A 72,089-nucleotide genomic window follows, 5' to 3' on the forward strand; every position below is an offset into this window, starting at 1 on the left:
TGTAAAATCAACTATGGCAAATGAATTCTCAGAACCTAGTAGACCAGCTGTTCAATTGACTGAAAGTAAGAACAAAGGCAAATGGTATGGTATTGGATATAGCTCAGAGAGTTCAACTGATACAAGAAATTGGTCACCTAAACGATTCAGTTACAGAAATCAGTACTCAAGGAATGGCTACTACAACTGTAAGTCAGTTCAGAAACGATATCAAAATAATAGTCAGTTGAAAAAGGATACAAATCATACTGTTTCATCCTCACATCACACACATACTGCCAAAAATTCGAGAAAAACCATTTGGAACACAGTAACTGGGAAATCAGTTAGACTGATTCAAGTCTGGGTTTCTAAAGGACTAATCAGTTTAGGACCCAAATGAATATGGGTACCAAAATTATATATAATGTGTGATTGCAGGTAACAGGTTCAAGCAAAGAATCAACCTGGTATCTAAACAGTGGCTGTTCACGACATATGACAGGAGATGCAAATTTGCTATCTCAACTGAGCAAATATACTGGACCAAACATCAGATTTGGAGACAACTCCAAAGATAAAACTGTGGGTAAGGGTAAGCTTATCCGTGGTAACTTTAGAATTAAAGCTGTTTTGCTAGTGGAGAATTTGAAGTATAACTTGATAATCATCAGTCAGTTATGAGACAAAAATTTATCAGTTCATTTTGACTAACACACGTGTTCAGTTAGAGACTCAACTAAAGAGGTCATCCTAACTGGAAATCGTTGTGGTAATACTTACAAAGTCAGTTAGACTGAACAACCTTATGTACTAGTTTGTTTTATTGCTTCCAAATCTTCTAAAAACTGGTTATGACATAAGAGATTGAACCAGTTAAACTTTAAATCTATTGCCTATCTGAGTAACCATGATCTTGTAACTGGTTTGCCCACAATAGATTTTTCAAAAGACAAAATTTGATCAGCATGTCAGTTTGGAAAACAAGTAAGATCTTCATTCAAGAACAGAGGTTGTTAATCATCTTCCCGATGATTAGAACTGTTGCACATGGATCTTTTTAGTCCAATACCAGTCATGAGTTTAGGAGGAATGAAATACACCCTAGTAGTTGTGGATGAATTTTCAAGATTTACTTGGGTAATTTTTCTCAAATCAAAAGACCAAACTGCTGCACAACTGATTAAGCTCTTCAAAAGACTTATAAATGAAAAATCAGTTGGGATTGATCGAATAAGGTCTGAGAGATAGACGGAATTCATCAATCAAAATCTTTTAACTTTTTTATAAAATACTGGAATCAAGCATGAGCTCTCAGCAGCTAGAACACCTCAGAAAAATGGTGTAACTGAGAGAAGAAATCAGACCCTTAAAGAAGCTGTTAGAACAATGCTTGCTGATTCTGGTATTTCTCAAAGGTTTTGGGCTGAAGCAGTAAACACTGCGTGTTATACTCAGAACAGATCAATGATTAACAAGAATCATGTGAAAACACCATGTGAGATCTGGCAAGGACGAAAATATGTGGTTTCTTATTTCAAGATATTTGGCTGCAGATGTTTTATTCTTGATAATGGTAAAAAGAATTTAAAATCATTTGATGCTAAATCTGCAGAGGAAATATTTCTTGGATGTTCTTCAGTTAGCAAAGCATATTGAGTATTTAATAAAAATTCTTTAAATGTTGAAGAATCTATCCATGTTTTTTTCGATAAAACTGTACTAACTGATAAGCCAACTAATCCAGTTGAGCTAGTTGATCGATTTACGAAGATCAGTTTGGAAGATGAAAATGAAGAAGAAAATCATATCATCAGGAATATCCTTCAAACACATGAACCAGAAATTTTTGATCAATCAGTTCAACAGGAACCTGCTCCTGATAATCAGTTGGTGGAGCAAACAGATGATATTCAGTTACAAACTGATACAGCTCCAACTGAACTGAAAACATTCAGTTGCCAACAGAAACAGTTGCTGATATGGAAGCAACACATAAATAGCTCAGATGGAAGAAATAACATCCACTAGAATTGGTGATAGGTAATACATCTGACCCGGTAAGAACAAGAAACCAAATGCTTAATTTGTTTATACATTCTGCTTTTGTCTCACAACTGGAACCAAAGAAAACTGACGAAGCTCATGCTGATCCTAACTGGATAAATGCTATGCAAGAGGAGCTAAATCAGTTTACCAAAACAATGTCTGGGAGGATGTGGTACTTTCTCAATACATGTTTGGACTTCTGATGAGACCTTGGCTCCTTTGCTTGAGCTATAGCTCCCGTGTTGTCACACAACCCCGGGACACGAGCAACTCCATTAGGAATGACGTCCAACTCTTGGACGAAATTCCTTATCCAAACAGCCTCCTTTGCTGCATCTGATGCAGCAATGTATTCGGCCTTAGTGGTGGAATCCGCATTACTGTCTTGCTTGGAACTCTTCCAAGAGACAGCAGCACCATTGAGCACGAATACGAACCCAGAGGTTGACTTCAAGTCACCGATATCACTTTGGAAGCTAGAGTCGGTATAGCCTTCCAATTTCAGTTCTCCACCCCATAGACCAAGAACAACTTATTGGTCCTTCTCAAATACTTGAGGATGTCTTTCACAGCTTTCCAGTGTGAAAGACTAGGGTTCGATTGATATCTACTCACTACACTTAGTGCAAAAGCCACGTCAGGACGTGTAGATATTATCCCATACATGATGCTACCAATCACAGATGCATAAGGAATGCTTGTCATCGCCGCTATCTCTGCATCATTCTTGGGAGACATAGACTTGGATAGGGACACGCCATGACACATTGGTAGATGTCCTCTCTTGGACTCATCCATCGAGAACCGCTTCACGATGGTATCAATGTATGTGGACTAGGTGAGACCAAGCAATCTTTTTGATCTATCTCTATAGATCTGTATTCCCAATACAAAAGATGCTTCACCCAAGTCCTGCATCGAGAACTTACTCGCTAACCATATATTAGTTGATTACAACATTCCTACATCATTCCCAATGAGTAGAATGTCATCAACATACAGCACCAGGAATGTCACATCACTCCCACTGAACTTCTTATACACACAAGGTTCTTCAGGATTCTTAGTAAAACCAAACTCTTTGATTGTACTATCGAATCTAAAGTTCCAACTCCTAGATGCCTGTTTTAGACCATAAAAAGATCTCTGAAGTTTGCATACCATATGCTCACTTCCGACAGATGTAAACCTTTCGGGTTGAGACATGTAAATCTCTTCCTTAATATCCCATTAAGAAAGGCTGTCTTAACATCCATCTGCCATATCTCATAATCATACCATGCAGCTATGGCTAGCAATATTCTAATGGACTTGAACATTGCAACTGGAGAAAAGGTTCCCTCAAAGTCAACTCCTTGTCTTTGAGTATATCCTTTTGCTACCAATTCCGCCTTGAAGGTCAATACCTTCCCATCCGCCCCAATTTTCCTCTTGTAAATCCATTTACACCCTATGGGAACAATTCCCTCAGGTGGATCCACGAGATTCCACACTTGGTTTGAATGCATGGAATTCATCTCAGATTCCATTGCTTCAAGCCACTTGGATGAATCGGCATCAGTTAATGCTTCCTTGAAGGTCCTTGGATCACATCCATGGATAGGCTCATCATGGCCTTCTTCAAGAAGCAGAACATACCTCATAGGTGGTCTTGAGACTCTCTCGGATCTTCTAGGAGCTTGTATCTCCTCTCTTGGCTCTTCGGGTGTGGGTTCTATAATTGTGGGTGTCTCTCGAGCCTCTTCGAGTTCTATCATCTCCCCTTTTCTATCCAATAGAAATTCCCTTTCCAAAAAGGTTGCATTCCTAGAAACAAACACTTTTATTTCTTTGGGATGATAGAAGTAGTATCCAACCGAATTCTTTGGATATCTCACAAAGTAACATAAAATGGATCGACTATCCAATTTATCTCCCACTACCTGCTTTACATAAGCAAGGCACCCCCATATTCTAAGATAAGAATATTTGGGAGGCTTACCCATCCATATCTCATATGGTGTCTGACTTTTAATGGACATTTAGTGGAATATCTTTCAATTTTAAGTTATAGAGATCGTTTTCAAGTTCACCAGTACCAATCAAACATTCATTCTTGTAAATGTTGCAAACACCTTTGCTAAATAAACAAGAATATCCATCTTTATCAACATAGAAATGGAAACAATGTTTTTTTTTTTTATCAAATCAGGTACAAACAAAATATCTCTTAAAAATTAACTTAAAATCCTTGTTCAACAATAAGTAAACATCTTCAACAGCCTTGGCAGCAACTCTTGTTCCATTGCCCATCCTCAAGAAGGTCACACCTTCCCTAATCTTCCCACTTCTTCCCATCACCTGTAAATCATTACAGAGATGTGAGCCACAACCGGTATCTAATACCCAAGAAGTAGAGTTAATTGAAATGTTTAGTTCAATTTAGAAATACCGTTTCCAAAACTCTTCTGGGCAAGATATTCCCTGCAGTTACGCCTCCAATGTCCAGGCTTCTTGTAGTGATGACATACATCAGCAGTCTTGTCAGCCTTAACTGGTGTGGCTGCCTCAACGGGATTCGGAGATTGCCTCAACAAGGGCACGTTATTCTTGGGTCGTTGGAAATAACGCTTCTTTCCCTTCCCATGTGGATCAATCTTCGTACCAGATGAAGAACCCACATAAAGAACCAGCTTCTCCTTCTTGATAGTGGACTCAAAGGTCACAAGCATGTTCACCAACTCCTCAAGGGTCGGCTCTAGCTTGTTCATGTTGAAATTCACCACAAAAGGATCAAATGAGCTAGGCAACGATAAGAGCAACACGTTGGTGGTCAACTCCGAAGGCAACATCAGATCCATGCCAACGAGCTTGTCCACGAGCCCAATCAACTTCAGGCCATGCTCATGGACCGAGGCCCCATCTCGCATGCGCAAAGTGATCAGCTCTTTGATGGTAGCATGCCTAAGAGGCCGTGTTTGCTCACCAAAGAGCTCCTTGAGATGCAAATGAATGTCAGCAGCACTCTTTGCATCCTCAAAACGCCTCTGCATGTCATCATTCATAGAAGCCTGCATATAACACCTGGCTTTCAAGTCATGGTCACACCATTCTTTGTAAGTCTGCAATTTCTCAGGAGTGCAGTCAGTCGGAGCCTCAACAGGGGGCGACTCAGTCAGTGTATATGCTATCCTTTTCGAATTCAAGACAATTTTTAGATTTCTTAGCCAAGTGAGGTAATTAGGTCCCGTTAATACGTGTTTGTCGAGTATTGTAGATAGCAGATTGTGAATCGAAGGCATTGTCAAAAATTGTACTGAAAAGTATAACAGATAAATGTTAATGACTATTTTAAAATATTTAGTAAGATATAAAGTATGGACTTTTACTTTATAAATGTTTACTCCCACTGTTTTGACATCTTTCACTACCCTATAGTGAAAACGGGAAACTCCTTTCCTCAGTAGGTACGTAAGGTCCAATTAGCGAATTATGATCCCGAATAATATCAGCCAATCATAATCCCTAAAAGGTAGTTTCCAATTGCATCACAATGCAACCCTCTACGTAAATTTTTGTCTCACGTTTGATTAGGACCCAATAATATGACGTCGTTCATCTTCACGTGTCAAGCCTTACCCACCGATGTTGAACCTTAATGGACGGTCGCCATGAGTTCCCCCAATAATATGAGCCGAAATCATGGGAGTTCCACGTAGTTCACATCACCATGTCAATGGATGTCACAGCTTTCTGGCACCCAGGGCCCCCCCAATAATATAAGCCGAGCCCCGAGTACGGGTAGCGTTCATCATGCACCCATTGTCGATGAAATACATGGAAATTATAAACAAATTTATAATTCCCTTTTTCGGGCTTGATATTAATTTTGAATCTTATTCAAAATGAGGGTTTTTTAATTTTGAAAGGTCTCATCATTAATTTTATTTAAAAGCTCGCCATGTTTGATCGTATGTTTGCCGGATTCATGCAACTTTGTTATTATCATAATAATAACGCACATACTCATTATTTATAACATATCATGCATATATTATAAACAGTAAAAAAAACAAGGATTATCAATAGCCCCAATACTAATGGCCCGTGTGAGCTAAACACGGGCCTAGGTCCAATCCTAGGGAAATGCATGGGATGCAAATGCAACTATTGCATTAGCTTCCAATATTTACATGTCTTCGATCTTCATAATCATCATGGCCACCATCTTCCAATCTTGATCATCCACGATACTAATATTTACAAATAAATATCCATGGCAAATAGGGAAACATCTCATGGGGGTGGGAACGGGCCATAAACCAAGCCCACTTTAAATTTGATAATTATTACAATCAATTCAACACAAAATATCCTAGCATACACCTAGCAAATTAGGCTTTGGCTTTTGATCATCCTTCATGCATAATATCACATATCATACACCATCAATTAATTATTACAATAATTAATTGATCCAATATTATATATCTTGATCAAATCACTAACCGCCACGATTATAAACTAAATTTACAAAGTATACAAACACCTTTGTCTACTTTTTAATTAATTTATTTATAACCGAATTTCTTGTAAATCACAATTTACTATAAATAATTAAAGTCTAACTTCAATTATTTATTTCATGAGAAAATATTCGCAACTTTTGTAAATTTAAACTTAAGGGCCCAAAAAATCATTTTTCACCAAAAACATTTTGGCCATTTAAATTTCACAAATATGTTAGCCATCTCATGGCCCAACAACTTCAAGGTCCATGACACTTTGATAATCCAAAACACTTTTGGAAACCCTAGTCGTCATCGCCGTCGCCAGAGCTCCGTCGGCGGATTCTGGCCAACAAATTTTTTTTTTAATTTGAAAATAGGGGCTGTTCGGGCAGCCCCTCGGGCAGCCCTTGCTGCCCGAAATGGGCAGCAACTTGCTGGCCAAAGTCGTCCCCAAAACCGGCCACGATTTGATGCAAAAATTTTTTCTCATGCGGTTAGAAATATATCTCAATATAATATTATGTATATGCTACACAAAATAGTATCCATAGCTCTGATACCACTTGAAAGGGATCGATTTTAGGTGTTCAAATACGCAACGGAAGTTCAAAATTTTATTTTCAAGAAGAGAAAACCGAACACCTCTACTAAGATGTGTAGCAAATACAAAAACACAAAATATGACATTCATAGTGTGTTTAGAAGATATTACCTATCAATCTTAAAAGATTGATGTTGGCTCTAACTTAGTTGTCAAACAACTAAGCTCTTGAAGGGATGAGTTGATCTACAAGCTTCCTCCTTTCCTTCAAAATTAATCCTACCATTAACTAGCTAGAACCCTTCTTATTTTGCACTAGAAAAATAATAAGATTTTTGAAGGAAAAGTATATTGTCTCCTCAACAATTGAAGAACTTGAATTTGGGAGAATATTGAAGGAGAATTTCGGCCATGGTGAGGTTGAGAGGAGAGAAGGGGTTTCTTTCTTGGTCCTTGAAAAAGTAGAGTCTACCTTTAGCATGCCATGCAATTTTTTAATAAAAATTATTCCCCAACTCTTCACCTCCCAAGCATGCAATGTGACTTGGGCTTGTAACTATTACAAGTCCATGGGCCTTGTAATAGTTACAAGGCCCATGGACTTTATTTAAATATCTCAAACACATTTGAGTCCATTTAAACTTTACTTGATTTTACTCAAGTCCACTAGTTTAATAATTATTTCTAATTGGGCTCTACAAGGCCCAATGTTATTTAATTAATTCAACACTTGAATTAATTTAATTATTTGGACTCTACTAGGCCCACCAGTGTTAAATTAATTCAACACTTGAATTAATTTAATTTAGTCCATAATAATGTTTATGAAAATCACAATTTTCAAATACATTATTTGTTTGGCCAACTTTTAATTTAGGAACACATTCATAAATTAAAATTATATTTCCCTCATAGAAGTCATACTTCTATTTTTCCTTACGCTTATAAACTCCTTTATAAGCCGTTCAACACATTGAACTATTTTTACTTCTCAACGGGATCTAGAAAGCTAGTACTTGTGTGACCCTCAATGGTTCATTGATACAACTAGCAGTGGGTTCACATCTCCATGTGATTCGGACTAAACATGTCCTTATTCGAGCATACCCCAATTGATCCATTCTTACTTATCAACTCCTTGATAACAAGAATGTCAGAACTCAAGTCTGATAGTACCCAACCAATCATGTTAAACGCCTAGCAGCATCGCTTACATGATTCCCTAGGTATCAAATGATAGTGCCTGCAAGAACCATTCAATTATGGTTAGCGTACAGTACGGTCCCTTCAACTCATATATCCCGACCGATTCGACAACCATTGGTTTATCGAGAGTTGTCAATGAATCGATACTATGTGTCATGTCGTAGTTGCATCGATGATGTAATCTATGAAACCCCTTTCATAATTACCACCATATTCTGATCAGAGATTTAAAACTACATACACATGAGAACACATAGGATATCCATACCCGAAGGTAAGGGGTGAATCCCCGACTACAATGCATCGACTCCTATATGTTTCGACAGAACACCCAACCTTGCCATCTGATGACCCCATGAGAGTCGGTAAACAAGTCAAAGTGTAATTCTAGCACATAGAGTCTCAATGTTGTCCCGGGTCATAAGGACTAATGGTGTACAACCATAAACTAGGACGTTTCCACTCGATAAGTGAGAACCTCTTGGAAAGTCCTTTATGGAGGGTTGTTCAGTGCACTCTACCAGGAGAACCTAACTGCATGCTCGGACATCACAATGTCCCCTACCAATGAAACATGGTACTCAAATCGCAGATACTAGTCTCGAACTCGAGCGGCCTATATCCTTCTTAGCGGCGGCTGAATCGACTAGGAACTGTTTAGAATATACAGTATTCTAAATATGAGTTTCATGATACTCATCATATGAGCATCTCATATTCTTTCTACCATTTGTCTATTCAAGGGCTTTATCTATGCAACTAGCATGGGTATTCAGATAAAGATGTGCCAATAATAATTTCAAATATTATTAAAATAAAGATTGTTTATACATAGAGTTTCATTGTGAACATTCGGCCAACACTTGGCTCGACGGGCACCTACTTAACACAAATAAATAATACAATGGTTTGTGCTAGTAAGCTCAAAAGGTATCCTCAAATGCTACAAATAAATCGGATAAGACTGAGATTTTGATTCTCGAGTGAGAGCTATAATTTCAGCATGGTAACAGAAAGCTTGAGAATAGATAGATCAATTGGTTGTTCAAGAGTTGTTTCTCAACTGCTCTTCTCACCTATTTATAGGCTTCTTTTCAACTGGTAACATTAAATAATATTTGAATCTTTATATCCGTTGATTGCCACATCAATATTCTTCTGACAGTCGTACACTGTAAACTCTGAAATGCGGCGTTCCACTACGAGCTGCAGTCTGCTTTGTGCTATTGTCGGTTGAATGTCCTTTTCAACTGATGACGTGTACAGCTGAATGATCAGCTGATATGAAGACGCTGGTAAGCTCTCAACTGAATATATCAACTGATCAGTTGGAAACTGATCAGTCAGTTGACTCTGTAAATTCAGTTCGGCTTATTTCAGTTGCCTTTAATAACTTGCGCATTAATCAGTTCGTGATCAGTTAGTCCAATAAATTTAATCTCTTATTTTGTCAAACCACCGAAACTAAGTTTCCAACAATATATATTTGTAAACACAAAGTCAAGGTTCCCACTTTAAATGGTTGGTAATACCAAACTAACATTTAAATGGTTCCAAGAAATTAATATTATGATATATATATAAAATAAATCAAGGCATCCACTTTAAATGGTTTGTAATACCAAACTAACATTTAAATGGTTCCAAGAATTTAGTGTAAGATATAGCAACAATAAATCAAAACTCCCACTTATAAGTAGGGTATAAAAATGCTTAAAGAAATAAATATAACATAACAATAAATAATGATTAAATAATATAAACATAGATTATTACCTTTTAATAATCTTATTATCATACCAAGAGCTTCATCTTTTCATCTCAACCTTGGGAAGTTAGCTACTCATTATTCAAAGTATAAAACTTTGAATAAGAAATTAACATGCTAATTATATTTAAATGAAGAAATAAAGGAAAAATAAAGAGAGAAATATTATGAACTCAAAGATTTGTTCATAGAATGAGGGATATCTCAATACATTACAATGCACCCCTATTTATAGCCAAATTTGGGGAGACAACCACAAATAAAATATTAATTTATTACACATAAGTCTTAATTGGTGTTTCAAGAAATTATATTTTAATGCACATCACTTTTGAAAATCTTCCCATCCGAATTTTCTTTTCCACATAAAACAAAACATGTTGATAATTGAGTTGTTTGAATTGTGGTATTTGTTTTAACCATTTGACCTAGTAATTTGAGAGATATGGTCAAAATGCTAGAGCATGGTAAAACTGCCACTTCTTTGGTAACTTTATTTGTTGCTTAATTTGATCCCACTTGTGAGAAGATTTTTATCTCATGCTTGCCACCAATATTGTAGATATTAACATCAACTTTCTACAGGTCCAAGAATCATCTTAATCTCATTTGCAATACCAAAGTTATTCTTGTTTTATCGAACCTGTAAAAATAGTAAAAACTTATAATTACACAACAACTTATATTTTATACAATTTATTATAAAATATATAATATTTAAAAATTTAGTAAAACAAAAACTATAAATTTATATTATAAAACATTTAATTAATATACAATTTTTTATCTTTATCACACTCCCCAACCAGCTTATTGCTAGTCCCTAGCAATTTAAGCGTTAATAGCAACACAAAACATATTGATTAATTTAAATAGAAATGTAATCGGAACTGTCCAAGTGTTTAAATTAAATTTGAAAACTATCAAAGTTATATCAAGATCATTATAATTATAATTTATTAAATAAAATCCGAACTGATCAATTCAAAGATTATTTTCAGGTAATTTAATGTGCATGGCCTTCAGAAATTTCTAGTAAGAGTCTCAACTCCATATCCTCACAGGTTAATAAATGTTTCAATTTATGGGAACGATTTCTCTCATGGAGTTGGAATACAGATAAATTCTCAGGAAAATGGTGTAAAGAATGCAGATAGAAAAACGAGCCAAACTAATCGAAAGATAGGAAATCCATTGATTCAAAATCTAGTTGTTCTTATGATATATTTTTCCTGATCTTTTTTTCCATAACATCATGGAATCAGACTAAGTTTATGCTTCTTGACCACATATTTATTTAATTTGTACAATATATTTCTCTCTTTTTTTTATGAGAGATAAATGGGTCGTAGCATATAATTTAAAAATCATATAAATCTTCACCATCCTTTCTTTTTTTTTTCCTCTTTTTTTTCAGGAAATATCATATTTTTTCAAAATAAGAACTCAAGATCTAAACAATAGATAGCTTCTCTCATGATCAATAAAGGCTCGCAAGCTGTTCCCTCAATCCTATCCACTCACTCACAAAATATGTGTGAGTTTAAAAATTTTAGGCACTCTTAACATGTATATCTTGGGCCATATACTTTAATAACTGATTTTTATCACAATGGTTAATAATTCAAAAAGATTTAATAAATCTTATTTTTATAATGATCAGAATATTAAAATTGAATTTTTTTCAAATAAAAATTTAAACATCCTTAGATAGATTAATACATTTTTCAATTTAAACATTTCAAACATGTAATGTAATCGTATTTTTGCAAAATTACTAAGATACAAACAATAAACATGTTTTATTTTAAAATAATATTTCTTAAATTTTTTTTAAAAGATTTATTTTTAAATAAAATTTGTTCTCCCCCCAATCAGAATTTGACATTGTCCCTAATGTCAAAATAACTATTAATAAAGAGTACATAATGAAAGAGATATCACCTGGAATTTTATTGAAGATAACAAATTGAAACAAACGCAAACCAATCCACGACTTTTGAATCACTGATCCAACTTTGTTTTCTTACTGCTTGATTGTGACCAATTGATCTTTATTATCATCGGATCAGGCTTATGAACAAAAGCTTCCAAACTATCAATTAATTGGTCGGCACTCGAAGCACATATGAGCATCCGTCGTGAATTTTCTGAAATGAAATTCTGTTCCACAGCTTTATCAAGAAATGTCAACAAACTGTCATAATAATTATTGATATTCAACAAGCCCACAGGTTTATTATGGATATTAAGTTGTGCCCAAGAAACAGGTGTGAAAGATTTCTTCTAATATACCAAAACCACCTGATAGTGCGACAAAAGCATCAGAATTTTCAATCATTTTGGTGATTCTTTCATACATAGAAGAAACTTTTAATTCCTCCCCAATCATAATAACTATAATATTTCCTTCAGCTAAAGCTATAGGAATAATACCCAAAACCTGACTACCTCCAAGATGAGCAGATGTTGAAACAGATACCATTAACCCAATATTACCTCCCCCATATACCAAGTGATAATCTAAGAAACCCCTTTATTAATTATCACCAACACTCTGATCAAAGATTTAAAACTACATACACAGGATATCACATAGGATATCCATACCCGAAGTTCAGCGGTGAATCCCCGACTACAATGCATCGACTCCTATATGTTTTGATAAAACGCCCAACCTTACCACCTGATGGCCACATATGAGTCAGTAAATAAGTCAAAGTGCAATGCCAGCATATAGAGTCTCAATGTTGTCCCTGATCATAAGGACTAATGGTGTACAACCATAAAGTATGACAGTTTCAACTCGGTAAGTAAGAACCACTTGAAAAGTCTTTTATGGAGGGTTGTTCAGTGCACTCTACAAGAAGCACATATCTGCATGCTTGGACATCACAATGTCCCCTAACAATGAAACATAGTACTCACATCGCAGATACTTGTCTCAAACTTGAGCGGCCTTTATCCATCTTAGCGGCGGCTGAATCGACTAGGAACTGTTTAGAATATACATTATTCTAAATATTAGTTTCATGATACTCATCATATGAGCATCTCATATTCTTTCTACTATTTGTATATTCAAGGACTTTATCTATGCAACAAGCATGAGTATACAGATAAAGATGTGCCAAAAAAATAATTTTAAATATTATTAAAATAAAAATTGTTTATACATTGAGTTTCAATGTGAACTCTCGGCCAACACTTGGCTTCACGGAACACTTCCAACACTTCCACAAAATTTACAAGGGCACGTTCTTCTTGGGACGTTGGAAAGAACGCTTTTTTCCCTTCCCATGTGGACCAATCTACGTACTAGATGAAGAACCCCCATAAAGAACCGACTTCTCTTTCTTGATTGTGTACTCAAACGTAACAAGCATATTCACCAACTCCTCAAGAGTAGGTTCTAGCTTGTTCATGTTGAAATTCACCACAAAAAGATCAAATGAGCTAGGCGGTGACAAGAGCAACACGTCAGTGGTCAACTCCGATCGCAACACAAAATCCATGCCAATGAGCTTGTCCACAAGGCCAATCATCTTTAGGCCATGCTCATGAACCGAAGCCCCATCTCGCATGCGTAAAGTGATTAGCTCATTGACGGTAGCATGCCTAAGAGGCTGTGTTTGCTCACCAAAGAGCTCTTTGAGATGCATATGAATGTCAGCAGCATTCTTTGCATCCTAAAAACGCCTTTGCAACTCATCATTCATAAAAGCCTGCATATAACACTTGGCTCGCAAGTCATGGTCACACCAATCTTTGAAAGTCTGCAATTCCTCAAGAGTGCAGCTAGTCGGAGCCTCAACAGGAGGCGAATAAGTAAGTGTAATGCTATCCTTTCTGGATTTAAGACGATTTTTAGGTTTCTTAACCAATTGAGGTAATTAGGTCCGATCAAAATAGGTTTGTCGAGTATAGCAGATAATGGGTTGCGTATAGAAGACATTGTCAAATTTGTACTGAAAAGTAAGAATAGATAAATGTTAATGACTATTTTAAAATATTTAGTAAGATATAAAGTATGGACATTTACTTCATAAATTTTCACTCCCACTGTTTTGACATCTTTCACTACCTTATAGTGAAAACAGGAAACTCATTTCTCAATAGGTACGTAAGGTCCAATTAGCAAATTCTGATCCCGAATAATATCAGCCAATTATAATTCCTAAAAGGTAGTTGCCAATATCATCTTCATACTACCCTTTACGTAAAATTTTGTCTCACGTTTGATTAGGACCCAATAATATCACATCGTTCATTTTTACATGTAAAGCCTTACCCATCGATATTGAACCTTAATGGACGGTCGCCTTGAGTTCCCTCAATAATGTGAGCCGAAATCATGGGAGTTTCACATAGTTCACATCACCATGTCAATGGATGTCACAGCTTTTCGGCATCCAGGGCTCTCCAATAATATGAGCCGAGCACTGAGCACGTGTAGCGTTCATCATGCATCCATTGTCGATGGAAGACATGAAAATTATAAACATCTTTATAATTCCCCTTTTCGGGCTTGATATTAATTTTTAATCTTATTCAAAATGAGGGTTTTCTATTTTGAAAGGTCTCATCATTAATTTTATTTAAAAGCTTGCCATGTTTGATTGTAAGTTTGCCGGATTCATGCAACTTTGTTATTATCACAATAATAACGCACATACTCATTATTTATAATATATCATGCATATATTATAAAGAGTAAACTTAACAATGATGATCAATCGCTCCCACACTAATGGCCCATATGAGTCAAACACGGGCCTAGGTCCAATCCTAGGGAATGCATGGGATGAAAATGCATAATTACATAAATTTCCAATATTTACATGTCTTCAATCTGAATAATCATCAAGGCCCACCATCTTCCAATCTTTATCTTCCACTATAATAATATTTACAAATAAATATCCATGGAAAATAGGGATACATCTCATGGGATGGGAACGGGCCATAAACTAAGCCCACTTATAAATTGATAATTATTACAATCATTCAGCACAAAATATCCTAGGCATACACATAGAAAATTGGGCTTGGGCTTTTGATCATCCTTCATGCATAATATCACATGTCATACACTATCAATTAATTATCACAATAATCAATTAATCCAATATTATATATCTTGATCCAATCACTAACCGCCACGATTATAAATTAAACTAAAAAAGTAAACAAACTCTTTTGTTTACTTTATAATTAATTTATTTATAACCGAATTTTTTGTAAATCAAAATTTACTATAAATAATTAAATTCCAACTTCAATTATTTATTTTATGAGAAAATATACACATATTTTGTAGATTTAAACTTAAGGACCCAAAAAAACAATTTTCACAAAAAAATATTTGGCCCATTTAAATTTCACAAAATATGTCAACCACCTTATGGTCCAACAACTTAAGGCCCATGACACTTTGATATTCCAAAACACTTTTGAAAACCCTAGCCGTCATCGTCGTTGCTGGAGCTCCGTCGATGTATTCCGGCCAACACAAATTTTTTTTATTTTGTTGGGGTTTTTCGGGCAGCCCATGCTTGCTGCCCGAAATGGGCAACAACCATGCGCCGAAACACCCCCAAAAATCAGCCCTCGATTCGTTGTATCGATTTCAAAAAGGCATGCTAGCCTTTAATTTGAAAAAGTTGACTCCCAACCTTTCATCTCTCAAGCATGCAATTTATTTGGGATTGTAACAATTACAAAGCTCATGGACTTTTATTTAAATATCTCAAACACATTTGAGACCAATTAAACTTTTTTTGAATTTTCTTAAGCACACTAGTTGAACAATTATTTTCAATTGGGCTCTACAAACAATACTTGAATTAATTTAATTATTTGGACTCCACTGGGTCCACTAGTTTTTAATTAATTCAACACTTGAATTATTTTAATTTAGTCCATAATAATGTTTATGAAAATCACAATTTCCAAATACATTATTTATTTGGCCAACATTTAATTTGGGAACACTTTCACAAATTAAAAGTTAAATTCCCCATATAGAAGTCATACTTCTAATTTTTCCATTTGCTTATAAACTCATTTATAAGCCCTTTAACACATTGAACTAATTTTCTTCTCAACGGGATCTAGAAAGCTAGCACTTGTATGGCCCTCAATGGTTCATTGATACAACTAGCAGTGGGTTCACATCTCAATGTGATTCAGGACTAAACATGTCCTTATATGAGCATACCCCAATTGCTCCATTCTTACTTATCAACTCCTTGATAATAAGAACGTCAGAACTCAAGTCTGATAGTACCTAACCAATCATGTTAAATGCCTAGCAGCATCGCTTACATGATTCCCTAGGTATCAAATGATAGTGCCTGCATGAACCATTTCATCATGATTAGCGTACAGTACGGTCCCTTCATCTCATATTTCTCGACCGATTCGACAACTATTGGTATATCGAGAATTGTCAAAGAATCAATTCTATGTGTCATGTCATAATTGCATCGTTGGTGTTATCTAAGAAACCCCTTTCTTAATTACCACCAACACTCTGGTCAAAGATTTCACACTACATACACATGAGATCACATAGGATATACTTACCCTAAGGAAAGCAGTGAATCTCCGACTACAATGCATAGACTTCTATATATTTCAGCAAAACACCCAACCATGCCATCTGATGACCCCGTATGAGTCGGTAAACAAGTCAAAGTGCAATGCTAGCATATAAAGTCACAATATTGTCCCAAGTCTTAAGGACTAATGGTGTACAACTATAAAATAGGACGTTTCTACTCGATAAGTGAGAACCACTTGAAAAGTCCTTTACGGAGGGTTGTTCAGTGCACTCTACAAGGAGCACCTATCTGTATGCTCAGACATCACAATGTACCCTACCAATGAAACATGGTACTCACATCGCAGATACTAGTCTCAAACTCGAGCAGCCTTTATCCTTCTTAGCGGCAGCTGAATCGACTAGGAACTGTTTAGAATATACAATATTCCAAATATGAATTTCATGATACTCATAATATGAGCATCTCATATTCTTCCTACTATTTGTATATTGAAAGACTTTATCTATGCAACAAGTGTTGCGTGTTTTCTTGATTGCTCGCAAGCGCACGACGTCAAGCTATAGTAAAATGTATTTTTGAGTACGAATGTCGAATCCCACGAGAAGTGTATATATCAACGTATATCAGTGCTTGTAATTAAAATAGTCTCAACTTTATTTAGAAAAATCAAAAGAAGGTTGATTTGTTTAACAACTATTTAATTGCAAATGAATAATAAACTAACACCGAATGGAGAAATATCACTGAGAGAAAGTATCTAGATAAATGATTTCACTAAGTTTCCACGATAATCATTCTCGATTGAATTTATATTCACTAATTCCAATTATTTAATGACAAAGAACACTTAATATTTTATTCCTTCTTTCCCAAGTGACGAATAAACTGTATCATTCAAACCTCGATTCAAACATTCCAAATAAGAATCTAGATTTATATGATAAATGCACATAAAGTTCTTGCTCAAGTCTCGCTAAATTTATATGCCTTCCGAACAATATAAATATTCAACGATGTGTCTCTAATGATCTGTAATCCTATTCCCTCTCCCGAGCTGTAGGATTAATCAAATAACACACAATTTATGGCCAGTAAATTGCAGTCAAAACAATTCAAAGAAACCCAATTAAATAAGAAGGAATTCAATCATATAAAAACCGAGTCAAATTATCGTATCAACAAAGCTACGTCATTATCTAGACTAGAGAATTAGTTCATGATGAAATCTGAATAAAAACAATGCATGTTTAGAGATTTATACATCGAAATAAACAAAAATACAAAAACGAAAGAATAGATGACAAATCCGAAGTGTCGTCTCCGTTCCCAGATCCATCGTTCTTCGTATTTGTGATTGTTCTTTCGCACTCTGGATCTTCGTCTCGTGTTCGTGTTGGTCTCCTATGTGTTTTTCTCTCAAAAAACAGCCCCTTTGCTCTGAACCCTCGATTTCTTCTTATATCCCCGTCTGGGCTGCGAGTCGAAGCCCATTTAATCTTGTTTCACCGCCATTAGCGCCGCGGTGCTGAGTAAGTAGCGCCTAGGCGCCCATCAATTGTGAAGGTTAGCACCGCGACGCTTGTTCCTTAGCGCCTAAGCGCTTTCATTTCGGCCTTGTGGCAACGTAGCGCTGTGTGGGCAGCGTCTCGGTGCTTATACTTCGGCAATGATGCGCCGCGGCGCTTCTTGGGCAGCGCCTAGGCGCTCGTTTTTCGCACAATTGAGCGCTATGGCGCTGCGGCTCTCGTCTATCGCAGTTTCACGCTAAAAAACATCTATAATTGCTCTAAACCATCAACTAGTTGTTTATCCCCTGCACGACACAAAAAAAACAAAAACCACGCGTAATTATGTTCGAAACCAGCATAGATCAAAAAGATTAACATATAAATTAAGTGCAATTTTTGCATTTATCAAACCCCCCAAACTTGAGCTTTTGCTAGTCCCAAGCAAAATTTAGAGGAAAAAAAATAGAAATGCAGACTCAAGTAAGAAATTAACGCTGACAACTATAGTCATGGATATGCAAAAAGTAACAGTGGCCTCAGATTGATCCATTTTTTTGTAATTCATAATCACTCAAGAGTCACGTGCGTGTGTGATATGTCAATGTTCATTTACCCGATCAAGTGCTCAAATAAATTTACAACACCCACTAGCTTTATAAACTCAAAGGATTTTCAGATCAGTTCAAATCACACTTCATAAATATACAAATTCACTTACACAGATCCCACAGGACTTCATTGATGATTGTTTGGTTCAATAGATATTCAATACAAGTATACCAAACGATGATGTTACACAATGAGATGCTGACATGCAAATGATTGAAATTCATACTTACTAACCATATTTATCAGGTATCCATAGGCTTGACTTGAACAGCTTTTCTTTACTAGTATATTGGATAAATGTGACAAGGTTAATAGGTCTTGTAGGCTTGTAACGTTAAGTTATGGCTCATGGCTACAATAAAAGGCATGGAAATCAAAATTTGAGAGAAATAATCGAATTTTCATCATCTTCACTCTTATTTCATTCCTAATCAGTTCGTTGTTTTCTTCCCACTCATATCCTCGATTTCCCATACTTTTTTTTCCCTCCACTTTTTGATTCATTCCTTTGATTATTTTTCTTTTCTTGTCACTTTTTCAACTCCTTTTTTCACATTTACTTACTTTTTTTTTCTTTTCAAGGAGTACTTGAATCGTTACAATACCAATGAACTTATTTCTCTCAAGATTAGGTAGGACAATAAGTGTATAAACTTCATTAGGTAGTTGTTGTGGGATGTAGAATAGATACAAGTGGGGGCTAATTGTATGTCACTGACACATAACACTTGATTTTTTAAATAGACTCAAAAATGTGACACTAGGGATATTTCATGTTTATTTGGTTGGCTCAACGGCTTAAACGGTTCCAAAGATTGCCTAAATCATTCCTATGTCACATATTATCCGCATTTCGCCTCAAAAAGTGTTCAAGCAAGTTCTAGATCACCGTCAATCCAGTGGTCAACTCATACAAACCAATCACATGCAATTTTCAATCAAATGATATATGAGAGGTGCACAAAGAAAGGTCAAGAATCTCAATCTACTCGAGGCTCAATGGGCTAACGAACGATAATAGCAATGAAAACAACACAAAGACATTGAAAAAGATTGCTTAGATCATTTCTGTGTTTGCAAAAGTGTTAATTAATGTCATGTGAAAATTACTAAAATTCAAATCCCTATTATCCATTTAGCATCACAAGCATGTAAATTGTATCTAAGCATTGATAGTATCAACAAACATGACCGTGCAACGATATTTGTGACTCCAAAGTTATCATGAATACATATATATATTAAAACCACGATTTCATTTTCATCATTGGCCACACAATGACGTATCCATGACTCTTCCTAACAATTCTAGCATGCAATAAATAAACGATTTTTTTAAACAAAAGACCAGACTCTACTGTGCAGGGAATAACTAATCATGCAATTCCTAAAACTGAAAATAAAAACTGAAGCTCAAAAGTAAACGACCCCACCAAACTTAAGTACGTGCATTGTCTCCAATGTACAGTAATAAAACAAGAAAAACAAGGGATTACGTACCTCATACAGCGAGCATCAGGACTCGCTATCCTCGCCTGACAGCTCAGGCTCCTCCTCCTCATCATCAAATCCGTGTCCAAATGTTGGTGGTGGTGGGAATGACTCGCCAGATGGACTAGTAGCAGGGTAGTGTTGTGCAAGCACTCGATGATAATCGTGCACGTACTCCTGGTGCTCGCGTGTCATCCTCAATAATCTGCCCATCTTGCGCTCGAATTCATTAAGACGGGGGTTGTCGGTCTGCGCCTGTCGTGTGTGTGAATGTCGTGGGGCGGGCTGTGAATGTGCTCCGCTGCATGAAGCCTCTCCCTGGCCACTGGTAATCTGTCTCCGTCTTTTATCTCTCGGGAGTGGCCTATCCAGTGATATATCTCCTTTCGTATGCAGTACGGCCTCACTATCATCCCAAGTGACCCCCGCTACATGACAGAGGTTGGTGATTGTCGACGAATGGGGCATGCTAACAGTGGATGTGCCCCTAGTAGCCTGCAAAATAGACGTCATAATCACCCGGCCAGCGTCCACTGTCCGGCCGGTGAGGATACAGAAAACCAATGCTGCATTCGCTTTAGTCACATCAGACACATGCCTAGATGGCATCAGCCGCGAGGCAACAAAGTGATACCATTTATATGCATGCCTCTTCATCGACGTCGCAGGGAATGTGACCGGGGCTCGTTGATATTTAAGTTTCCAAACCGTGCCCGGCTCACATAGTGTGGTAATGATCGTCTCATAAGGGTAGGCCTCTCGCATGAACAGTGTGTACCCATCTGTTTCGTAGTCTGCCATCAAATACGGCGAATTAATTGTTGTGCTATCGAAGGCAACCATCCGCCCCCGAACCTTCACGTGATAATTCTCATGTTTGACTTTCAGATTGGCATAAAATTCCTTGACAAGGGACATCACTACATCAGCTGGGGGCTTCACAAATTCGTGCCAATTTATTGCTCGAGCGTGAGTCAATGTATCACAATGTGGGTGGCTCTGATCCATGCATCGTTCTCGCTGCATATTCTTTTCTAACAATTTAGTAAAATTCTCAGCAGCAACTGCATCCCAGAAACGTCGTCTATCAAAATTGACAGTAGACAACTCACCATCCCCAGACGGAACCTGTTTGCTCTTCTTCTTTGGCGGCATATTTCAATTCAAGATCAACTCGCTCAACAACAATATTCAACGTCTCACACAAAATATGACAATATTTCAACACCCACAATATCAGCACAAACAATCAGTTAATGATTCCTTATAACATCCAATTCTCTGAATCCAACAATTCCCAACAACAAACTCACTGAGGCAATTGATCGAACACTTTACGTGCGTAGTTAATAACCTAAATCCTTCGGAATTCAAGCATTAAAATCAGAACTCACTGCACCAAATATTGTTACCTTATGATCGGTTGACCCAAATGTGCTTGTAGTTCCTCCGGTGTTGGTCCGTTGAAGAATTGTTTTTCAAAAATTTTCGATCCAAAAGATGGTTTAGGAGTAGAAAATTTAGGTAGATTTGCTTTGAGGACGATTTGACTGGTGTATTGTGGTGTTTGAAGAATTTGGTTTGAGGACGATTTGAGTGGTGTATTGTTTTCTGAAGAATGACTTCTCTCGGATCCCCTTTTTTTTATTCATATAATACGAACAAGCACCACGGCGCTGAGTAAGTGGCGTCGCGGCACTTAACCTTCGCCTTTCAGCGCCTAGGTGCTGAATATCTAGCGCTGCGGCGCTTAACCTTCGGCTTTCAGCGCTGCGGCGCTTCTTGTATAGCACCTAAGCACTTTTCAGGCGTAAATTTTTGTCAAAGTGAGTTCTTTCCTTGCCCAGTTTCAACTTGTACCTACATAAAAACACATAAATAAGTATCTAATTTTCACATGCCAAATTAAATAAAAAGAAAACGCAAAAGCAATTATACTACTGAAAATAAAAGAAAAGCAAATAAAGAAAACAAAAGCAATAAAAGATACTGGTTGGGTTGCCTCCCAACAAGCGCTTGGTTTAACGTCGTCAGCCCGACTGTCACTATCTGTTCAGTTTGGTTTGCTCAATTTTACAATGTCGATATTCCTTACTTCGGTCCCATAGTAAGGCTTAACCCGATGTCCATTCACCTTGAAGGTTCTTCCATCACTGCACTTTAGCTCGATAGCTCCATGAGGATGCACCGTCCCCACAACAAATGGCTCTGACCAATGCGATTTCAGTTTACCAGGAAACAACTTCAGACGAGAATTAAATAACAATACTTGTTGTCCGGGTTTGAGCTCTCTTCGCACAATAATTCTATCATGCCATTTCTTGGTTTGTTCTTTGTAGATCTGGGCATTCTCATAAGCTTCATTTCGAAACTCATCAATCTCACTCAACTGCAGTTTTCTAATATCTCTTGAAGCTTTCAAATCAAAATTTAATTTCTTCACAGCCCAAAATGCTCTATGCTCCAACTCCAACGGCAAATGACATGCTTTACCAAAAACCAGCCTATAGGGAGACATCCCAATAGGTGTCTTGAATGCAGTCCGATAGGCCCACAATGCATCATCTAACTTAATGGCCCAATCCTTCCGGTTTGTGTTGACAGTCTTCTCCTGTATTTGTTTAATCTCCCGGTTGGATATTTCAGATTGTCCATTTGATTGAGGATGATATGCTAGTGCCACCTTGTGCTTCACACTGTATTTTGCTAAAAGTGAGTTGAAAATTTTATTGCAAAAGTGTGTACCTTTGTCACTTATGATGGCCCTCGGTGTTCCAAATCTGGTGAAGATATTCTTATGCACGAATTTAGCCACAACACGAGCGTCATTAGTATTGGTGGCGATTGCTTCCTCCCATTTCGAAACAAAATCCACAGCTAATAAAATATAAGAATTACCAAAAGAAGGGGGAAAGGGTCCCATGAAATCTATGCCCCAAAAGTCAAAAAGTTCCACCTCCAAAATATTCGTCAGTGGTAGTTCGTGAAGCCTAGAGATGTTTCCTAACCTTTGGCATCTATCACATGATTTCACTAAGGTATAACTGTCTTTAAATAAATTAGGACAATAGAAACCAGATTGCAATACCTTAGCTGCTGTTCGTGTTGCTCCAAAATGTCCACCATAAGGTGACGAATGGCATTGCTCCAGAATTTGGTGTGCTTCCACGCCATCCACGCATCTCCTTATAACTTGGTCAATACATCTCTTATACACAAATGGATCATCCCACAAGAAGAACTTGACATCATGGAAAAACCTCTTTTTCTGATGATGGCTCAAATCTGGAAGAAGTGTACCACAAGACAAAAAATTTGCAATATCAGCAAACCAAGGTAGTACAGAGTTTACCTCGAAGAGCTGCTCATCCGGATAGGTTTCCTGTATAGCTCCCTTGTAGAACCCAAAATCAGTACACGTAAAACACGTGCATTTATTTAAATTTTTTTTAAAAAATATTTATTTAAGTTTAAAAGGAATTTTTTAAATTATGGAGTATTTTATTCTATGAAAATTAATATTTTATTTTCCCTTAATTGTGGTGCAACTTTTGTAAATTTAGGAATATTTTATGTATTTGTTTTCAAGCCTCGAGTAGTCTAAATTTTATTTGGACTATACCATATATTGATTAATTAGTTTAAACCTAATCAATATATTTAAATTATTCCTAAATTTCCCTCAATCCATTCCACTTGCCTCCAATTGCAAGACTTTGTCCAAGTCTTCTCCGGAAGAAAATTCATTCCCATCAATTCTCCTCCATTTCCCCTCATTTATTTCCCTTCTCTCCTCAAGTGTTCTAGAGCTCCATTTCCATCTATTCTAGCATTAGAGAATAGCAAGAAGCTCCAAATTTCTTACTCGTGTCCGAATCGTCGAGATTTGCGAGATTTCCTACGTTTCAAGACCAAAGGCATGTATAATCTTTCGTTTTATGCATCGATCTCGTTATAGTAGATATTTTGATGTATGTTATGTGTAAAAGTTTAATTATTATGAGCAAAGTTTGAGCGATTATGCATTGAATCGATTTCTGAAGTATTTTAGATCTCAAAAAGACGTTTTGCTGTCATTTCGGTTCCTGTGTAATTTCGGTTCGTTTTCTAAAAATATTGCAACATATAGAACGTAGAACTTTTTGATACCTTCGATTTGATATAAAATTCGTAATTTTCGGACAAGAAACGAGTGAGTTATGGTTATTTTCGTGTGACTGCTCAAACCTTTGATCTTATGAAAATGATGTTCATCATGTTCTTGAAGTTATTTGTTGCAGGCTTCGTTGGGTACCACCGGGCTTGTGCTACTATATTTAGATATGTTGTGAGATGTGTTTAGGTGTTATTTGGTGGTTCGTTTGGGTCGAGATTGGCTTGGGATGTAATAGAAGTCGTAGGAAGCGAAACGATGTTGAATTACGGGTTATTGTGTATTGAAGTTGTTTGACGATGCATGGGGATGTTTGGGGTGTTTGTACGGGTTCGAATCAATGTAATAGTATCATAGGATGAGTTTTGAGGTGTTGGTTCATGGTCCTTAGGCTTGGGTTGGAAGAATGAATCATTAAGTTAGTGAATTTCCACGTCAAGAGGCTACACGGACCCCTTCGCGGACCCCGACACGGAGTTCGTGTCCGTTTTTCTTCAAAAACATGAAATTTTCGTGCCTACCCGGACCCCTACAAGGGGTCCGTGTACCCCTGTCTTTAAAATTTTTTTTTTCTTTTAGAATTTGCTTCGGGGTTCTATATCATGGTTTAGTACGATGATTAAAATTTATTTATGTAAAAATATAGGATTGTTTTGAGGTTCTATATAATGGCTTAGTACGATTATTAAAGGAGGTCAAGTTCCGAGAGATTTAGAATGTCATAAACCATTTATTTACTTCGGTGGTGAGAACGAGTACCTACGTCTAAGCTATGAAAGATAAGTGTTTGAACTCATGTTAGTATGTTGCAGCAGCGGCCCCAAGCGAGATTCAACGAATCCCTCAATGCCAAGTAAGTATGTTCGACGTGCAAAAGAAAATATTTTAAGTTATTGAGGTATGCTAAATGTCTCGTGACCAAATTATGAATGGGTTTGGAAGTCGGTGAACGTGGCCGAGTACCTCTCCCCCCCGTTAAAGCATGAACGGGTTTAGATCAAGATTGAGAAGCGTTAAAGCATGAACAGGGACCAATCCACCCGTTAAATCATGAACATGGATCTCATGTATGTGACAGTGGATCTTCCCTGTCAGCCCAGTATTGTGGTTTAGTCTGATCAGGCGTATTTATGTATGAGTCACTTGCTTTGAAACATGCCTCTACGCAAAATGATGAAGTTTATGAATGTTCAAGTATGTACAAGTATGCAAGCATGTTTAAGAAAAGTCTTATGATGATGGCACTTCTATGTTTATGTATGTATGCACAAGTTTCAAGTATGTTACGTTCAGGCTTTTAAGTATGCAAGTTCAAGTTTCAAGTACGTACGCTCTATTTTAAAGTTGCATGTGATTTTATTACGTATTACTCGTTACTCCCAGTTTATACATGTTGAGTCTTTAGACTCACTAGACTTGGTCGATGCAGGTCAGGATGCATTTGAGGAGACGAGGGGTGAGGATCAGTGAGCTGGCTTGGACTGAGCGGGAGGCTAAATCCGAGGACCGCCCATAGTTTTAAGATTTTATGCATGTTCAATTATTATAATTTTAAGGAGTGGTGTTTTCAATGTTTTAAACGTTTACTTATCGCAACTTGTTGGTAGTTGTTTTATTATAAATATTTTAGACGAGAAATTATTTATTAACGAAGTTTGATAATTTCTACTTATTTAAGAAAATTTTTATTTTTCCGCAAATTTAAAGTAGTTAAATAGTACGGTTCGTTACAGTTGGTATCAGAGCGGTGTTCTTGTAAAGGGTTATGCCTTCTGCCAGTTGCGAGAAGCTCACGAAGTCACACCTCAAGTCTGTAAATTTTAAAATTTTAAATTTTTTCATGTAGTAAGCATCAAGTCACGATTTCAGCATGTACATGTTTTAAGTTTAAATTTTGTGCATCCTACGATACTGATATTAGGTTATTGTATGCTGGGTTATGTGTTGGGTAAATTTTAGAACGCTGTGCCTCCTAGACGTTTGGTTGCCCGTGGAGCAAGGGATGAGGACAGAGAGGCTTGTGATGGGGAGAGGGCCACTCCTCCTCGCCCACCGCCAGATATGCAGGCACAGATGCTTGCAGGTATGACTCAGTTCTTCGCACAGTTTGCGGGGAACAATGCTGCAGTGGACACAGAGACGAGGCCCAAACCAGAGGCAATGTATGAAAGGTTTAGGAGGATGGATCCTAAAGAGTTCTCGGGGACTACTGACCCGATGGTGGCTGAGGGATGGATTAAATCCATCGAGGTGATTTTTGATTTCATGGAGCTGCAGGATGCAGACAGAGTCAGGTGTGCCACATTTCTTCTGTCAGGAGACGCCATGCTTTGGTGAGAAAGTGCATCAGTGTCAGTGAACTTGCAAACACTGACGTGGAATGGGTTTAAAGAAGTTTTCTACTCCAAGTACTTCACTGATGAAGTACGATCCACACTGACCAGGGAGTTCATGACGCTGCGACAGGGAGACAGCAGCATAGCAGAGTTTGTGAGGAAGTTCAAGAGGTGGTGTCACTTCGTGCCATTAATTGCAAATGATGCCCGGGAGAAGCTGAGGCATTTTATTGATGGGTTACGACCGATCTTGCGCCGTGATGTGAGGGTTGCTGGTCCGCCTTCCTATAATATTGCCGTATCTAGAGCCTTGGCGGCAGAGCAGGACCAAAGAGACATCGAGAATGATAGATAGGGCAAGAGGCCCTATCAGGCACCTCAACAGCAGCGACCCCAGTTTAAGAGACCTTTCCAGGGATAGCAGGGGAAGAGGCCATTTCAGGGACCTCCGAAGGGCAAGGGTCCTATCCCTCAGCAGAAGGCTCCTCAAAGGCCTGGTAATTTCCCGGTGTGCCCGAAGTGTAATCGCCAACATCCGGGACAGTGTTTGTGGGGATCGGGCAAATGCTTTAAATGTGGAGCCAGTGACCACATGTTGAAGGACTGCCCATAGTGGATGCAGCCGACCCAGGGATTGGTGACTCAGGGAAGGGTGTTCGCCATGCATGCTCAGGAGGCGAACCCAGACACGACCTTGTTGACTGGTATCTTATTTAATTCAACACAGTATTAGTTTTGCCATTCATGTTTTGAATTTGATTTTTTGGATTATTAGTGTGCTAGTAGTATTTTGGTTGACTTGGGTAGAGATTTTTCTACTGTGCTTGAGGTTAAGATTAGAATTTTTGGATATAAGTTTTTGTGTTGTACCAACGTCTCTCAGGAAATATTTTCATAAAGAGAGTAGCCACAAAGGCCTTGATAGATTCAGGGGCCACCCACTCTTTTATTTCGGAGATGTTCGATGATCATCTAGACGTCAAGTCTATTGGACTCGATGTGAGCTATACAGTGATAGTCCCATCAGGGGAAGAATTAACAGCTACTAGCGTGGTCAGAGACATCGATCTGGAACTGCAGAGGCCACCTAGTGTATGCCGATTTGATTGTGCTGCCAATGCTAGAGTTTGATATTATTTTGGGAATGGACTGGCTGACGAAGAACAGAGTTATTATTGATTTCCAGAAGAGGTCAGTGTTGGTAAGACCGTTGGGCATGGAGCAGTTTCTATTTGAGCCAGCTAGATGGAGGAGTTTCCCTCGCATGATCTCTTGCATGCCGGTGCGGAGACTTATGCACAAGGGTTGTCAGGCTTTCTTGGCCAGCATTGTTTCTGCACCTGACATAACCACTCCGTCATTATCTGATGTATCAGTAGTCAGAGAATTTCCTGACGTCTTTCCAGATGACATCACAGGCCTTCCACCAGAGAGAGAGGTGGAGTTCGCCATTGATCTTTTGCCAGGAACCGTGCCAATCTCTAAGGCACCGTATCTTTTAGCTCCAGCAGAGATGTTAGAGCTCAAGCAGCAGATTCAAGAGCTCCTAGACAAAAAATTCATCCGCCCTAGTTTCTCACCATGGGGCGCACCAGTACTCTTCGTAAAGAAGAAGGATAGGAGCATGAGGCTGTGTATCGATTACCGAGAACTGAACAAGGTAAAAATCAAGAATAAATACCCACTTCCAAGGATCGAGGACTTGTTCGATCAGTTGGATGGAGCTACAGTGTTCTCTAAGATAGATCTTCGATCGGGGTATCACCAGCTGAAGGTGAAAGATGCAGATGTTCATAAGACAGCCTTCAGAACCAGATATGGGCATTACGAGTTCTTAATGATGCCGTTCGGACTGACGAATGCTCCAGCAATTTTTATGGACCTCATGAATCGAGTATTTCAACCCTACTTAGATCAGTTCGTCATAATGTTCATTGACGACATTCTTATATACTCAAAGAGCCATGAGGAGCACAGTCAGCATTTGAGAACAGTGTTGCAGGTTTTGCAGAGCCACAAGTTGCATGAAAAATTCAGTAAGTGTGAATTCTGGTTGGAGAAAATAGCATTTTTGGGTCATATAGTATCTAGCAGTGGTATTGAGGTGGATCCAGCAAAGGTGGAAGCCGTTAAGGATAGGGTTGAGCCGAAAAAGTCATCAGAGATCCGCAGTTTCCTAGGCTTAGCAGGTTACTACAGAAAGTTTATTCAAGGATTTTCTTCGATAGCAGTGCCACTCACCTCATTGACTAAGAAGAATGCCAAATTCGTATGGAGTGAAGAGTGTCAGAAGAGCTTCGATACCTTTAAGCAAGCTTTTATTTCGGCGCCTGTTTTAGCCATGCCATCAGGGCAAGGCAATTTTGTGTTGTACACCGATGCATCTAAGCTCGGATTAGGCGCAGTTTTGATGCAACATGGTCGGGTTATAGCTTATGCCTCTAGACAGTTAAAAGCGCATGAAAAGAATTATCCGACTCATGATCTAGAGTTAGCTGCCGTGGTCTTTGCGTTGAAGATTTGGAGACATTATTTGTACGGCGAGAAATGCCAGATATTCACTGATCACAAGAGTCTCAAGTATTTCTTCACGCAGAAAGAGCTTAATATGAGACAAAGATGGTGGTTGGAATTGGTAAAAGACTACGATTGTGAAATTAGCTACCATCCAGGGAAAGCTAATGTTGTGGCAGATGCTTTGAGCAGAATGGTAGCAATCTTAGCACAGCTGTCAGTGTAGAGACCTCTTCAGTCAGAGATTCAGAGGTTTGGCTTAGAAGTTTATCTTAAGGACAAAGCTCCAATCTGACAGTCCAATCTTCTTTGCTGAACCGAATCCGTAAAGGACAGCCTTCAGATGAGCAATTACAGAAATGGAGACTGAAGGATGAGACCAAAGGCAGTGTACTTTACACAGTGTAAGATGATATTGTGAGATACAGAGGGAGAATGTGGGTGCCTAGTGTTGATTCGATCAGAGAAGATATTTTGTCAGAGGTGCATACATCTCCGTATTCCATCCATCCAGGAGGTACCAAGATGTACAAGGATTTGCAGATGCTTTATTGGTGGTCAGGTATGAAGCGAGACATCCGCCGATTTGTGTCTGAATGTCTCACTTGTCAACAGGTGAAGGCAGAGTATCAGAGGCCAGCAGGGATGCTTAAGCCACTTCCTATTCCCGAGTGGAAATGGGAGAATATCACCATGGATTTCGTGGTTGGTTTGCCGAGGTCAGTCAAAGGATCTAATGCCATTTGGGTTATAGTGGATCGACTAACTAAGTCGGCACATTTCTTATCGGTAAAGACGACTTTCTCCATGACTCAGTATGCAGAGCTCTATATCCAGGAGATAGTTCGTTTGCATGGGATTTCAGTTTCTATTGTGTCCGACAGGGACCCGAGATTCACCTCATCCTTTTGGAAGAGTTTACACGCAGCCATGGGGACGAAGTTGCTATTCAGTACTGCATTCCATCCTCAGACAGATGGCCAGTCTGAGCGAGTGATTCAGATATTGGAAGATCAGTTACGAGCCTGTGTGATTAGATTTCCATGGGAATTGGGAATCAAAGCTACCTCTAGTGGAGTTTACCTACAACAACAATTTGCAATCCTCTATAGGTATGGCTCCCTATGAAGCACTGTATGGAAGAAAATGCAGATCGCCGAATCATTGTGATGAAGTCGGTGAGAGATCAGAACTTGGTCTAGAGATTGTTCAGCAGACTGCAGATGTGGTGGTCAAGATCCGAGATAGGTTGAAGACCGCACAGAGTCGTCAAAAGAGTTATGCTGACAAGAAGAGGAGAGATCTTGAGTTTGCCGTAGGAGACCACGTATTCATAAAGATAACACCTATGAAAGGTGTTATGAGGTTTGGGAAGAGAGGCAAGCTGAGTCCGAGATTTATTGGACCGTTTGAAATTCTTGACCGAGTTGGGACACTGTAGAACCCAAAATCACTACACGTAAAACACGTGCATTTATTTAAATTTTTTTAAAAAATATTTATTTAAGTTAAAAGGAATTTTTAAATTATGGAGTATTTTATTCTATGACAATTAATATTTTATTTTCCCTTAATTGTGGTGCAACTTTTGTAAATTTAGGAATATTTTATGTATTTGTTTTCAAGCCTCGAGTAGTCTAAATTTTATTTGGACTACACAATATAATGATTATTAGTTTAAACCTAATCAATATATTTAAATTATTCCTAAATTACCCTCAATCCATTCCACTTGCCTCCAATTGCAAGACTTTGTCCAAGTCTTCTCCGGAAGAAAATTCATTCCCATCAATTCTCCTCCATTTCCCCTCATTTATTTCCCTTCTCTCCTCAAGTGTTCTTGAGCTCATTTCCATCTATTCTAGCATTAGAGAATAGCAAGAAGCTCCAAATTTCTTCCTCGTGTCCGGATCGTCGAGATTTGCGAGATTTCCTACGTTTCAAGACCAAAGGCATGTATAATCTTTCGTTTTATGCATCGATCTCGTCATAGTAGATATTTTGATGTATGTTATGCGTAAAAGTTTAATTATTATGAGCAAAGTTTGAGCGATTATGCATTGAATCGATTTCTGAAGTATTTTAGATCTCAAAAAGATGTTTTGCTGTCACTTTGGTTCCTGTGTAATTTCGGTTCGTTTTCTAAAAATATTGTCAACATATAGAACGTAGAACTTTTTGATACCTTCGATTTGATATAAAATTCGTAATTTTCGGACAAGAAACGAGTGAATTATGGTTATTTTCTTGTGACTGCTCAAACCTTTGATCTTATGAAAATGATGTTCATCATGTTCTTGAAGTTATTTGTTGCAGGCTTCGTTGGGTACCACCGGGCTTGTGCTACTATATTTATTTATGTTGTGAGATGTGGTTAGGTGTTATTTGGTGGTTCGTTTGGGTCAGGATTGGCTTGGGATGTAATAGAAGTCGTAGGAAGCGAAACGATATGTCGAAGTACGGGTTATTGTGTATTGAAGTTGTTTGACGATGCTCGGGGATGTTTGGGGTGTTTGTACGGGTTCGAATCAATGTAATAGCATCCTAGGATGAGTTTTGAGGTGTTGGTTCATGGTCCTTAGGCTTGGGTTGGAAGAATGAATCATTAAGTTAGTGAATTTCCACGTCAAAAGGCTACACGGACCCCTTCGCGGACCCCGACACGGAGTCCGTGTCCGTTTTTCTTCAAAAACATGAAATTTTCGTGCCTACCCGGACCCCTTGTAGGGGTCCGTGTACACCCATATTTAAAAAAAAATATTTTTTTTTTAGAATTTGCTTCGGGGTTCTATATCATGGTTTAGTACGATGGTTAAAATTTATTTATGTAAAAATATAGGATTTGTTTTGAGGTTCTATATAATGGCTTAGTACGATTATTAAACGAGGTCAAGTTCCGAGAGATTTAGAATGTCATAAGCCATTTATTTACTTCGGTGGTGAGAACGAGTGCCTACGTCTAAGCTATGAAAGATAAGTGTTTGAACTCAGGTTAGTATGTTGCAGCAGCGGGCCCAAGCGAGATCCAACGAATCCCTCAATGCCAAGTAAGTATGTTCGACGTGCAAAAGAAAATATTTTAAGTTTTTGAGGTATGCTAAATGTCTCGTGACCAAATTATGAATGGGTTTGGAAGTCGGTGAACGTGGCCGAGGACCTCTCCACCCCGTTAAAGCATGAACGGGTTTAGACTAGGATTGAGAAGCGTTAAAGCAAGAATGGGGGGACCAATCCACCCGTTAAAGCATGAACGAGGATCTCATGTATGTGACAGTGGATCTTCCCTGTCATCCCAGTACTGTGGTTTAGTCTGATCAGACGTATTTATATATGGGTCACTTGCTTTGAAACATGTCTCTACGCAAAATGATGAAGTTTATGAATGTTCAAGTATGTACAAGTATGCAAGAATGTTTAAGAAAAGTCTTATGATGATGTCACTTCTATGTTTATGTATGTATGCACAAGTTTCAAGTATGTTACGTTCAGGCTTTTAAGTATGCAAGTTCAAGTTTCAAGTACGTACGCTCTATTTTAAAGTTGCATGTGATTTTATTACGTATTACTCGTTACTCCCAGTTTATACATGTTGAGTCTTTAGACTCACTAGACTTGATCGATGCAGGTCAGGATGCATTTGAGGAGACGAGGGGTGAGGATCAGTGAGCTGGCTTGGACTGAGCGGGAGGCTAAATCCGAGGACCGCCCATGTTTTAAGATTTTATGCATGTTCAATTATTATCATTTTAAGGAGTGGTGTTTTCAATGTTTTAAACTGTTTACTTATCGCAACTTGTTGGTAGTTGTTTTATTATAAATATTTTAGACGAGCAATTATTTATTAACGAAGTTTGATAATTTATACTTATTTAAGAAAATTTTTATTTTTCCGCAAATTTAAAGTAGTTAAATAGTACGGTTCGTTACATCCCTCTTCTTTCTTCTCCTCCAGCTCAAGTCTCGACAAGTGGTCAGCCACTTGATTCTCACTTCCTTTCTTATCTTTGACCTCGAAGTCAAATTCTTGTAGAAGCAATATCCACCTTATCAAGTGTGGTTTTGCATCCTTCTTGGCGAATAGGTTGTAATGCCCGAGAATTTTGTTATTGTAATCTGAAATGATTTGTTGATAATTGATGTGATCATAGACGGAAAGGATCGGACCGGAAAAGAGGAAAGAAGAATTGAAGTATGTACAAGGAATGAGCCTCGCGCATATGCGCGACCCAGTCGGGCGCATATGCGCGAGGTAGGCAGAGAACCTCGCGCATATACGCGACCAGGACCCGCGCATATGCGTGATTTTGGCAGAGAACCTCGCGCATATGCGCCGGGAGAGGACGCTCATATGCGCGAGCTGAGGAATTCAATTTATGTCCGAGACAGAGTGTCTCGTGCATATGCGCAGAGGAAGGTCGCGCATATGCGCGAGACATGCAGCTTAAAGAAAGAGCCACCTAGACTTGGACATGCAAGATATATATATATATATATATATCAAAGTTCAATTCCGTGGAAAGGTGGAAGGAAAGAATCGAGAAAGGTTAAGAGAATTGGCCAAGTTCCTTGAATCGTAGATTTGCGATTTTTGCAAGATCCGTCTGTCTGATTTTCAATTCAACTTCGGTACCGTGTTTCTATTGACGAGAGCTTCAACTGGACGTATGTTTTCTTATGTTTTGTTATGATTTGAAAATCTGATATGATAGAAATCATGATATGACTGTTATTATCTGTTCTTGAGATTGTTGTAATCGCATAATCAAAACCAGATTGAAGAACGGATACCGTATGAAATTGTTATGATTTTCAAAATTGAATTTGATTGAGATTATATAGATTTGATATCAGATTGAGTTTGTTATCGATTATGAGTTGTTGGAATTGATATCTGATGATTTGTATTGCTGGGTATATTGAGATTGTGCAGTTATGCCGTCGAAACAGAATTAGATTGAGTTCTGATTATATCCAGTATTGAATTGAGTTGTATATTGATATTGTACTCCTCAATATTGTCATTGTCAGATTGAGTATTGACAGATTTGAATTCGAGACTTCGACTTCATTAGATTGACAAGAGAAAGGTATAAATCAATGTCGAACCGGGAAGATATGACTCGAGTTTGATTTGACTTGAGTTTCCCGAAACCACATACTTTACTTTGTTGCATTGATATTTGCAATTCATGAGATTGATATGCTTAGTCTATTGATTTAGAGCAAAGCATGTATTGATCATAGGCGGATGTGCCTAGTCATTGGCGAAGGTGCCAAGTCTTTGGCGGATGTGCAAAGACACTGGATGTTTTGTTTATATCGATTTTTCTTAGGAGCGGATCGGCTTCTATTGCGGAGATTCGGTATATTGTGCCAATGTCCAGGAACCGGGATCCCTAGATAGAGATGAGTCGAGTCTGAAATGATGAGTCCATAGTTTATTTACAGCTTTATATCGATTCATGTCTTTCAGATATTGATACATGTTATTGATATCTGTTTAATGCTTTTATATCTGTCTATATGATTGCATGTATACATGGTTTATACTGGGAGTATATTTCTCACCGGAGTTATCCGGCTGTTGTTGTGTTTGTATGTGTGCATGACAACAGGTGGAACAAGATCAGGGTCAAGAAGAGGATGAGAGATTCAAGATTAGCGTGGAGATCCAGACTTAGAAGTAGATTTGGTTTTCAGCACTTGATGTAGTTGTTGAACCTTAGTTTGAGATGAATATACTTTGTACAAGACTTGTACTTTAATGTTGATATTTATATCAGACTGATTATTATATGTTCCGCACTTGTGTGTTTTAAAAAAATAATAATTTAGACCCAGATTAATTAATTGATCCTAATGATGTTTAAGAAGACGAATTAGGTTTGGGTCCCCACAGCTGGTGGTATCGGAGCAGTTGGTTCCTTAGACTGAAATAGAAGCTAGTGAGCGGGGTAGATTGAGTTTCTTTCCTGCTTTTATGTGCTAGCATGACATCATTTTTATTGCTTTGAAATACATGATTACCTGATTATCTGATTTGATTGGAAACATGTGTTATTGATAATGAATGAGAACCGATTCTTGATCAGCAGTAAGATGATCAGAGGAGGACTGAAACAGATTTGTTGTATTTGGTTACTAATCCTTGTGATAATCAGATATGTCTCCTCGAAAAGTCCCAGAACAGGGTAGTACTTTGGCTAATCCGATGGATATTATAGAAACTCCGATGGAAACACTGCTGAAGAGGTTTCAGTCGTTTAAACCGCCAACTTTGAAGGGTACAGAGAATTCTGTTGAGTGTTAGAGTTGGCTCGATGATATAGAGATGCTGTTTGATTCTAAGGATTACACAGATGAGCGCAGAGTCCGACTGATTGGGCACCAGTTGCATGATGTTGCGAAGAATTGGTGGCTCACGACGAAGAGGGCTTTGGAGCATCGAGGTACAGTGATTACTTGGAAAATCTTTAAGACTGAATTTTATCAAAGATTTTTCCAAGTATCTTACAGGAAAGACAAGGGCGCATAGTTTGCTAATCTGAGACAGGGTCAGTTTAACATTGAAAAAATTGTGGCCAAGTTCTCTACCTTGTTGCGTTTTGCTCCACATGTTGCTGAGAGTGATGAAGCTGTTTCTGATCAGTTTATCAATGGGTTGAATCCTGAGATCTTTACATTTGTAAACACTAGGAGACCGAATAATTTTGCTGACGCCCTGAACAGAGCAAAAGGAGCTGAAGCTGGCCTGATTAGGCAGAAAGGAGCTTCGTATGTTCCTCCAGCACCGAGACCACAGTAACCACCTTCTACTCAATTTCAACAACCCCCTCCCAGATTTGATAGCACCAGTAGCAGTGGTGGGAAGATAGATCAGTTGAAAGCCAGAGGCAAACAGTTCAAAAGGCCTGGGAGCAGTTCCTCTAGCTCCAGTGGTTCTTGACAGAGCCGGAGTAGTACAGGGGTCTATTGCAGAACCTGCGGAGGGAGACATCCCATAGAGCAATGACAAGGAGCACTTGGTAGTTGCCGTATCTGCAGATAGTAGGGACACTTTGCCAGAGTCTGTCCACAGTAAGGTTCCCAGAGATCCCTGGGAGCAGAATCATCTGGATCTGTGGCTCAGACAGATAGACGAGCATCTTCTGTTCACTCCTTCCAGTCACCACCGATGACTCCTCAGTCACAGCAGAGGCCAGGAGGAAGCCAGACTGTGAGCCAGCCTTTGAGACAGCAAGCCAGAGTATTTGCTTTGATTGAAGAACAGGCCCAGAAAGCACCAGATGATGTTGTTGTAGGTAACTGTTCTTTATGTGGTTATCCTGCTTACGTATTGATTGATACGGGTCCATCCCATACATTTATTTCTGAGCGATTTGCATTGAGTCATGCATTGCCTGTTGAGTCTTTATCATCTGTAGTGTCTGTCTCTTCACCTTTAGGGAGAGGTCTTGTATCAGTGACGTCTGTTAGACATTGTATGCTACACTATGGCGGGCATGAGATTGAGTTAGATTGTATCGTACTTGGGTTGTTTGATTTTGACTGTATTATCGGTATTGATATGCAGACCAAGTACAGAGCTACCGTTGATTGTTTCCATAAGATTGTGAGATTCAGACCTGAGATGGCTGATGAATGGAATTTTTACAGTAAGGGTTCTAGATCGAGAATTCCTTTGATATCTGCGTTATCTATGACTCGATTATTACAGAAAGGAGCAGAGGGATTCCTTGTGTATTCCGTAGACGTACTGAAATCGAGCCCATCCTTGGCTGATTTGCCAGTGGTATGTGAGTTTGCTGATGTCTTCCCAGATGAGATTCCGGGTTTGCCTCCAGTCAGAGAGATAGACTTCAACATTGAATTGGTACCAGATACAATTCCTATTTCTAGAGCTCCCTACAGAATGGCAACGATTGAATTGAAAGAGTTGAAAGAGCAGTTAGAAGATTTACTGGCCAAGGGGTACATCAAACCGAGTGTGTCTCCTAGGGGTTCTCCAGTACTATTTGTGAGAAAGAAAGACGGTTCAATGAGACTCTGCATTGACTACCGGCAACTGAACAAGGCTACGGTAAAGAACAAATACCCTTTGCCTCGTATGAATGATTTATTTGATCAGTTGCAGGGCTCTTCGATTTATTCCAAGATCGATTTGAGATCTGGATATCATCAGCTGAGAGTCAGAGATTCTGATATCTCGAAGACAACTTTCAGAACCAGGTATGGCCATTATGAGTTTATTGTCATGCCGTTTGGTTTAAAAAATGCTCCAGCTGTATTTATGGGTTTCATGAACCGTGTGTTTCAGAAATATCTTGATGATTTTGTGATTATATTTATCGATGATATTCTGATATATTCGAAGAATATGATTGATCATGCTGAGCATTTGAGAACAGTGTTGAGAATTCTGAGAAAAGAGAGACTCTATGCTAAGCTGTCTAAATGTGAATTCTGGCTGAAATAAGTTGTATTTCTGGGTCATATTATATCTGGAAATGGTATATCTGTTGATCCTAACAAGGTTGAGGGTGTGATCATTTGGCCTAGACCGATATTTGTGTCAGAGATACGCAGTTTTATGGGTTTAGCAGGTTATTATCGTCGATTTATTAATGATTTCTCGAGTATTGCTAAACCTATCACTCAGTTGACGCAGAAGAATGCACCATTCGTTTGGTCAGAGGAGTGTGAGTCCAGTTTTCTAGAGCTGAAGAAGAGATTGACCAGTGCTCCGGTGTTGACTATCCCATCAGGTACTGGTGATCTCGTTGTTTATTGTGATGCTTCTCACAGAGGTATGTTCTTTATCCTTATCGACAATTGGTGTTTCAAATTTGATTAAAGATTGCTGTTTTTCTGGATTAGTATTTGAGACAGATTGTAAACCTCTGAGATTATATGTTGTTCAAGTCGAACCAGAGCTGATTTTGAGAATTAAAGCGGCACAGAAAGTTGATCAGAATGTGCAGAATTCAATATCGATGGTCAGAGCAGGGCATCAATCAGAGTATCAGGTACGTGATCATGTACTGTATGTGAATAATCGTCTAGTTGTGCCAGATGTTTCAGATTTGAAATGACAGATATTGTCAAAAGCGCACAGTAGTCGATTCAGTATTCATCCTGGTGGCAGAAAAATGTATAATGATTTGAAAAGACAATTTTGGTGAAAACAGATGAATGCAGATATTGCGAAGTTTGTATCAAAATGTCTGAATTGCCAACAGGTAAAAGCCGAAAGAAAGAAACCAGGAGGTTTGTTGCATAGTTTGTCTATTCCTGAATGGAAATGAGATCACATTTCTATGGATTTTGTGACGAAGCTACCACGTTCCTCCCGAGGTTGTGATGCGATTTGGATCGTGATTGACAGATTGACCAAATCAGCATGTTTTATCCCGTACAAGATGACGTACAGACATGACCAGATGGCAGAGATCTATGTCAGAGAAGTGGTCAGATTGCATGGAGTGCCGAAGTCGATTGTATTAGACCGTGATCCTCGGTTTACTTCGCACTTTTGGCACAGTTTGCAGCAAGCTCTAGGTACGAAGTTAAATTTGAGTACCGCATGTCATCCACAGACTGATGGACAGTCAGAGGGGACTATCCAGACATTGGAAGATATGCTTAGAGCTGTAGTGCTAGATTTTGGCACTAGTTGGCAAGATTATTTGCCACTTTGTGAATTTTCGTACAAAAGCAGCTATCAGATGAGTATAGAGATGGCTCCATTTGAAGCGTTGTACGTTAAAAAGTGCAGATCCCCACTGTATTGGGATGATATCTCTGAGGTACCTGAGACGGGGCCTGACATGATCCGAGATATGATCGAGAAAGTGAAACTGATTCAAAAGATAATGAGAACAGCTCAAGATAGACAGGCCAAATATGCCAATGTTCAACGTCGACATCTAGTATTTGAGGCAGGAGACAGGGTATTTCTGAAGATTTCTCCTTTCAGAGGTGTTGTCAGATTTGGCAAGAAAGGGAAATTGTCTCCACGATACATTTGTCCTTACGAGATTCTCGAGAAGATAGGAGACCGTGCCTATCGACTCGCCTTACTACCTTCTTTATCCGGAATACATGATGTCTTTCATGTATCTTTATTGCGGAAATATCTCCCTGATGCATCTCATATTCTTCAGCCAGACGAGGCAGAGCTTGATGAGACACTGAGTTATTTTGAAAATCCGATTCAGATTCTTGATCGTAAAGAAAAGCAACTCAGAACGAAGACTATTACGCTTGTGAAAGTTCAGTGGAGTTGTCATGGCATTGAAGAAGCTACGTGGGAGACTAAATCAGATATGAGATAGAAATTCCCAGAGTTATTTCACTGATGTGAATCTTCTTATTTAGCTTATATTCTCCATTTCTTATTGTATCTGATTCGTTATATGATTTGATTGCATGTGATTTCGGGGACAAAATCAGATCTTAGAGGGGGAGAAATGTAATGCCCGAGAATTTCGTTATTGTAATCTGAAATGATTTGTTGATAATTGATGTGATTATAGACGGAAAGGAGCGGACCGAAAAATACGAAAGAAGATTTGAAGTATGTGCGAGGAATGAGCCTCACGCATATGCGCGACCTAGTCGGGTGCATATGACCGAGGAAGGCAGAGAACCTCGCGCATATGCTCGACTAGGACCCGCGCATATGCGCGAGTTTGGCAGAGACTCTCGCGCATATGCGCCGGGAGAGGACGCGCATATGCGCGAGCTGAGGAATTCAATTTATGTCGAGACAGAGTGTCTCGCGCATATGCGAGGAGGAAGGTCGCGCATATGCGCGAGACGTGCAGCTTAAAGAAAGAGCCACCTAACCTTGGACATATATATATATATATATATATATATATCACAAAGTTCAATTCCATGGAAAGGTGGAAGGAAGAATCGAGAAAGGTTCAGAGAATTGGCCAAGTTCCTTGAATCGTAGATTTGCGATTTTTGCAAGATCTGTCCGTCTGATTTTCAATCCGACTTCGGTACCGTGTTTCTATTGACGAGAGCTTCAATTGGACATAAGTTTTCTTATGTTTTGTTATGATTTGAAAATTTGATATGAGAGAAATCATGATATGACTGTTATTATCTGTTCCTGAGATTGTTGTAATCGCATAATCGAAACCAGATTGAAGAACGGATACCGTATGAAATTGTTATGATTTTCAAAATTGAATTTGATTGAGATTATATAGATTTGATATCAGATTGAGTTTGTTATCGATTATGAGTTGTTGGAATTGATATCTGTTGATTTGTATTGCTGGGTATATTGAGATTGTGCAGTTATGCCGTCGAAAAAGAATTAGATTGAGTTCTGATTATATCCAGTATTGAATTGAGTTGTATATTGATATTGTACTCCTCAATATTGTCATTGCCAGATTGAGTATTGACAGATTTGAATTCGAGACTTCGACTTCATTAGATAAACAAGAGAAAGGTATAAATCAATGTCGAACCGGGAAGATACGACTCGAGTTTGATTTGACTTGAGTTTCCCAAAACCACATACTTTACTTTATTGCATTGATATTTGCAATTCATGAGATTGATATGCTTAGTCTATTGATTTAGAGCAAAGCATGTATTGATCATAGGCGGATGTGCCTAGTCATTGGCGGAGGTGCCAAGTCTTTGGCGGATGTGCTAAGACACTAGATGTTTGGTTTATATCGATGTTGCTTAGGAGCGGATCGGCTTCTATTGCGGAGATTCGGTATATTGTGCCAATGTCCAGGAACCGGGATCCCTAGATTAGAGATGAGTCGAGTCTGAGATGATGAGTCCAGAGTTTATTTACAGCTTTATATCGATTCATGTCTTTCAGATATTGATACATGTTATTGATATCTGTTTAATGCTTTTATATCTGTTTATATTATTGCATGTATACATGGTTTATACTGGGAGTATATTTCTCACCGGAGTTATCCGGCTGTTGTTGTGTTTGTATGTGTGCATGACAACAGGTGGGACAGGATCATGGTCAAGAAGAGGATGAGAGATTCAAGATTAGCGTGGAGATCCAGACTTAGAAGTAGATTTGGTTTTCAGCACTTGATATAGTTGTTGAACCTTAGTTTGAGATGAATGTACTTTGTACAAGACTTGTACTTTACTGTTGATATTTATATCAGACTGATTATTATATGTTCCGCACTTGTGCGTTTTAAAAAAAAAATTAGACCAAGATTAATAATTATCCTAATGATATTTAAGAAGACGAATTAGGTTCGGGTCCCCACATAGGTAGTGAATAGCTGCATGGTCAGTAAAAACAACTACCTTTGTGTCGATTAAATAGGGCATGAACTTGTCGAAAGCAAACACTACTGCAAGCATCTCCTTCTCAGTAGTAGTGTAACTCTGCTGTACGGCATCCATTGTGCGGCTTGCGTAGTAAATTGCCCTAAACATCTTTTCTCTTCTTTGGCCTAAGCCAGCACCCACTGCATAATCACTGGCATCAGACATTAGCTCAAAGGGCTCCTTCCAGTCGGGCACTATCATAATTGGTGCAGTAACTAATGCTTTTTTGATCTTCTCAAATGCCTGCAAACAATCATCATCAAATACAAAAGTGGACTCTTTTTCGAGTAAATTACACAAGGGTTTAGCGATCTTAGAAAAATCTTTAATAAATCTACGATAAGACCCTGCATGTCCTAGGAAGCTCCTTATTCCTTTGATGTTCTTTGGTGGGGAAATTTTTCGATTGCAACCACCTTGGCTCTATCTAACTCTAATCCCCTATAAGACACTTTATGCCCGAGAACAATGCCCTCTTGGACCATAAAGTGACATTTCTTCCAGTTAAGAACTAAGTTCTTTTCCTGGCATCTCTGTAAAACAAGGGATAAATTATGTAAACAATGATCAAACGAAGAACCAAATAACGAAAAGTCATCCATGAAGACTTCCATTATTTCCTCCACCATATCTGCAAATATGGCCATCATGCACCTCTGGAAAGTGGCAGGTGCATTGCATAGCCCAAACGGCATTCTCCTAAAAGCAAACGTGCCATAGGGACATGTGAAAGTTGTCTTCTCCTTATCTTCTGGCGCTATAGCAATTTGGTTATAACTTGAATAACCATCTAAAAAGCAATAATGACATTAACCAGCAAGTCTATCAAGCATTTGATCAATAAAAGGCAGTGAAAAATGATATTTACGTGTGGCATTGTTTAACTTTCTATAATCAATACATACTCGCCAGCCAGTTATAGTACGAGTAGATATTAGTTCATCATTTTCATTTCTAACCACAGTTATTCCACCCTTTTTAGGCACAACTTGTATAGGAGACACCCAACTACTATCAGAATTGGCATAAATTACACCAGCATTTAACAATTTTAGTACCTTATTTTTCACAACTTCCTTCATTGCAGGATTCAACCTCCTCTGATGATCCACATAAGGAGTATATGACTCCTCCATTAAAATTTTTTGCACGCATATAGTAGGGCTAATTCCCCTAATATCAGAAATCGACCATCCTATAGCATTTTGATATTTCCTCAATACTCTCAATAGTTTATCTATTTCAGCACGTGTAAGAGAGGAAGAGATGATTACCGGATATGTCGACTTCTCATCTAAAAATGCATAGCAAAGGTGGCTTAGCAGATCCTTCAAGTCAGGGGAAGATGGTTTTACCTCAATTTTCTCATTTACATTCAACTCCTCAAGCGGTGCATCTTTTCTCTTTTCTTTCTGCAGTGCCTCAAGAGCCACCTTTTGCTCTTTCACTTCCCGATTATCTTCATCAACAGTTCCTGTAGCACCTATCAAACAGCTCTCCAAAGGACCCCTAGTTCCTGCACATTCAAGAGACATACATGAGTTTATAATATCAATGCTTTTACAAGTGTTTACCTCATTTGATCCCTTCATGGCGTGATAGATATTAAAAATGACTGCTTCTCCGCCAACTCTCAAGGTGAGTTCACCCTTATGCACATCTATCAATGCCCTTTCAGTCGCCAAGAATGGTCTCCCAAAGATTAATGGAGCATCATGATCCTCTTCCATATCTAAAATCACAAAGTCAGCAGGAAAAATAAATTTATCCACTTTTACTAGTACATCCTCAACGATCCCACGTGGATACGTGAGACTTATGTCTGCAAGCTGTAAGGTGATAGTGGTTGGTTTGACCTCTCCAAGCTCCAGTTCCCTGTAAATAGAAAATGACATCAAATTAATACTTGCTCCTAAGTCACATAAAGCTTTACTACATTTAGAACCACCAATAAAGTAAGGAATAGTAAAACTCCCTGGATCTTTTAATTTTTGTGGTAGTTTCTTTTGCAGATGGCACTACACTCTTCAGTTAGCTTCACAGTCTCAAACTCCTGTAGCTTCCTCTTCTTAGACATCACATCTTTAATAAATTTTGCATAATTCGGCATTTGCTCCAGAGCATCAGCAAATGGTATGTTGATGTGTATCTTCTTGAAAATCTCTAAGAATTTTGCAAACTTATTATCCAAATTCTTCTTTTTGAACCTCTGAGGGTATGGAAGAGTTGGTTTAAATACTGGAGGTTGCTAAATTTCAACTTCAGCTTTGGATCCCTCAGTTTTACCTTCTTCAACTATCTTCTCACTTTCCACTCTCTCTTTGGGACTTTGTACCTCCAATTCCTTTCTACTCCTTAAAGTGACTGCCTTGCACTGCTTTTTTGGGTTAAGTTCTGTGTTACTAGGAAATTGTCCCCTGTTCTGATCTCTCAAAGCGTTGGCCAACTGCCCAATTTGCGTCTCCAAAGATTTCATTGTGGCACCCATATCTCCCATGTGAGTCTCTATATTGTCAAGACGAGACTCAGTCCTTGCCATTTTTTTCCAGACTCGGCAACAAACGTTCCTACCAAATCCTCAAATGAAGGCTTTCCTTCCCCCTTTGATGTATTGAACCCCGGTGGAGGATTCAACACATTTTTATTATTCGCATATGAAAAATTTTCATGATTTCTCAAACCAGGATGATAAGTGTTAGGGGGAGGGTTACCTCGATATCCTCCAAATCCACCAAAATTTTGGTTGTTGATATACTGAGCTTCTTCATGTAGAGATGGTTCTTCTGCAACAGTCGATGGATCCTCAATTTCCGATGTGCTCACCTTATTCATCGCTGCTATTTGTGTGGTTAATGCAGATACCTGTACAGTGAGTGATGTAATAGGGTCCACACCATACACTCCAGCTGTCATCTTCACTCCTGACCTCTCAGACGGCCACTGGTAACTGTTTATAGTCATTTGCTCAAGCAAGTCATAGGCTTGCTCAGGATATTTGGCAAAGATCGTGCTACCAGCTGCTGCATCTACTGTTCCTCGTGTTTGCCCATTTAGACTGTTGTAAAATAATTCGATGGTCAAATAGTCTTCAAAGCCATGGTTCGGGCACTTTCTCAACAACTCCTTATATCTTTCCCATGCCTCATAGAGTTGCTCAAAATCAGTCTACCTGAACGTACTAATCTCAATCTTCAACTGTGCAGACTTTGCAGGGGGAAAGTATTTTGCCAGAAATTTAGTCGCCAACTCCTGCCATGTCATGATACTCCCCAAAAGAAGCGATTGAAGCCAACCTCTTGCTTGGTCCCTGAGAGAAAATGGTAACAAATGCAATCTAATAATATCATCAGAAACATTATTAATTTTTACCGTATCTGTTCTCTCCAGGAATGTACTCAAATGAACGTGAGGATCAGAAGTGGCAGTTCCAGCAAACTGGTTTTGCTGAACCATATTGATCAAAGCAGGCTTCAACTCAAAATTATTGGCGTTGATGGTCCCTCTTGCAATACCAGAGTAATGATTGTTGATCACTGGTCGAAAGTGATCTCTGATAGGTATAGCCTCTGGCACGTTTTTTCTGTCATTCTCTCTGTGTTCAGCCATTGCTTGTATCTGTTCTCTTCTTGCTTTTCTTAATCTTCTTGCAGTTCTTTCGATCTCCGGATAAAAAATAAGCGAGTCAGAGTTTTGCGATCTTAGCATGCACTGTTGAGCAGAAAAAATGAAAAACTCAATCAATATAAAATAAAAATAAAAACTCTAAATTAAAATCTAGACTAATTGGTAACAATACTGATATAAATTCAAATTTTGACACTCCCGGCAACGGCGCCAAAAACTTGTTGCGTGTTTTCTGGATTGCTTGCAAGCGCACGACGTCAAGCTATAGTAAAATGTATTTTGAGAATGTCGAATCACACGAGGAGTGTGTATATCAACGTATATCAGTGCTTGTAATTAAAATAATCTCAACTTTATTTAGAAGAAACAAAAGAAGGTTGATTTGTTTAACAACTATATAATTGCAAATGAATAATAAACTAACACCGAATGGAGAAATATCACTGAGAGAAAGTATCTAGATAAATGATTTTACTAAGTTTCCACGATAATCATTCTCGATTGAATTTATATTGATGAATTCTAATTATTTAATGACCAAGAACACTTAATTATTTTATTCCTCCTTTCCCAAGTGACAAATAAACTGTATCATTCAAACCTCAATTCAAACATTCCTAATAAGAATCTAGATTTATATGATAAATGCACACAAAGTTCTTGCCGAAGTCTCGCTAAATTTATATTCCTTCCGAACAATATAAATATTCAACGACGCGTTTCTAATGATCTGTAATCCTATTCTCTCTCCCGAGTTGTAGGATTAATCAAATAACACACAATTTATGGCCAGTAAATTGCAGTCAAAACAATACAAAGAAACCCAATTAAACAAGAAGGAATTCAATCATATAAAGAACCGAGTCAAATTATCGTATCAACAAAGCTACGTCATTATCTAGACTAGAAAATTAGTTCATGACGAAATCTGAATAAAACAACGCATGTTTAAAGATTTAGACATCGAAATACACGAAAATACAAAAACGAATGAATATATGACAAATCCAAAGTGTCGTCTCCATTCCCAGATCCGCAATTCTTCGTATTTGTGATCGTTCTTCGCACTTTGGATCTTCGTCTCGTGTGCGTGTTGGTCTCCTGTGTGTTTTTCTCTCCAAAAAATGGCCCCCTTGCTCTGAACCCTTGATTTCTTCTTATATCCATGTCTGGGCCGCGAGTCGAAGCCCATTTAATCTTGTTTCGCCGCCATTAGCGCCGCGGCGCTGAGTAAGTAGCGCCTAGGCGCCCGTCAATTGTGAAGGTGTGGGGACCCGGACGCTAATCATATTCTTAATCATCATTGGGACAACTTAATCAATTATAATAAACAGGGTCTAATTTTTTTTTTCTTTTTAAAATACAGTATTAAATGCTGAACGTAATGGAATTTGTCCCGATCTTTTGAAACAAGTAACGATTTTTGTGATATTCACCTCTAAGCGATTATAACTTAGCAACAAATATCAACGATAAAACAATTGAATTTCAAACGAACCATCAAAGAACTTGTTTTGACAATCCGTGCGAAGAACAATCGACAAACGCCACAAAGATGCAATCTTTGATAAGTTTGATTTTGATAAACACAAAGCACAAGCTTTGCAAATTGAGAGAAAACTCAAGAACTTTTATCTATCATTCATCATAATTCATTCATGGTCTGATACACTAAATATATATTCAATAAAGTATGAAAAAGTAGTGTAAAAAGACTTAATTATGATAACAAGCAAATTTGACACGGAAGTTGACAAAAGACCGCGGGTGCGCTGCAGACAGGACCGCGGGTGCGGTGCCGCTTCGGCGAAGTTCGGATGTAAAGGACCGCGGGTGCGGTCCTTTTAGGAGCGTGGGTGCGCTCGCCTTCTGACCGCGGGTGCGGTATAGTTTCGGCAATATTCTCTTAAATTTGATTATTATGGACCGCGGGTGCAGTCCCTGAACTGGCGCGGGTGCGCTGTACCTTCGGCAATTGCATTTGAATAACATTCCAAAAACCTCCAATATTATTCCCATGATTCTCAACCTCCTCTAATTTAGACATCCAACTTGTAGGACTTCTTTGATAGCTCATCATGAGTCCTTGAAGTGCATCTTTAAACTTCTTGCTTCGTCCCCTCGTTATAGGTCCGTCGGGCAACTCCAACGACTCCCATGCTTTCTTTGGTGCTTGATCAACCACATTTGCATCATTCTCCCCTTCTTGAAAAGGATTTGTCCTCAAATCTTGATCATCTCCTACATCAAACAACGAAAGATCACTAACATTAAAAGTAGAGCTGACTTTATACTCACCTGGCAGGTCTAATTTGTAGGCATTGTCGTTGATCTTTTCAAGCACTTGAAATGGTCCGTCACCCCTAGGTAAGAGTTTTGAACGTCGCTTTTCTGGATATCTTTCCTTCTTTAAGTGCAACCACACCCAATCTCCCATTTCAAAAACCATCTTTTTCCTTCCCTTGTTGGCTTGCTTTGTGTATTGAAAATTCTTCTTCTCGATGTTATCCTTGACCTTCTCATGCAAACTTATAACGAATTCAGCTTTCTTCTTGCCATCCATATTCAACCTTTCACTCATAGGTAAAGATATCAAATCCAGCGGAGTCAAAGGATTAAAACCATATACAATTTCAAATGGTGAATAATTCGTAGTAGAATGCACACTACGATTATAAGCAAACTCAACAAATGGTAAACAATCCTCCCAATTCTTTAAGTTCTTTTTAAGAATAGCACGCAAAAGTGTTCCTAAAGTTCTATTGACAACTTCAGTTTGCCCATCCGTTTGAGGATGACATGTAATAGAAAACAACAATTTTGTGCCAAGTTTAGCCCATAATGTTTTCCAAAAATAACTCAAGAGTTTAACATCACGGTCCGAAACAATAGTCCTAGGCATGCCATGCAACCTAACGACTTCTCTAAAGAATAGATCCGCAATGTGAGATGCATCATCAGTTTTGTGACAAGCAATAAAATGAGCCATCTTAGAAAATCTTTCCACAACAACAAATATAGAATCCCTCCCCTTCTTTCTCCTAGGCAACCCCAAAACAAAGTCCATAGAAATATCAACCCAAGGTTCACTAGGGACGGGAAGTGGTGTATACAAGCCATGTGGTTGTGTTTTAGATTTAGCTTGTCTACAAGTAATGCACTTATCACAAACACGCTCAACGTCACGTTTCATGTGTGGCCAATAGAAATGTTCATGCAATGCACTTAAAGTTTTAGCCACACAAAATTCCCCATTAAGCCACCTCCATGTGCCTCCATAACAAGTAATTCAAGAATGGATGATCTAGGGACGCACAACCTATCTTCTTTAAACAAGAAACCATGATGCAAATAAAATTTGTCATGTGGACCATGCATACATGTTTCAAATACATTCTTAAAATCCTCATCTAGCACATATAATTCCTTCACATGCTCAAACCCCAAAACTTTAGACTCCAAAGTAGAGATTAGTACATACCTCCGTGATAATGCGTCAGCCACTACATTTTCCTTACCTTGTTTGTACTTGATGATGTAGGGAAATGTACCTATGAATGCAACCCACTTGGCATGCCGCTTGTTCAACTTCTGCTGCCCCTTAAGGTGCTTAAGAGACTCATGATCCGTGTGAATCACAAACTCTTTAGGCCTCAAGTAGTGTTGCCATACCTTCAAAGTCCTCACAAGCGCGTACAACTCCTTGTCATACGTTGGATAGTTCAGCACTGCTCCATTGAGTTTCTCACTAAAATACGCCACTGGTCGTCCTCCTTGCATCAAAACACCACCAATACCTACACCTGAAGCATCACATTCAATTTCAAAAGTATTAGAAAAATCAGGCAAAACAAGTAAAGGCGCATTAATTAACTTTTGTTTAATAATATTAAAAGACTTCTCTTGCTCTTCGCCCCAATGGAATGGAACGTTCTTCTTAATCACCGCCGTCATCGGTGCCGCCAGTGTGCTAAAATCTTATACAAACCTCCTATAGAAGCTTGCAAGATCATGAAAGCTTCGAACTTGACCAACAGAAGCAGGCGTTGGCCAATCTCGAATAGCACTTACCTTGTCCTCATCCACTTGTATCCCCTGTAGTTGTAGCTCCTTAGTCTCCTCATTCTGTAAGCTGGACGATTTGGCAATACACTTCCGGGTACCAAATCAATTTGGTGCTCAATCCCCCTCAATGGTGGTAATTCTTGAGGTAGCTCCTCCGGAAATACATCTTCAAATTCCTGCAAAAGTGAAACAACAATGCTCGGAAGGGATCCGGCTATATCACTTGTGTTAAAGAGAATCTCTTTGTAAAGAATCAACACAAGTGGATCATGTGTGTGCAACAATTGTTTCAACTCACTCTTTTGGGCCATATATGTTTTCTTTTTTACCTCTTTCCTCTCATTTTCTTTTCCCTCATTTTTCTTTTGTATGGCTATCTCACTTTTTCTTTTAGTCATGTCATTTTTGTTTTCAAAGGCCATCTCACTTTTTAATTCACTCTTTTTTCCGGCCTCATCTCTCTTTTTTTTTTCAATTGGTCCTCCAACACTTGCTTTGGGGACAAAGGAAGTAAAACAATGGGTTCTTTCTTGAGTACAAAAGAATATTTATTTCTAAACCCATCATGTGTCACTTGCCTATCATATTGTCATGGTCTTCCTAACAAAATATGACAAGCATGCATTGGTACCACATCACACAATACCTCATCAATATACTTCCCAATCGAAAACGCGACCAAAACTTGTTTGTTCACCTTCACTTCGGCACAGTCATTCAACCATTGTAGCCTATATGGTTGAGGATGTTTCAAAGTAGACAAGCTCAATTTTTCCACCATCTCGAGACTAGCAACATTGGTACAACTCCCTCCATCTATAATAATGTTGCAAACTTTGCCACTGACAAAACATCTAGTATGGAACAAGTTTTCCCGCTGATTCGTCTCCTCTTCTTTGACTTGGGCACTCATGATACGCCTAGTCATTAATGCCTCACCCACAACTGCTTCATATCCCTCATCAGGATCCTCTAATGCAGGCATCTCATCTTCATCCTCTCCATCATCTCCCTCACTATAAGATTCATACTCCCCATAATTATTCAACACCATTACCCTTTTATTGGGACATTGGCTAGCAATATGTCCAACTCCTTTACACCTAAAACATTTATTATCTCTAGAACGATTAATAGGAGTTTCAGGTTTACCTTGCATTCCCTGCTTAGGCGCCTCCTGTTTAATGTCAACTTTGGGCTTGACCACTACCTTGCTTTCTTCACATTTAACAATGTTGGAACGCCAAGGTGTTGATGTATTCCCAGTTTGTGTGGTACGACCAACTCCTCTCCTCTTGAGTTGTTGCTCCACTTTTATCGCCATTTGCACCATTTCATCTAGATCCAAGTAATGTCTAAGCTCACTTGGTCTTGAATTTCCCTGTTCAAACCACACAGAAAACGAGCCATAGTAGCCTCACTATCCTCATCTATGTTTTCTCATCATGACTAATTCCAATTCTTTATAGTAGTCCTCAACACTCTTCACACCTTGTCTCGAAGTTTGTAACTTCTTAAACATTTTTCTATAGTTGTGATTTGGTACAAACCTCTTCCTCATTACGCTTTTCATCTCCGCCCAAGTTTCTATAGGCCTCTCATTGCATCTTCTCTTAGTGGTCACTAATTGATCCCACCAAATAAGTGCATAATCAACAAATTCAATCATGGCTAACCTATCCTTCTTTTGTTCGGAATAATGGTGACAATCAAACACAAATTCAACTCGCTTTTCCCATTCTAAATAAGCCTCTGGATCCGACTTACCATGGAATGATGGAATTTTCATCTTAATGCTGCCTATGTTATTATCTTCCTTTTTCCCATCATCGTACCTACCACGTAAGGCTTCTCTTCTTCCGCTACCAAATCCTCTACCTCTTCCGCTTCTACCCCAATTCTCGTTTTGGCTCTCCTCTTCTCCTTCCAAATCATAATCATTCTCTTCTTCATCCACTCTACCCAAACCTTTAGGCTTAGATTTATTTTCACTCGTACTAACTTCAAGCCTATCCAACCTCTCATTTAAACGATCCAACTCAGCCCTCAACATTCTACTAAATTGCCCAAATAACGCCTCCATTTGAACCTTAGATAACCCTTGGTTCGAACTCTCTCCTACTTCCCTCTCCATTTTAATTTCAGATTTTGTACCTGCAATAAAATGTTGGTAGAAATAAAAGATTTTCCTCACCCAAATTCTCACGATCACTCCAAAGAAATAACACTCGCACTCAAATATTTTTCACTAGAATTTGATAGTTCTCTCAAAGGTGTGCTCAATCTTTATATATATATTATTTTTTTTTATCAAACTAACAATATTCAACTTGTGAACACTTGCAACTGTTTCACATGGATTGCACAAAAACAAGAACGACATAATAACACAGAACAAATTTTTCGGGAATTTTGGATTATCAAAAGATGATAGAAATAACGCAGATCTTAAAATAGAACAAAGGATAACACAAAACTTGAAACAGAACAAATTTTTGTTTTTTTTTTTGTAGATATGACAATAGAAACAAAAGGATACCACAGATCTGAAAACAGAATGAAATTTGAGACAGATCTGAAAAATAACAACAACGATACTTACTTGAATTCAATGAGCCAAAGCTCTGATACCAAATGATACGAATCCTCGTACAATTAAAGGCAAGCACGAATATATAAATCGCACCCCCAATTCAATAACAAACAAGGAACGATTATTTTGTCCCGATCTTTTGAAACAAGTAACGATTTTTGTGATATTCACTTCTAAGCGATTATAACTTAGCAACAAATATCAACGATAAAACAATTAAATTTCAAATGAAACTTCAAAGAACTTGTTTTGACAATCCGTGCGAAGAACAATCAACAAATGCCACAGAGACGCAATCTTTGATAAGTTTGATTTTGATAAACACAAAGCACAAGCTTTGCAAATTGAGAGAAAACTCAAGAACTTTTATCTATCATTCATCATAATTCGTTCATGGTCTGATACACTGAATATATATTGAATAAAGTATGAAAAAATAGTGTAAAAAGGCTTAATTATGATAACAAGCAAATTTGACACGGAAGTTGACAAAAGACCGCGGGTGCGCTGCAGACTGGACCGCGGGTGCGGTGCCGCTTCGGCGAAGTTCGGATGCAAAGGACCGCGGGTGCGCTCGCCTTCTGACCGCGGGTGCGCTCGCCTTCCGCGGGTGCGCTCGCCTTCTGACCGCGGGTGCGGTATAGCTTCGGCAATATTCTCTTAAATTTGATTATTATGGACCGCGGGTGCAGTCCCTGAACTGGCGCGGGTGCGCTGTACCTTCGGCAATTGCACTTGAATAACATTTCAAAAACCTCCAATATTATTCCCATGATTCTCAACCTCCTCTAATTTAGACATCCAACTTGTAGGACTTCTTTGATAGCTCATCATGAGTCCTTGAAGTGCATCTTTAAACTTCTTGCTTCGTCCCCTCGTTATAGGTCCTTCGGGCAACTCCAACGACTCCAATGCTTTCTTTGGTGCTTGATCAACCACATTTGCATCACAACTGCTCTTCTCACCTATTTATAGGCTTCTCTTCAACGGTAACATTAAGTATAATTTGAATCATTTTATCCGTTGATTGCCACGTCAATATTATTCTTACATTTGTACACTGTAAGCTCTGAAATGCGGCGTTCCACTACGAGTTGCAGTTTGCTTTGTACTGTTGTCGGTTGAATGTCCTTTTCAACTAATGACTGGTACAGCTGAATGATCAGCTGATAAGCTCACAACTGAATATGTTAACTGATCAGTTTCCAACTGATCAGCCAGTTTTCTTCGTAAGCTCAGTTCAGCTTGTTTCAGTTGCCTTCGATAAACTGCGCATTAATCTTCAGTTAAGCAACTGTCAGTTGATTTGTGTAGTTCAGTTACTCCAATTTACTTGATCAGTTACTCCAATAAATTAATCACTTAGTTTGTCAAACAATCGAAATTAAGTTTGCAACAATTTTCCCATTTTTTGTGTTTGACAAAACTTGTATAGTAAGAACTGATAAACTGAACTCAAAAATATTCTTCAAACTCATTGTAGATAAAATATTTCTTCTAATTTACTGGATTCATACAAAGAATAAAAGAATAAAGAATTCCTGCTACAGTCTTCAACTGATCTTTATTTCTTCTTCTTTCCTTTGGCTTCCCCTTTCTGATCATTTATTTCTCCTATTTCCCCCTTTTTGTCAAACTCATCAACCTTTTTTGATAAATTCCGCACATCTGAAGAGAGATTAGAAACTGCATTCATTAGGATATTTTGGAGTAAATCCATTCGTTTTGAAACAGTACTTTCCAGATAGTCTAGACGTCTTGTCACTAATTCTTGCATCTGGAAATGAGCTTAAGTTGAAACTCTGTCTTTGCGGAGCTCTTCCATCTAAAAGAATAAATAAAAAACATCCTTCTGGATTTGCAGCAGTTTACCCATGGTATTTTCCTTAATTGAATCAATCCTCATAGTGAAAAAGAATTGTGTTGTTCAGATGTCAGAAATGGAAGTCATTACAACGGACGAGGTTGGTCTGAATAGCTGTAATTTCTTCAAACAGAGACTCAGTTTCTATTGTAATGCCTGGAGACATGGCTCCGGAAGTTTCTGGTTGCTCTTTGTTTTCTCATTGAAAATGATCAGTGCCCCATCAGTTGGTTCAGTTGAAGTATTGATCATTTCTGAAGTCTCTTCTGGTAAGACTTCCTGTTGAGGTTGTGGAGGAGAAGTTTGATCACCATCAGGGTCTGATGATGCTTCAAGCAGATGATCAGTTGAGACAGCAGTGATTTCTGGGATAGAATGCTCAACTGATGTTTCGGTTGGCTGAATGATAGAAGGTTGATAAGCTCACACTTCTTCAGTTGCAACTGAGAGCAGCTGAGCCTTTTCAGTTAGTTCAAAAACTGTCTGTTCAGTCATGATAACTGACTGAACTGGCTCTTCAGTTCTCAAAATTTCTTGTTCAGTTGTGGAGGGCAACTAAACTGGTTCTTCAGTTGTGAATATTTCTTGTTCAGTTGTGGGGGGCAACTGAACTGGTTCTTCAAGAGGTTGATCTGGGGCTTGAAAAACTGGCTCTTCAGTTGAGAACAACTCTTCAACTGCTTCAATAGTAGATAGTTGAACGTCAGAGGCAACTGATTTGATTACTTCATCAATGTTGGCCAATGATAATTCAGCGTCTGTGTAGAGTGTAGCTTCAACAGTTGAAGACTGAGGAACATCAGTTGGCTGTGATGCATCTTTAGAAAGAGAATCAATCATCTGTTCAGCAGAGCCTGCACTTGGATCCTTGGATGGCTGATCTGTTTGAGCTTATTGATCAGCTAGCTCATCTGAAGAAAGATCTTGGGAATTATCTGGAATAATAAGTTCTTGATCCATTTCCCAATGCTTGATATCCATTTTAAGAGCTAACAAGTCCAAGTTCAGTTGGTCATGAACTGTTTTATCATTAATAGTAGTTGGGCTTGTGGGATCGTAGTTCTGACGCAGCTGACTGATCAACTGACTCTGTTTCTTTGCCCGTATCTGATCAAAGAAATATTTCTTCCTCTCAAGTGCTTGAACCACCGTGGCAGCTTTGACCAATTTCAGAACAAGTGTTTCCAAGGCAATGAATTTCTTTAAAACTGATTTCTTCCGTAATTTCCTGGCAAACACAACAGTTCTAAACTTTACCCATTCTTCACAAGTTCTGAGTTTATCTTCAGAAAATTCATTGACTTCCTTCCAAATGAGGTCAATGTGCGTCTGAATGGTATTGGTTGGTCTGGGCTCTTCAACCAATTTCTCTTTGCCCTTAGATTCAGTTATAACATGAGAAATGCTCAGTCCTGATCTAATCGCGTCCACCTGTTCTCGATTCACTACTTCTTTAGGTCTTGCCATCGGCAGAGGAGTTGGTCTGGTGACAGTTATAAGTGGAGCTTTAACTCCAGTAAGCTTCTTCTTTTCACCAGATTCGGTGATAGACTTTTTGAAAACTGCAGACAGTGGTAACTGATAATTAGTTGACGTCTCAACTGGTACAGTTCTGAGTGTAGCCTTGATCGGCTGATCAGCTGTAGATTGGATGATCCTATCAGATGGCATAGTGCTCACATCCATCACTGATTTAGTCTTTATGGTCCTGGGTTTCTAGGAAATTTTTGGAGATGAGAGTCTTCTCAGAGTCACTTTCACTGATAATCAGTTTACGTTTAAGCTTCATTTTCTGAGTCTCCTTCTTAGCTTTCTTAACTTATTTGGGAGCTCCTTCCATCCCAATCTCCTTCTTCACTTGAATAAACTTCTCAGGAGTCATGTCCAGTTTCTGCTTGGGTGGCTGGACATTTTTGGCATTGAAGATTTTCAGTTTTGATGATTATTTCTCAGAGTCATCACTCACCATCGCCTTGACTCTCAGCAAATAGCTGAGATTGCACCGTAAAACCTTAGATTGCTCGGAAGATTGAAACATGTTCCTTAAGATGTTGAAAATAATATTCTTCCAGTTCATCTTTCTTTCACTCTTGATTGTAGCTATAGCTTGAAATTTCTCCAGAGTAAGGGCAGCAAAGGATCATGCCTTTGTCAAGATCTCCTTCGCTACAATATCTGCTAGCAGTTGCACTTCTGGCTTCAGTTCCTTCTTGGGATCGGAAACTTTGATTATCCGACCATCAATAGAAAGTAGTGTTTGCATCTCTTCAACATCTAATGCCTTGACTTCAAAAGGTTAACTAGCCCATCAGTAGGCAGTTTAAATAAATTGCAGAAGAAATCATCTTCAATTATCAACAAATGACCATTTACAGCAGTTGCGATACTGCCTTCTTTAGTGACATAGCCGCTGACATAGAGATCCAAAATCTCTTTAGTATAAATTTCTTGAGAGGATAATCCCTGAAATTGTTTCAGTCCAGCTGCTTGCAGTTTCAGAAAAAATGTTCTTGACTTCTTCATCTTTTACAGTCAAGATTGAATCAAAGTCGATCGCCATAGCGTTCATAAAATGAGCTGGGATCTGGTTTGACATTTGATTGAATGAAATCTGCGAAAAAGACTAAGCTTGAGTAGAAGTTTGCTCTGAATGTTGTATGTGCGCGTAAGGAGAAAAACTGAATTGGAGCGAGTATAGTACTGATGTAAGTGACTGTTCAAATTTTTAACACGTGTTAGTCCAGGAAAATTTGAATTTAAAACGTGTGTACGTGTGGTAATAACATGTGTAGAATATGAATGGATTATATGGGTCCACGTTTCAAAAATACTATTCATTGAAAGACAGCAATTAATGCTTCGACAAACAGTCACATCATTTAATATAGAATATTATTCGATTTATTAGTTAACTTATCGGAGAAGATTAGTTAGATCTGCAACTGAATGACCAGTTGAGAACTTAGTCAATTCAGTTGAAGACCAACTGACTATTGTCTTTTCAATTAAATTTTTGTTCGATATTCCCCCTCAATAAATGCATATAAATAAGGGTAAGAGAAACTTAGTCTTAATCAGTTAAGGCCTGATGACTCTTTTTCTTCCTCCTGTCTCTTGTCTATACATTAAGATCAATGTTATTTTGTAATGACATCTGAACTCCAATGGATTGTGAAAGCAACACACATGTCCCTCATCCTTCATTGACGCCTCAACGTATTCAGAGATTTAAAAGAGATGCTGAGGATTACGTCTTTACAGACGTTATGTCCGTTTGGACTACCGCTTACTACATTCAATCAATAAATGATGGAGAATTCACTACTTCTGTTAAGTAGAGATCACTTGCAAAGAACCTTAAAAGGCTTGCTCAAGTCGATCATATATCTGATCTAGTCAAGGATGATGTGCTGATCCACATGATGCAGTTGAAGAAATGGCACTTGCTTCAGAGAATTGAAAATGCCGAAGCCTTCAAGAATATTAGGAGTCATGACTTGAATAATTGGTTGATGTTATGGTAAGATGCCGTAGAGAGTGGACTATGTGATGTTGTATGGTATCGATTTTATTCTTAATAAAATCTTGATTTGTATCAATTCTGTTGTTTCTTTTTAAAAGATTTCTTGTCATCCTTGGTCCTTCTCCTGTGCTCATAGGGCTTATTTCCCTTTTCAGTTGATACTCGACTGTCCTTCTTTGGCTTAGGATAGTCTGCTATAAAATGACCAGGTTTTCCACAGTTGTAGAAAGCATATGATTCTTCTTTGGACTTATTTTCTAATACTGATTCTGGAAGTTTCCTTCATTCCTCCTCATAAACTTTCCAAATTTCTCCACATACAATGACATAGCATCATTTCTCAGTTGATCAGCAGATTTTTCAGCTGAAACAGTTGGTTCCAGTCTGACAGCAGTTAAAACAGTTGTGGCAGCAGGTGTAGAAGGTTCTCCTTCTCTAGTTTGTAGTTCAAACTCGTAAGCCTTTAGATCAGCAAACAAGTCATGAAGTTCGACCTTGTTCAGGTCCTTAGATTCTCTCATTGACATGGTCTTGACATCCCATTCTTTGGGAAGTCCTATGACCACTTTCAGTGCAACTTTTTTGTTCGAATACACTTTTCCAAGTGCATTCAGCTCATTGATAATACCACTGATTCTCTCATCATATTCGTGCATGGATTCTCCAACTTTCATCTTGATGTTATCAAATTTCTGAACAGCAACTGATAGTTTGTTCTCTTTTGTTTGCTCGTTTCCTTCACATAGCTGGATCAGTTTCTTCCATATTTCTTTGCCAGTTTTTCACATTTTGATTTTGCTGAAAGTGACTTTATCCAGCGTTTTATATAAGATATCCTTAGCCACATTGTCTAGGTTGGCTTTCCTTTTATCCTCAGTTGTCCATTGCTCTCTGGGCTTTTCTATGCAAGGAGGTGCCCCACCAGTAATGGCAACTGCTGTCTTCATGGGACCATCAGTAATGACATACCACATGTCGTCATCTTGTGCAGCTAAATGAGCGTGCATTCTGATTTTCCAGTCGTCAAAATCTTCTCTGGAAAACATCGGTATTTTATTGAATGAAGACATGTTGATCAGTTTTGTGAATAAGAGTATTTTAAGACAAGATTATACTACTCTGATACCACTTGCTAGGATCAGTTAATAGGTTGAGATGTGTTTAGAAGGGGGGTTGAATAAACACTCACGATTTTTGAATCTTTTCGAATGAAGTGTCAGTTCTGTGACAAACTGAAACTAAGAATCTTGTTAATCAATGACAATCAGTTTAACTGATAACAGTTGCGGAAATAAACTGATTGAAAGATAGAATAAATAATTGAAGTAATAACACGAAGATTTAGTGGATGTTCGGAGATTGAAATAACTCCTACGTCACCCTTCTATCACAAGGATAGAATATGCACTAAAAGACTTTGATCAATACAAAACTTGTACAAACCCACTTCAGTTTGGACTTAACACTGCCAAACTGAAACTCTTAGTTTACTAAATATTTCACAGTTATTCGACCGAACTTAGCACAAATGATCTATTTAAGATCAAATAATTAACAAAATGATTTGTGCTTGTAAGCTCGAAAGGTAGCCTCAAATGCTACAGATAAATCAGATAAGTGTGAGCTTTTCGATTCTCGAATAAGAGCTATAAATTCCGCAGGGTAACAGCAAGCTTGAAAGAATAGATAGGTCGATCGGTTTCTTGCTCAACTGCTCTTCTCACCTATTTATAAGCTTTTCTTCAACGGTAACATTAAGTATAATTTGAATCATTATATCTGTTGATTGCCACGTCAATATTCTTCTGACATTCGTACACTAGTAAGCTCTGAAATGCGGCGTTCCACTACAAGTTGCAGTCTACTTTGTACTGTTGTCGGTTGAATGTCCTTTTCAACTGATGATTTGTAAAGCCGAATGATTAGCTGATAAGCTAACAACTGAATATGTTAACTGATCAGTCAATTGTCTTCGTAAGTACAGTTCAGCTGGTTTCAGTTACCTTCGATAAACTGCGTATTAATCTTCAGTTAGGCAACTGTCAGTTGATTTGTGTAGTTCAGTTACTACAATTTACTTGATCAGTTAGTCCAATAAATTAATCACTTAGTTTGTCAAACAACCGAAATTAAGTTCCAACAGTATGTTTATTAGGTGTTTAGTTTTATTAAAACACTTTTTAAAATTACTAATTAAGTCATCACAATTTATATTACTAGTTAAGCCCTCCAACTTTTGAAATTTAGGGATCTACAAAATTTAAATTCTACCTTTGATTAAATACTACGTAGTTTAAATAATTAAGTCAAAAAAAATTATTAAAATATTTTATATCGAGTGAAAGTATTTAAAAATCTTATTTTAAAATTTTTCTAATCAAAAAACTTAACATTTCTATTTTAATCGATAAATTAAATTTAACCTTAAAAATGCTAAAATTTATAAATTCATTCAAAATGCTATTTTATTGACTTCAAATAAAAATATAACTTAAATTTTTAACTTCTTAATCATCTCATTTCTCTTTTCCCGGTTCGATATCAAACATTCGTCTTAAAAACTAAAACTCATGAAAACATTTTAAATATAATAAAAATTGCATAATAAATTAAATATATATATTTGAAATAATTTAACACATAGCATACATTACTTTGATTATTAACTACATAAATAAATTGACTCTAATATAAAATAATCTTTATTTTAATAATGTTTTATGATTTCATTCAATTATGGCATTATATTTTATTTGTATACACATGCAAGCAGCATAGATAAAGTCCTTAAATATACGATAGGTACCATGAGATTTGCGTCACAACATAATATCATGGAACTCATTAGGAAGTGTGCCGTATATTCTAAACAGGTTCCTAGTTGAATCAGCCGCCTAAAACATGGATAAAGGTCACCCGAGCTTGAGAGGAGAATCTGTGATGTAAACGTCATGTTTCATTGGCAAGGGCATGGAGATGTCCATTCACACAGATGGGTGATCATATGATGATGCACTGAACAACCCTCCCTCGGACTATCCAAGTAGTTCTCACTCATCGAGTGGAATAGTTTGCAGTTATCGTGGTACACCATTAGTCCTTTGACCCAGGACAATGTAGGAGCTATACGTACTAGCATGCACTTTTATCCGTTTACCGACTCCATCGAGGGTCATCAGGTGGCGATGTTGGGTGTAGTTTCAAAATACGTAGGAGCAAATGCATTTTAGTCGAGGATTCACCGTTCACCTACAATTGAAGATATCCTATGTGATCTAATGAATTAATAGTGCAAGGAGTCTCTGGCCAGAGCAAGAAATGTGCTTTATGGAAAGGTGTTTTCCTAGTTGCACATACCATTCCACTATTAGCACTCAAAGATAAATTGCATCGTTATCGAATTAATTTGCAAATCTCGATATACCAATGGTTGCAGATTCAATCGGGATATATGTGTTGAAGGGACTGTATTGTACGCTAACCATGACTAAAGGTTCTTGCAGGCACTATCAGTGATACCTAGGGGATCATGGGCGATGCTACTAGAAGTTTTTATCATGATCCGGTGGGTGCAATCAGAAATCAGTTCTGACATTCTTGATCAAGGACTTGATTAAAAGAATGTGGTTAACTAGGGTAAACTCGAATAAGAATAAATGTTATTATGAATCACATAGAGATGTGAACCTACGGCTAGCTGTATCCCAGAACCATTGAGGGTCACACAAGTATCGGATTATGTGTTCTCGTTGAGAAAGTCAAAGTTCAAGGAGTTGAAATTTGGCGACTATAGTTTGATAAAGATCAAACATGAAGCTTATAAAAGAGTTTATGAGCCGATTCCATAGAATGGAAGAAATGGAAGTTAGCATGATTACTAAATAAGGAAGGAGAGTGGAACTGCCTATTTTGTGAAGCAGTTCATTAAAACTAACAGCTGCCCAGTATGATAAATGAAAATTTTGACCTTCGAAATTTCATATTTTTATTATATGAACAATACATGTATTATTGGAACATCGGCGCTCTTGGATCGTCGATCGGGGTTATAATGACTTCGAAATCATTTATTTAGTTAATTTGGAATTTACTGATTATATGTTGGTGCTAATAGTGGTGACTACTAACATGTACAAATTTTCATAAATGTTCTAGAGGAGTCTAGAATAAAATTAACCAAATAGTTAATTTATAAATTAAATAATGGTTATTTAATTTGATGTACATATACATGTATATATATTTATGTGGTGATATAAAATATATATATGGTAATATTATATCACGTATTATTAAAAGTTAATAAATACATTATATATTAATTATATGGGAGTTTAAATATAATGATATATGTAGAGTCTTTGTGAGAGAGAGACTTCACCAGTGCGCTCGGGCAGAAGAGTAGGAGGTGATATAATATATATTTAGACTTCACCAGTTTAAATATAATGATATATGATATATGTAGAGTCTTTATGGTGATATAAAATATCATTTTTTTTAAAAGAGGAGGATCTCTCGGGCGGATGTAAATGTGCGCCCGGGCAGAAGATACACAACTTTGAGATAAAAAATCTTCATCAGTGCGCCCGAGCAGACCAAAGGATTGGCCCGGGTGGACCTCGTACGCTGCCAAAATGTTATTATTATTATTTTTTTAAAAAAAATAAAAAATAAGTATAATAAATCAACATAAAATAATAAAATCGAATGTAGTACAAGATAAGGGAAAGAGAGGTAGTTCACAATTTATAGTCGAGAGCTTGACTATCGGTCAGTTTTAGTTCGGACTGTCTTGAAACCGGGTGATCCCAAGTTGTGGCTCAATTGTGCTACCCATGTAGTGCTTCAGTCGCTGTGCATTGACCGTAAATGTCCCATCCTTTCCATCTTGCAGTTCTACAGCTCCCGATGGGTAAACTTAAGAAATCACGAATGGACCAGACCATCGCGACTTCAATTTTCTGTGGAAAAGTCGCAAACGGGAGTTGTAGAGCAGGAGATTTCCGCCTTCTTTGAATTCTCTTTCGATGATTCGCCTGTCATGAGCCCTCTTTGTCTTTTCCTTGTATGATAATGCGAGATCATATGCTAGAGTTTGGAATTCTTCCAAATGATCCAAATAAAGCAAACGTTGTTCACCTGCATCAGTAAAGTTAAAGTTTAGTGCTTTTGTTGCCCAGTATGCCTGATGTTCTAACTCTACAGGTAAATGAAATGCTTTACCAAACAGTAGCCTATATGGTGTAGTGCCTATAGGTGTTTTGAAAGCGGTCCTATATGTCAAAAGAGCATCATCTAACCTGACAGACCAGTCTTTCCGACTGACACCTACCATGTTTTCCTAAATCCACTTGATCTCTCGATTAGACACTTCCACTTGTCCACTCGTCTGGGGATGATAGGGGGTATAGATCTTATGTGTGACACCATATTTGCTCAAAAGTTTTTCAAATAGTTTATTGCAAAAATGGGTGCCACCATCACTAATGATTGCTCGTGGTGCTCCAAATCTATTAAAAATATTTTTCTTTAAAAATTTCAGGACCACTTGAGCATCATTAGTGGCATATGCTTCTGTCTCTACCCACTTAGACACATAATCAACCGCAACCAAAATATATTTTTTCGTGAACGAACTGGTAAACGGTCCCATGAAGTCTATCCCCCACACATCAAAAACCTCACACTTAATGATATTGTTTAATGGCATTTCATGATGGTTAGAAATGTTACATGTCCGCTGGCATTTATCACAGGCAAGCACGTAAAAACGAGCATCTTTAAATAGAGTTGGCCAAAAAAGCCACATTCGAGTACCTTGGATGCCGTTCGTGTTATTCCAAAATGACCACCTACCTCGCGGCCATGACAATGACTGAGAATCGATCGCATCTCTTCCTTACCACACATCTCTGTATCATGGCATCTGCACATATGTTGGACAAAAAAGGTTCCTCCCAAAAATTATATTTCACGTCCGAAAATAATTTCTTTCTTTGGTGAAATGTTAAATTTGAGGGGGGTGAGCCTGTAACAAGAAAATTCTCAAAGTTTGCAAACCATGGACAATTTTTCACCACTAGAAGCTGTTCATCCGGAAACCTATCATCTATCTCATCATTTTCACAATTTTTACTAACATGCTCAAGACTAGAGAGATAATTAGCTACCACATTCCCTACACCTTTTTTTTCTATTATTTCGAGGTCAAACTCTCGGAGAGGTAATATCTACCTAAGCAATCGTGGTTTGGCCTCTTTCTTAGCAAACATATATTTAAAGGCAGAGTGGTCAGTAAACACAATTACTTTCGACAAAACAAGGTATGAATGGAACTTGTCAAGTGCAAATACTACTGCAAGTAACTCTTTTTCAGTGGTTGCATAATTTAATTGTGTTTTATCTAGAGTTTTACTTGCATAGTATATAGTGTGAAATACCTTGTTCCGCCTTTGGACCAGGACATCACAAACTGCATTATCACTTGCGTCGCACATTAACTCAAAAGGCAGATCCCAATCCTGTGCCACCAACACAGGAGCTGTCACCAAGCGCTCCTTCAGGTTCTCATATTCCTGCAGACAATTTGTGTTAAAGGCAAATGGTACATCTTTCATGAGTAGGGACGATAGAGGCTTAACAAGTTTAGAAAAATCTCTAATGAACCGCCGGTAGAACCCGGCATGTCCTAGAAAACTTCAGACTCCCTTTATTGAAGCCGATGGTGGTAGGTTCTTGATGACTTCCACTTTAGCTTTGTCCACCTCAATCCCTTGTTCCGAAATTTTGTGCCTCGGGAAAATTCCTTCTTGAACCATGAAATGGCACTTCTCCAAATTCAGCACCAGGTTCGTCTCCTCGCACGTCCTCAACATGGAGCTCAGATTCTGCAAACACTCATCAAACGTTGCACCAAAGAAAGAAAGTTCATACATTGTAAGGCCCGAGAATTTGATTATCATAATCAGACTTGTTTTGTTGATAATTAAGGGGATTGTAGACGCATTGTATCGGACCGGAAGAGACGGAAAAGTAGATGCAATTTTTGGTGAGAGATGAGCTCGGCGCATATGCGCCACCAGTCCGGCGCATATGCGCGACATGTCCAGAACCTGCGGCGCATATGCACGAGTAGATACGCGCATATGCGCGACACGTCCAGAATCTTTGGCGCATATGCGCGAGATGAAGCGCGCATATGCGCGAGGAGTTAAGATTGACATTGCCGAGACCAGTAGGTCTCGCGCATATGCGTGAGTAATGTCGCGCATATGCGCGAGACATGTGCCATTTGTCCTAGGCCATGCATATATGTTGAGTTGGCTTCTTCCCTTCCTTGCAGCAGCTGACAACCGAGAGAGAGCAAATTCCATAGAAGCTCAAGATTCCTTCATAGCTTAGAAATTGATTTGTGCAAGAATTATTCACCCAAACTTTGATCCAAGTAGAGATTCTTGTTCCTTGCATCAAGGGATTCAAAAGGGTATATGTTTTATTAAATTCCAGCATGTTTTGATATATATGTGTTGGGAGAATAATAAATTGAGCTCCATAATATGTTCTTGAGATTATAAGCAACGTATATTCGCAACCGGATCGAAGAAATGGTACCGTATGCATTTGTTATGAATTTTAGCATATATTGATTGAGAATATGCAGATTTTGAGAGTATGATGTATATATGATGTTGATTATTCATTGTTGAGAGTTGATATGGATTCTTGTTGAGATTTGAATTGACCGGTATCGAGAAATTATGCCGTTATGCCGTCGAAATGTACCGAGATTGAATATTGATCCGTATGTGTATCCTTTTAAGTTAGAAGTTGATATGGTGCATTATATATATGTCATTTCAGATTTGGTTTGACAGATTCGATATCAAGAATACGAGACTTCGACTTCTACGAACGACAAGAAGGTATAATTCATTGTTTGTTTGGGGAAGATACAACTCAAATGAAATTCAATTTGAGTTTTCCCAACAAATCACATACTTGTTCTAATTGTACTTTATATTGATTTATATAAATGTACTGAGATAGGAGTGTCATTGGTAGATACGCCAATTTTCTAAACGTTCGGTGATATCGATGCTTCGGATCAGATTCACTCCGATTGTAGATTTCGATACAGACCAGACCGAAGTTTAGGAAAAAGATGTAACGCCACCACGATTGGGAGAGTAGGTGGGAGACCTGTTACATCTTATTCACACCGGGATCCCTAGACTTAGATACGAGTCGAGTTAAAGAGTAAGAGTCAGATTGTTTTATCTGTAATCACTAATGTGTCATAATTGCTGATTATGTGTTATGATTGGTATTAAACTGCATGACATGCATGTATACATGTTTTATACTGGGATTTATTCTCACCGGAGTTTCCGGCTGTTGTTGTGTCTGTATGTGTGCATAACAACAGGTAGGGCAGGATCTGGGTCGCAGCAGAGATGAGAGATGGATATAGCGTGGTGATCACGGGCATAGAAGATGTACTAGTAGTTGTACTTTTGTCATGTACTGTATTTGAATACTAGTTTGTTGAATATGTACTGGACAAGACATGTATATTATGTTTGTAGAGATAAAATAAATAAAGACCTTGTGCCTGTTTATATACATTTGAATTAATGTTAAAAGCAAAAATTTGACCCACATTTTCTAGCAAAGATCCAACTAATCCCAAAAAGAATCGAGTTAGAGCCCGGGTCCCCACAACAGGTGGTATCAGAGCAGTAGGTTCTGTAGACTGAGATGGAATAGAATGAGCGGGGTAGATCGAGTCTTCTTCCTTGCTTTTGATGTGCTAGCATGATTTATTGCTTTTCCTATTACATGTTGTATTGTTATCTGAGTTGACTTACAGCATGTACTGGTAAAGACTGAATCAGAACCGATTCTGGATCAGAGGTATATGATCAGAGGAGGGCTGAGACAGATTGTATAGATTGTGTACTAATCTTTTGATAATCAGATATGCCGCCTAGAAGAATACCACAACCAGCTGCAGGTCAAGTGCCAGAACAGGGTAGTACGTCAAGTACTCAGATGGATGTGACATCTACACCTATGGAGATGTTATTAAAGAGGTTTCAGTCATTCCATCCACATATCTTGAAGGGCACGGAGATTGCAGTGGATTGTGAGAGCTGGCTAGACGATATAGAGATGCTGTTTGAATCTCTTGCCTATACAGATGAACGGAGAGTGAAGTTGATTGGGCATCAGTTGCAGGAAGTGGCAAAGAGTTGGTGGCTTACAATGAAACGAGCCTTGGAGCATAGAGGTATCGATATTACTTGGAAGGTATTCAAGGATGAATTTTGTCAACGTTTTTTTCCAGTCTCCTATCGAAAAGACAAAGGAGCCGAATTTGCCAACTTGAGACAGGGGCAGTGGAACATAGAAGAGTATGTTGCCAAGTTTTCTTCCTTGCTTCGATTTGTGCCACACGTGGCAAGAAATGATGAAGCGGTCGCCAATCAATTCATCAATGGTTTAAACCCTGGTATTTTTACTTTGGTGAACACGGGACGACCCAATACCTTTTCTGATGCACTGAACAGAGCAAAAGGAGCAGAGGCTGGCTTGATTAGGCAGCGAGGAGCTTCCTATAGTGCTCATAGTCAGAGACCGCCACAGGCCGCCGCACAGTTTCCACCACCTCGTCCTCGATTTGATAGTGGAAGCAGTAGTAGTGGCAAGAAAGATTCGTTGAAAGCTAAAGGCAAGCAGTTCAAGAGAGCAGGGAGCAGTTCGTCGAGCTCCAGCGGGTCACGACAGAGAGGTTCTGGCCAGAGTACGGATTTTTCAGCTGTGTATTGTAGTTATTGCGGAGGCCGACATGTCACATACCAGTGTCAGGGAGTGATGGGCAGATGCAACATATGTAGGCAACAGGGACATTTCGCCAAAGTCTGTCCACAGAGAGGTGCACAGAGATTTCAGGGTGCAGGGTCATCTGTATCAGTGACTCAGCCTGAGAGGCAAGCTTCGTCTGTCCATTCCTTTCAGCCAACGCCTACACAGTCCCAGCCTAAAGCCAGAGGTGGCCAGACAGTGAGCCAACCTCCCAGACAACAGGCTCAGGTGTTTGCATTGACGGAGGAGCAGGCCCAAGATGCACCAGACGATGTGATTGCAGGTAACTGTTTTCTTTGTGGTTATCCTGCCTATGTATTGATAGATACAGGTGCATCACATACATTAATATCAGAACATTTTGCATTGATACATGCATTGCCTGTCGAGTCATTGTCTGCTGTAGTGTCTATTTCTTCTCCGTTGGGAAGTGGTTTGATAACTGTGACATCAGTTAGACATTGTATACTACAGTTTGAGGGACATGAGATTGATTTAGACTGTGTTGTACTTGGCTTATCTGATTTTGATTGTATTGTCGGGATTGACATGTTAACCAAGTACAGAGCTACCGTAGACTGTTTTCATAAGATTGTCAGATTTAGACCTGAAATGACAGAAGAATGGAAATTCTATGGTAGGGTTCCAGATCTCGGATTCCCTTAGTGTCTGCTTTGACAATAAATAGATTGTTGTAGAAAGGAGCAGAGGGGTTCCTTATTTATTCTGTTGACCTACAGAAATCGAGCCCGGCATTGGCAGATTTGCCAATAGTACAAGAGTTTGCAGATGTATTTTCAGATGAGATCCCAAGGTTACACCCAGCCCGAGAGGTAGATTTCAGTATTGATCTTATTCCAGGTACCGTTCCTATATCTCGAGCTCCGTATTTGTGGGGACCCAGACGCTAATCATCTTCTTAATCATCTCTGGGATTTAATTATCAATTCAGATAAACAGGGTCTAAAAATTTTTCTTTTCTAAAATGCGGAAGGTAATGGAATCAATCTATTATACAAACCAGTATAATAATACAAATCTTGTACAACATGCTTCTAGTTCAAACTAGTCTAAGGTTTAACTACTAAATTTCAAGTATTAAACCAAGTCTATAATAAATCCGGAGTCACCACTCTAAACTCGTCTTCTCTCATCATCTTCTTGACCCCGATCTTGTCCCCCCTGTTGTCATGCACACATACAAAACAAGACAACAGCCGGATACTCCGGTGAGAATAAATCCCAGTATAAAACATGTATACATGCATATACACAATATAAATCATAAAGCATATTATCATGCATAAAATTCATAACAATAGGTTTCATAGTCTATGAAACTAAATCAAAATAAGCATGCAGTAACAATGGGTTCCATAATCTCTGAAACCAAAATAAAATAAGCATGCAACTCAATTCAATTCATATCTTGACTCGACTCGACTCTAACTCTAGGGATCCCGGTGTGAATAAGACGTCACTGTCTGTCATCTACCCTGCCAATCGGGGTAACTGTGTGAGGCCCGGGGCCGAAGAGGGCGGGGGGTGATCGCCGGTGCCATCAGTTGCACGGACAATGAGCGGCTCCTGGCAGGCTTCTAGGTGGAGGGAACATGAATGAACCGACCCACATGGGAATGAGAGGGATTCCGAGACTGTTCAATGTAATGGACTATACAGTTGAAGAGGGCTTAAAAGATTTGATTTATACTACTCATATCACGAAGGTGCATCTTCTTTTCGGTAGCTCATCACATAAGAACTCCAAAAGTTAAGCGTGCTTGACCTGGGGCAATTTTGGGATGGGTGACCTCCTGGGAAGTTTCCCAGGGTGCGTGTGAGTGAGGACATAAGCACGCTGGAAAGACTCGTCTTGATACAGTTAGGACAGTCGTCGAATCTGGGGCGTTACAGTTGGTATCAGAGCCGACCTCTATTAGTACGGTCTGGTTCGGGGACGAACCAAGCGGAAGCTGGTGGGCATGTGAGGCCCGAGGCCGAAGAGGGCGGGGGGTGATCGCCGGTGCCATCAGTTGCACGGACAATGAGCGGCTCCTGGCAGGCTTCTAGGTGGAGGGAACATGAATGAACCGACCCACACGGGAATGAGAGGGATTCCGAGACTGTTCAATGTAATGGACTATACAGTTGAAGAGGGCTTAAAAGATTTGATTTGTACTACTCATATCACGAAGGTGCATCTTCTTTTCGGTAGCTCATCACATCAGAACTCCCAAAGTTAAGCGTGCTTGACCTGGGGCAATTTTGGGATGGGTGACCTCCTGGGAAGTTTCCCAGGGTGCGTGTGAGTGAGGACATAAGCACGCTGGAAAGACTCATCTTGATACAGTGAGGACAGTCGTCGAATCTGGGCGTTACAGTTGGTATCAGAGCTGACCTCTATTAGTACGGTGTGGTTCGGGGACGAACCAAGCGGAAGCTGGTGGGCATGTGAGGCCCGGGGCCGAAGAGAGGCCCGGGGCCGAAGAGAGGCCCGGGGCCGAAGAGGGCGGGAGGTGATCGCCGGTGCCATCAGTTGCACGGACAATGAGCGGCTCCTGGCAGGCTTCTAGGTGGAGGGAACATGAATGAACCGACCCACACGGGAATGAGAGGGATTCCGAGACTGTTCAATGTAATGGACTATAGTTGAAGAGGGCTTAAAAGATTTGATTTGTACTACTCATATCACGAAGGTGCATCTTCTTTTCGGTAGCTCATCACATAAGAACTCCAAAAGTTAAGCGTGCTTGACCTGGGGCAATTTTGGGATGGGTGACCTCCTGTGAAGTTTCCCAGGGTGCGTGTGAGTGAGGACATAAACACGCTGGAAAGACTCGTCTTGATACAGTGAGGACAGTCGTCGAATCTGGGGCGTTACAAACTGTACGTCTTTATTCCTAGACTTCGGCCTCGTCTGTATCGAATGTCTACAATCGGATTGAATCTGATCCGAAGCGTCGATACCACCGAACGTCTAGTTTAGCAAGTCTGCCAATGACTCTCCTATCTCAATGCTTGAATATAAATCTATAAACAAAGCATAATCATATAAAAAGATAAACAACAATTCTAGTATGTGATTTTGTTGGGAAACTCAAATTGAATCTCATTTGAGTTGTGTCTTCCCCAAACAAAACATGAGTTATACCTTTGTTGTAGTATAATCGTCGTCGTAGTCGAAGTCTTGTTCCCAAATTTACCAATACAAATCTGAAATGGCATAATCAATGTGTATTCTATCAAACTTCTACTCAATTCAACACATATATGAATTGATAATCAATCTCAATACAAATCGACGGTACAACGGCATAATCCTGCGATACCGATCACTCAATAACATCATAATCAATCACAATCAACTCATACTCCTCATTAAAATATAATGTATCATACTGAACTCTTCACTATCTTAACTCAATATACATGGTGGAAAATCGAAACCATCTCAAACGGTATCCGAAAATCAATCCGATTGTATTTCCATACTCACCATAATCATAAGAACATATAATATAACTCATATCTGATTTTCTCATACAACTCAACTTCAAAACATGCTGAAAGGAAACAATACGTACATTCCCTTGTAGCCTTCAAAGAGAGGAATCCAAATCTATATTTAGATTCAAGTTTTTAATGTATAAATCTCACACAATCACAATTATAAATTTGGAAGAACTTGAGGAATTGTTGAAGATGCTCTCGGTTCTGAGTTCTGAAAATGAGAAAGACTAAATCAGTCCAATATCTATATATATATATATGCCATGTGTCACAACAAGGAACAAAGGTGGATTTCTCGCATGCAGCACCGCGGGTGCGGTCACTCTTCACCGCGGGTGCGCTGTGCCCACGGAATGCCTTTTATTTTTCAAAATTTAACGACCGCGGGTGCGGTGTCTCGAGTACCGCGGGTGCGGTGTTGCTTCGTACCAAATTTCCTGTAGAACCCGTAAATCAGTCTACGTTTAAGCCATGCATAATTCTAGATTTTTAAATTTAATTGACTTCATTACATTATTATTTTAAATGCATTTATTTGAAGTTAATTATTCATTATTTCAGTTCAGTAGTTTGATTTTTAGCATTTCAGTTATTTCAGTGAGGCCGGACTGGAGTTGGAGTTTTGAGATAGAATTTAAGATTCGAGAAATATTTCCAGAAGTTAATTTAGCTAGCAACTAAGTTCATTTAAGTTAGAAAGGGAGGTTTGAGGATTTAATTTAATTATTTGAGGTGATTAAGAAATGAACTCATTTAAGTTACTTAATTAAGGGTTATATTCAATAAATTATTTGAGGGATTAGTGAGGCTTTTAAGAGTTATTAATTATCAACTAGATAGCAATATTTCCCATTCATTTTATTTGTAGATTTTCGGCCACACCCCTAGAAGAACAAACTAGGACTTGCCAACTCACCTTTGACCCATTCTTGGTTGATTAGCATGCTAATTCTTTTAGCTATTTTCCACCTTAATTAATTAATACTAGACCACTATCCTAACCCTTGATTGGCATGATAAAATCGGCCACTATACTCTAGAATCACCCAAGAGATCATTTGATAGCAATTCAAATTCAAAATTCAAATGCATGAAGACTTGGTCTTGATATGATCCTTATATCTTGCACCATCCTCCTCACCCCTCATAACCACTCCATCACACTCCCTCCCCACCGAAATCAGACCCCTTTTCAGTAGAAAAAACGTGAGTAATAGCTTGGGAGAAAGGGAGAAAAAAATCGAGAACTAGAAAGAACAAGAGAAGCGCTCCATCTCCTCCGTGCCGCGTCGTCGTCGTTTCGTTCGTTTTCTTTCGAAACGAAACCAGGCATGTCTAGATTCTTTCTAAACCTCAATCAAGTCATATTATCATTTATGTTTCAGTACATGATCTTGTTTATTTAAGAGAAAACCGAGATCCATGTCAAAACTTTTGAAAACAACACATGCAGAATTTTTTATATTTCTTGGCAAGCTTCACGTTTTT

General features: G+C 38.5%; 2 protein-coding genes across 2 annotated transcripts; both read right to left on the reverse strand.

The window, feature by feature from the left end:
- Positions 1–22,031: 22,031 nt before the first annotated feature.
- On the reverse strand, positions 22,032–45,161 carry LOC142509748 (uncharacterized). Its single transcript, XM_075619584.1, has 13 exons — positions 44,725–45,161; positions 44,267–44,610; positions 43,842–44,060; positions 43,580–43,718; positions 42,461–43,430; positions 42,343–42,345; positions 41,972–42,088; positions 41,532–41,798; positions 23,911–24,036; positions 23,334–23,604; positions 22,956–23,087; positions 22,306–22,625; positions 22,032–22,070 (listed from the first exon to the last, which is right to left on the reverse strand). The coding sequence occupies exons 1-13, from the start codon at positions 45,159–45,161 to the stop codon at positions 22,032–22,034; spliced, it is 3,384 nt and encodes a 1,127-aa protein (XP_075475699.1).
- Positions 45,162–62,145: 16,984 nt separating this feature from the next.
- On the reverse strand, positions 62,146–62,562 carry LOC142509764 (uncharacterized). The gene has a single exon (XM_075619585.1). The coding sequence runs from the start codon at positions 62,560–62,562 to the stop codon at positions 62,146–62,148; it is 417 nt and encodes a 138-aa protein (XP_075475700.1).
- Between the last annotated feature and the right edge of the window lie 9,527 nt (positions 62,563–72,089).

Source organism: Primulina tabacum, chromosome 1 (assembly GCF_025594145.1).
Source record: "Primulina tabacum isolate GXHZ01 chromosome 1, ASM2559414v2, whole genome shotgun sequence".
NCBI lineage: Eukaryota > Viridiplantae > Streptophyta > Magnoliopsida > Lamiales > Gesneriaceae > Primulina > Primulina tabacum.

Excerpts from the sequence above, each read along its gene's own strand:
- LOC142509764 (XM_075619585.1), bottom strand. The coding sequence starts at position 62,562 with ATGGTAGGTGTCAGTCGGAAAGACTGGTCTGTCAGGTTAGATGATGCT.
- LOC142509748 (XM_075619584.1), bottom strand. The coding sequence starts at position 45,161 with ATGGCTGAACACAGAGAGAATGACAGAAAAAACGTGCCAGAGGCTATA. Across the intron at positions 44,061-44,266 it reads TGGATTTGGAGGATATCGAG|AGACTCACATGGGAGATATG; the intron begins GTAACCCTCCCC and ends TTGACAATATAG. Across the intron at positions 41,799-41,971 it reads TAGAGTTAGATAGAGCCAAG|GCATTTGAGAAGATCAAAAA; the intron begins GTGGTTGCAATC and ends GATTGTTTGCAG.